At 38.2% G+C, this 71,761-nt stretch overlaps 4 protein-coding genes across 9 annotated transcripts; 3 read left to right on the top strand and 1 right to left on the bottom strand.

Moving 5' to 3' along the window:
* The first annotated feature begins 12,663 nt into the window (after positions 1-12,663).
* On the top strand, positions 12,664-22,008 carry col8a1a (collagen, type VIII, alpha 1a). Its single transcript, XM_056260698.1, has 3 exons — positions 12,664-12,801; positions 18,432-18,651; positions 18,951-22,008. Exons 2-3 carry the CDS (start codon positions 18,435-18,437, stop codon positions 20,867-20,869), a joined length of 2,136 nt encoding a protein of 711 aa, XP_056116673.1. The 5' UTR covers positions 12,664-12,801; positions 18,432-18,434; the 3' UTR covers positions 20,870-22,008.
* Positions 22,009-23,457: 1,449 nt separating this feature from the next.
* Positions 23,458-25,060, top strand: jagn1a (jagunal homolog 1a). Its single transcript, XM_056260738.1, has 3 exons — positions 23,458-23,601; positions 24,182-24,287; positions 24,386-25,060. The coding sequence occupies exons 2-3, from the start codon at positions 24,199-24,201 to the stop codon at positions 24,846-24,848; spliced, it is 552 nt and encodes a 183-aa protein (XP_056116713.1). The 5' UTR covers positions 23,458-23,601; positions 24,182-24,198; the 3' UTR covers positions 24,849-25,060.
* Positions 25,061-25,430: 370 nt separating this feature from the next.
* Positions 25,431-40,429, top strand: tfg (trafficking from ER to golgi regulator). Of its 2 annotated transcripts, none has more exons than XM_056260718.1 (8): positions 25,431-25,566; positions 27,161-27,348; positions 31,459-31,542; positions 35,924-36,070; positions 36,474-36,623; positions 37,021-37,176; positions 39,115-39,198; positions 39,561-40,429. In XM_056260718.1, the coding sequence occupies exons 2-8, from the start codon at positions 27,165-27,167 to the stop codon at positions 39,944-39,946; spliced, it is 1,191 nt and encodes a 396-aa protein (XP_056116693.1). In that variant the 5' UTR covers positions 25,431-25,566; positions 27,161-27,164; the 3' UTR covers positions 39,947-40,429. The 2 variants fall into 2 exon arrangements, with proteins under 2 accessions (XP_056116693.1, XP_056116694.1); XM_056260719.1 differs by having other exon boundaries at positions 25,449-25,566; positions 27,164-27,348.
* A 668-nt stretch (positions 40,430-41,097) lies between these two features.
* On the bottom strand, positions 41,098-70,366 carry LOC130094416 (target of Nesh-SH3). 5 transcript variants are annotated; one of them, XM_056260673.1, is made up of 22 exons: positions 70,105-70,366; positions 60,661-60,840; positions 60,520-60,588; positions 59,335-59,467; positions 56,788-56,969; positions 55,907-55,953; positions 55,774-55,819; positions 55,608-55,685; positions 52,961-54,433; positions 52,419-52,493; positions 51,785-51,940; positions 50,655-50,723; positions 49,377-49,418; positions 49,146-49,271; positions 48,851-48,940; positions 48,544-48,753; positions 47,147-47,252; positions 46,791-46,870; positions 42,349-42,378; positions 42,067-42,225; positions 41,867-41,989; positions 41,098-41,779 (listed from the first exon to the last, which is right to left on the bottom strand). In XM_056260673.1, exons 1-22 carry the CDS (start codon positions 70,175-70,177, stop codon positions 41,664-41,666), a joined length of 3,663 nt encoding a protein of 1,220 aa, XP_056116648.1. In that variant the 5' UTR covers positions 70,178-70,366; the 3' UTR covers positions 41,098-41,663. The 5 variants fall into 5 exon arrangements, with proteins under 5 accessions (XP_056116648.1, XP_056116650.1, XP_056116651.1 ...); XM_056260675.1 differs by lacking the exon at positions 52,419-52,493 and having other exon boundaries at positions 51,785-51,936; positions 53,869-54,433; XM_056260676.1 differs by lacking the exons at positions 52,419-52,493; positions 52,961-54,433.
* Between the last annotated feature and the right edge of the window lie 1,395 nt (positions 70,367-71,761).

The raw sequence follows: 71,761 nt of genomic DNA, 5'->3' as shown, positions 1-71,761 counted from the left end.
TTTATTAAGTTGAAATAGTTGCCAAGTTCCCCTTTAAAATACCATCTGAATAACACGCCACTGACTTTAGACTAGGTTTTTCCTGGTCTGTGGCGGAATTGTTTTCTGAAACTGCAAAATAGCACCAGGGAACGTTTGCGCCGGAACACGCCTCCTCTTTTCGCTGAACCGCCCCCGGGAGCGGAAATTCATTCCCTAATTTACCGACGTGCGTCTGTGGAGGGAAAAGTTTGCTGTGCGTCGGGTGCAAAATAGGAATGATACATGCATCGGTGTACAAAGTCAATTGCGCTGGGTGCAAGATAGGGCCCTCTGTAAGTTTCACCAGCCCTAAGGTAAAGAAAAACATTCTGAGCAGTGAGCACATTTAAAATGAAGAATGAAGTCTAAAGGTGATGATACACAGGGCAACTTTTTGAGCAATGTTGCTGGGCGAACCTGCCGAGCAATTGTTGCTTGGGTACTTTCCCATTGAAAATGGGCAATAAATTTCTATCTGGATAATTTAGGTCAGTCGTGGGCCCTGTGTCTCATCTGGTTGCCCGTTGACGGCAACATTGCCCAGCAACATTGCTCAAAAAGTTGCCCTGTGTATCATCACCTTAAGACTTCATGAAGACTTCATAAAACTCCCACGTCAAGTCAAAATGCTAGATCTGTCACATGTTTACGAAAACACTTAATCAGCAGAGCTGAGCAAACATCACATTCTAAATCTGACATCAAACATGTACTTAGAGACCATAACACACTCCTGTACAGACAATATACACATGTCCGACTAGACTAGACAGACGACAAGGAGCCCAAGGCAGGTATAGTTCAGTGTGAGAGAGGTCATTCATGTTATCACAATTGACTGTAGGGTGTGAAACTACAGCAGGGTGTGCTAGCTGTAGTTTTGAGGGATAACATTGACTGGAGCTCCATCTGAGGTGAGAAGGCCAAAAGGTAACACCAGATATAATTTTTTTTTACCATACCTGCTTCTTCTAACATAAGTGAAATGGCATCAATACCAATGTTTTGCAAAGTCAGTGAACACTGGGAACAGCAACATTTTATATCCCTAGAACTACCCTGTAAAATAATGAGATCTATAATTTTTTCATCTCTTTCTCTCTCTCTGTAGAAAAGGACTTTTAAGCTGTGTTTCTTTGACGGCAGGGGATATACTGTAGTTTTAATACATATTATTTTAATTTTAGATTGTATAATATAAATATACCATAAATATACTATCCCCCCAGTTTCACAGACAAGTCTTAAACCTTGTACCAGAATAAAATGCAAGTTTGAGCTGTTTTAACTGAAAGCTACTTGCTTAATGCTTAGTATCTTAAAATATGTCAGTGTCATTGTCAGTGTTTTTTCTCAAGATGCACACCAGTAATGTTTTTTCTAAAGCACATTTATAAAAGCTACCTAAATATCCTAATTGAACTAAGGCCTAATCCTGGCTTAATCTAAGATCTGTCTGTGAAACCGGGCCTATAGATTATAATTAACATATCAGTTTTGATTCTAAAATGATATTCACTGTTATTAGCAAATACAGTAAAAACAGTAATACTGTGAAATACTATTACAATTTAAATAGCTTTTTATTTGTAATATCTTTTATTCAATGCCATATGATTCCTGTGATGGCAAAGCTGAATTTTCAAAAAAAAATAAAAAAAAGTTATCTCTTTGTTCTTTTGGGTGATATTGGTATTATTATTATTATTATTATTTATTTAAAATTGGGGGGGGGGGGTGTCACCTCTGAGTATAAATGCGTGTTGTGTTTAACTTTTAATTGTCTGACGAAGAGCCTACGTGCTCAAAACGTTACCACCTCTGTGTGTCTGTCATTAAATTTTTCACATTTTTGGAGCCGTGGTAACCCCAAACATTTTAACTGTAGATTAACCCTACCCTCCATCATAATTTAAATGATTTCCATTCTGTCTTTAAAATAGTATAGTTGTCATGTTTTTTTTTATTGTTATTATGTATTCACATGTTGATATTGAGGTTGTGACTTTTCATGCATACGTTATACAACATCTGGCAGTATTGCAACTTGACATGTCCCAATTTTTGTCCATATGTGTAAAAGCATTTGGGTAGGCGTGTGGGGTCGGGGCCCTTAGGGAGAGGGCTTTGCCTGTCCACCCTAAATTAAGCTTGGCAGCCATTTCCACGGTTCCCTGAGAACCGCCAGGCCACACACACGTGCATGCAAACACAAAGTCACAAGCTTAGGAAGTGTGTTGCTTTAAACATGAACATGTTATTTGGCTTTCTGAATTTGTCAAAACATATTCTGATGACTTTGCCATTTATCACGTGTCGAGCTATATGGCTCCAGTACTATTAGTAATAGGTTTTCACACATGTGTGACCACAGACATATAGACAGTGATGTCTCACAGAGGCAAAGGTGACAGACTTCAATGAGAGACACGTCAACCATGCAGATGGAAACTGACCGCTTTAGGTGTTTTATTTTTGGTCCATTTTTGGGCCACTATTAAAGCTTTTTAAATGTATTAATGGCTATAGTCACGATGCCTTCTGACTTTTGCAGAATGATGATGTCACCTTCCCCACGACCGTTCACGGTCCTGGAATGTTACAGGCTGTTGACTGAGACAAAGGATTCTGGGTAGTGTGTACGGAGGAACATGGAAGTGTAAGGGGTGAGCCATCTGCCTCACACACTCACAGTAAACTCCTACAGCTAAACACACAACCCACCCACACAGTGCACACACACCCACAATCTGTAGGTCAAACATGACGGCACCAGCAATAATGTAAGCATGACATTTAGACAAGTTCACACACAGAGTCAGATAGTTGTGCGATAACTTACTGACAAGAAAGTATGCTGTTACTAAACTAACTGTATGTCCACTGTGAGATGGACTGACAGTGAGTGTGTGGTGGGAGACAGTAACACAGTTATGTGAAGTACACTGTCACACAGATACATTATTATAACATTATTCCTCTACAGTGACCCTCTCTTATAGCTCTATCAGACACAACACACACACACATAAAACATTTGTGTGTATGTGTGTGGGCTGCTTAGTATTTGGTATTGCTTTAATTTAAATAAAACTTCCAATTCTTGGGTTCACATATATGATAAACTTATTAATCCCAAAAACTGATTATTGGATATATTGGTGTTGGAAAAATTTTAACAATTCGTTGGATTAATGTTTATAAAATCTTCTCTGTTGTGGGGTGATAATTTAAAGTATAAATTATGTATAATCTAAGGAGATAACTAGAGACATTTTGTCCATATTTTATTTAATATTGGCTTTCATACACTAGTGCAGAATTTAAACTAAACGTGTTTCCCCCCTTTTCTTCTTCTTTTGTTTGTTTTTTCTTCTGAAAGAAGTGTCTAATGCTCACCAATGCTGCATTTTTTAAAATCAAAATAGAATAAAAAACATTAATATTGTGAAACATTAAATAACTTTTTTTTTTTTAAAAATTTAAAATGTAATTTGTTCCTGATGGCAAAGTAGAATTTTCATTACCCGAACATTCAGTGTCACATGATCCTTCTGAAATAATGTTGAGAACAGGTGTGCTGCTTAATACTTTTGTTAAAACTGTGATACATTTTTTTTTTCAGGATTCTTTAAGGAATAGAAAGTTCAAAAGTAAGTTCTTTTGAACGTTAGTGTATACTATATCTTTGTTGGAAAGATAATAGTTTTTTTATGAATATTTTCATTTTTATGAAACTCTGGATCTGAAGCCACCGTGATTCCAGATTTAGGACATTTGCAATGACCAATGAAGTTAAATCATTTTGATAAGATGTTTTCTATCAAACAGCATTCAAAGTCATAAAATGCATTGATTTTGTAGCTGTAACCATGAACATGCACCTTCATCTCAATGTAGTCTGACGTATACAGTAGTGTGTTATTTCAGAGAAACAAACTTTTGCTGCCTGTTGTCAGACTGAAACTTTTAAAACCAGCACTGGGACCCCTAAATTTTACTGGTGACAGGTTTAGGTCTCTATGGCGATGGCTTTACAAGTCCCAGAGGAAGCAGCCAATCAGCCGCAGGTCTCCACAACAAGAACAGATTCCGGTCAGGTCAGCATCTTAGAACCAAGGGGGGTTCAGACCTCACACACACTCATTCAAACACCCGATTCCATGCACACACATAGAATGTGCTGATGCATGATTAGTAGTTCATTACATTTTTGTCCAGTAAAAAAGGGCCTGAACCACCTGTGCTGGAGTAATTTTGATGATGTGTGTGGTGTCAGGTACATTTTACAAGAATGATTTGAGCTACTTTTGATTTGCCCTCTGTGGGTTGGCGTCCCATGATAGGTTTCCGTGGTAATGATTGCATGCTTTCTGCATTCCGAGGCCTTAATACAGAACAACAGCAGCTGTGGGAATGTAGCAATTTTACTGCCATTGTTGACTATACAATCTACGAAGACCCTGTCACCTAGCAACCTGGCTTACAATACATTTAAAATATAGCTAATCGTAAACAGTACAAATATTTACAGAAGTATGAGCATTGGCACACTTTTTAAGAAAGTCAAAGATTATTTTAGATGGATTAGCTAAAGACGTTTTAACGTTTGAAATGGGATGCTGTTCGCATATAAGGGATACTTTTCCTAATCTATTTATAAATGTATCTCATTTAATTATTTGTCATTGCAGAGAAGTGCTATTTTCGTATAGTATAGTTTTAGTATGACTATTTATAAACTTATTTAAGTTTTAGTTCAGTTTTATTTTTATATTTATTTTAGTGATTCAACTTAAACTTTGCCAAGACAACATTTCTAATTTACGTTTAGTTTAAGTTTTTCATGTAATATTTCATCACAGCTTTATTCCATTTAAAAAAAAACTTTCCCTTTTGAAAGGGAACTCGCACTGCGTCGATGAGGCTATGGGGAACGCCCTCCACGTGAACCTGTGTCTGAAAAGCTATCCAATCACGGCAATCGATATTGACCGGCGACAGCCTATGACGTCACTACTAGTGCGACCCGGAAGTATAAAAGGGGCGCCTAGAGAGCTTCAACCTGAAAACTGCAAAAGGTAATCATGGCTTGTGAAAAACGATTCAGGAAGTGTGTGGATCCGTGTCTAAGATATTGACACTTGATGACACACACAACTTGTGCGTTTACTGTTTGGGCTCAGAGCAAGCACGATCAGTTCTTGAGGGAACTGCTGGTGCCAACTGTGAGTTTTTTCCCTTGAGAAAACTTCGCTCTCGTCTGGCCCTCTTCTCGAGGGAAGAGGGACAGACATCTGTGCCAGGTGATTCAGGTCCCGCTCGCGGTGAGGCAGAGCAGAGACTAGAATCGTGGCGTTTCAGAGGGAGCTCGCCGAGGAGTTTGAGAGAGTTGTTTATCTCTCACGCCCCTCGGAGGCTCGCGAGTTTGAGCTGCCGGATGAGGATGTGTTGTCACTAACATCCTCTGATCTGACAGCGAGTGCTCTGCTGGCATCCCAAGAAAGCAGGAGATAGCTGATGAGGGTGAAGAGGATTTACAACCCCAACCCTCACAGCCACCCTGGCCCACGTATGATGAGTTGTGAGTGTTATGGAACGGTCTCAGCGAGGCTTTGCTGCAGTAGGAGTGCGTGAGGGAAGAGACCGCTCGTGGCAGACTTTACGAACGGTTTCTTTCCAGCCATAATGCTCCAGGTTCCTCCAGGAGCCTTCCATTCCTGCCCGATCTATACAACGAGATCAAAAAGGCATGGAAGAGCTCCTGTTTAGCGCGCATCCATCGCCATCAGCGAGCATACTACGCTGATGTTGAGAGGATGCGCGGACACAGGTATGTGTTGATGCCTCAATTGACGAGAGGTTCGCGAACTATCTCGCGGTTGGAGAGGCATCAACACTAAGTGCTCTGGCCCTGCCTTTTAAACAAACTTTGCACTTAAATGGCAGTGCATACTCGATGGCGGGTCTGGCTGGTGATGCCTTGCACACAATGGCTGTGGTGCAAGCATACCACGCTGATCTGCTGAAAGATTTGGACCAAGGTCCGGGTCTTTCCCCTGACGCAGTGAAAACGAGCTGTGCCACAATACAGATTAGCTCTCCGGGCCACCAAACAAACAGCTGTCACGATCAGACGAACTCGATGGCGGTGATAGTCGCCAGGGATAGGCATCTGTGGTTGAACTTGGATGACATTGGGAAAGAAAGCTTTTCTTCTCGATGCATCAGTGTCGCCTTCTGAACTTTTCGGCACCTCCGTCGAGAAGGTGATGGGAAAGTTCAGAGAGGCGAAGGCACGCTCGGCTGCATTAAATCTTGCATAACACTGTGGTCCGAATCTGCACACTTCCTACACCCCAGGTGCTTCTTGCATCAGCCCTGAGGCTGGACCTGTGATGAGGGATTCCTTCAATTTGGAACCCTTCTGTAGGTCTGGCGTCGGGTTTGGTAGTAAGTGCACTCTTTTGAGCTCTTTATAGTGATATGCCTCCATTTTGTGAATGTCGTTTAGGCTATCGCTCTACGGGCAGCAGGTTGAGCTCTGTAGGTCTCCATTTACGAGTTTTTTAGTAAGGTTGAACAGTAGACCTCGGTTCCCTGTTAGAAAGTATTAAGGGGTGTGCTAGGTAGGGTTTTTATAGGAGTAGAAATAGGGCCCTGAAGTTCCCAAATATAGGTAGGCTATGCATACCCTTCCCATAGGCCTCCTCTGATTTAGAGTCGTCAGGCTTATAGTGGGTAGTGCCAATCTGTGGTAGAGAACAGATTGGCCTTATTATACAAAAAATTTCTAGTCAGGCCACCGTTCATCTGAGCATCAAACAGACATTTCTGCGTGAGATGGAATCAGGTGTTTTTAAACTGAGGCCACCGCTCTGTCAAGCTCCAGATAAAACTACAAAATCAAGCGTAGTACTCGTCAGGCCACCTTGATAGCCACCTTATACTAGAGCAGTAGTTCTCCTCACACTTTAGAGAGTTGTTTTGAGATTATAGCTCACAATATTTGTGTGTTGGCCCTCATGGGGCCGCCTCGATATCTGGCTTAAGTTTAGGATTTTTGGTGGCGGTCTGCTAAACATTCTCGCCTCGAGCCTCTCAGTATCTGAGTGTATAGGTTCCTTAGACCATCAGGAGATTTTATTCCTGTAAATCTAGTTTTTCCTAGTACTAGCCTCCTCTTACTCAAGAGTCGTCTGGCCAAGGCCCGCCTTTTGCATTAGGTGTAAATGCTAGTGGTGTAACAGGGTAGATAGCACCATCGGTAGCAGGCTACCTTCGAAAAGCCTCCCATGCAGATATCTATGGGCGTTGTCAGGTCTGTCTCTCTAGAGAGTAAGAAGCAGTGTGCTCAGGCCTCTGCCCTTTACAGCATCGAGTATAGTAGCTGGCATCAAGGCCTAAAGTTAAAAAGATTTTTCTTCTGAGCCCCTTGAATATAAGAATTCAAGTCAAAAGGTTGAATGCCATTGGCCACTTACTGAGGCCTCCATTCCCTTGGGTTTAGTAGAGAATATAAAACCTGTCTTATAAAATTACAAGATAATTGGCCTTGACCCTGATACATCCTTCATGGTCATGCTGATAGTGCTTCCCTTGTTAGGGTCATTAATTAGAGTACTTTGCTACCCATAGCTCTTATGTTATCACCTTTCACCACCCAGGCTCAGGTAGAGACAAAATAGTTACTCCCTCCCACTTGGGATGGGTTGAGTATGCTCCCTTAGAGCCAAAGCACTGCCTGGGCTGACGCCCGTGACATTCGAAGCTGTAGGCCTTACAGTAGGTCTCCTCGATACTCCGGTAGCGTAAGATTGTACTCTCCTTGCTTTAAAGGATCGATAGCCCTTCTGCTGAGCACACTGCCTGTTGGTAATGTTAAGTAAGTATAACTAGGCCCACAGAAAAGTCTGTGAGAGCACCTAGGCTTCTAAAGGCTGGCGCTGCTAACATCCTCGCTATCAAGTAGTTAGGCCTTAACAGGCCTCATTGAAGGCGGCTCCCCAACGAGTTGGATGCTTAGCGTTGCAAAGGCATTAAGTATCACATTGCAGGCCCCATGGAGCTTCCCTGATTTTAGCCCAGAGCCTGGTCAGTACTTATCAGGTTGAGCAGAGTGTTCCAGAATCTATCTGAGGATCGCTCTGTTTGAATACTTAACTCCCTAAGTCTGGTCGGAAGGTCGAAAGACTCTCACGAGGCCTCCCTGTTAGATCAGCCCAAGAGCTGGAGGCGTCCCCCTTATTAGGATCCCTTTGGAGTGCCCAGCCTCCACAGGGCTTTGAAGCACTGTGTAGATACAGGATTGAGTAGAGTTACTCCCCTCGTTTGCAAGGGTTATAAAGGGCTATGCTGAGTTCTACTCTCCTGGATGCCCGTCTCTATGATCCAGTTTGTGAGTGAAGTATTGCCATTAATTGCAGTTTTTCCCTATTGGATTTTGTGAGAGACTCTGTTTAGGAAACATACAGGTTGTTGGCAAGACTAGGTCAGTAAATATGACCAGGTCAGCCTCCCTGGTGGCATGTGGGATCTATATTCCCCTCAGAAAGTGACTGGACGGGACTCCTTTCAGACCCCCTGGCCATATTCCCTTGGCTTAAAGGAACCCCTTCCATGGAAGCTGTTGGTTCCAAGCCTTTGAGCGGCCTTGGTAGGCCTTCCGTTGTTCGGAGGCCACTTTGAGGCTTATAGCTTGGGCAGTGACCGTAGGGAATATTGTCACTGACAGGCTGTATGTGACCCGAAGGGGAAGTGTTTCTTTGCATTTTCTGTTAAAATAACTGCCATTTCTCACGTTTCTGTCTAAAGCCACAATTGGCATGCACTCTCCTCAGCATGGTGGGATTGTATATCGTTCCCCATAGTGTCATCGACGCAGTGCGAGTTTCCTTTCGAAAGGGAACGTCTAGGTTACGACGTTCGCCATGCCTTCTGATGCCTGCGTTCAGATCCCTGCTGAACAGTCCCTCCAGACGATAAGTGGATGACATGTTCTCTAGGCACCCCTTTTATACTTACGGGTCGCACTAGTAGTGACGTCATAGGCTGTCAATGGGTCAATATCGATTGCCGTGATTGGATAGCTTTTCAGACACTGGTTCACGTGGAGGGCGTTCCCCATAGCGTCATCAATGCAGTGTCTCGCTCCCTGTTCTCAGGGAACAGAGGTTACAGTCGTAACCTAGACGTTTTTAATGTTTTTAGTTTACAATAACCCTACTGCAGATATACAGTACATGATGCAGAATACAATATAAACAAAACATGATGCATGAAGTAACATAGCACTATACAATTGGTATAGTACAGGCATCTGACTTGACTTGGGACATTACATGAGAGATGTGACAGATAACCTGTACTCTTGCCAGAAAACTATGTACTTAATTGAATTATGATGCATTGAGAGACTACAGTAGGGATAGCAATAAGAGAGTGCTAACAAGCTAATTTAAAGACTTCACATCTGAGAGACTTTTAATCTTGTTCATGTCAATATTCATTCCCTTGCTTCTATTTCTCAAACCTTTTTCTTTTCTGTGGGCAAACCGTGAAACAGATGTCAGGACAGTGTTTGTGATTAGCAAACATGCTCAAAGCTAATTGAGTTTTGTGCCTTTGTGGAAAAGTGTGTGAATGTGCAGTACTGGGGAGAGTCCTATCCTTAGGGTGCTATTTATTAAGTGATTGTGTAAAAAAAAATAATTCCCGGTTTCACAGACAAGGCTTAAGCCTATAGTCCCAGATTAAAGTGCATGTTTGAATGAATGAATGAGTTTGAGCTGTTTGAGCTGTCTTAACTGAAAGCAACTTGCTTAATATCTTAAAATATATCAGTGCCATTGTTTTGTCTCAAGATGCACACCAGTAATGGTGTTTTCTAAGGCATGTTTATATAATCTACTTAAAGGGGTCATATAATGGTGCATGCACTTTTACAAGTTGATTGTACTGAATTGTGTGTTGGCAGTGTCTGTACACAACCATCATATAATGATAAAAATCCATCCAGTGGTTTTGTTTTAATCTCCTTATATGTTTTCCCCTGCCTCAAATCGAGCCGTTCGACCGTGTGACGTCACACGCTCGGAAGCCCCTCCCACGATTGTTGATTGACAGGAGCGTCTCAACACAGACCCGCCCTCGCGGGTGAGATCAGCTCCATGAGAGAGCTGTCAATCATAGTCTGCGCGGACCGGCGCGGTCATTGTTGATACGCTGGAGCACTGTCTATGAGCAGAATGGCGTCTAAGCGATTGTGGTGTTCTGTTCTTGGGTGTAATAACGAACACAGCAGTCATTTTAATGTTCCTAAATCCGAACCGCTGAAGACGCAGTGGCTGAGTTTGTTTTCGAAGGGAATATTCCCCACGAGCAACGTCAATGCGTTCATGTTTGCGCGAATCATTTCTCACCAGACTGCTTTATAGACGAGGATCAGTATAAAGCTGGATTTGCTAAGCTGCTGCTCATGAAAAATGGATCGGTAGCTGCTACCAGATATTCGTGTTCCTGCTGAATCTCCAGAAGAACGGAAGTGAGTGTAACGTTTTATTAAACTTTATATTAATATATTAATCTTTGCAAATCGCTAGCTGCAGGCTTCACAATGAATGCGTCTAAGGTTTACACTCAGGGTACATTACGGCATGTTTTCTATGTATGACGTTCTCAATATAATTCATAATCCCACGTTTATACTGAACAACGCGTTATGGTTATTGAGTTACAAATGGTGTACGCCAGAGCTCTGGTGTACACAGAACAGAGAGGCGGAGTCAGCAAAGCTCATGATCATTTAAAGTCATATGCACTGAACCGGCGTGCTGAAAACAGAGCTGTTTTTGACCAGGTAAAATAAGTGTTTTCTTACAATACTAATGAGAATTTTTAATTAAAGTATATTACAAACTTTTAATTTAGACCCTAAAGAATCATATTAGATTGTACAAAAATGGCATTATATGACCCCTTTAAATGTCCTAGTTTAACTAAGGCCTAATCCTGTCTTAATCTGAGCCCTGTCTGTGACACCAGGCCTAAGATCATTAGCTAGGGTTAACACAAGATTTGTCATGAATTTCAAAGTTATCCACTTGAACAGAACGCACCATTTCTGAAAGGGTTCTAATTGATCTGTATGAATGTTTCTGATATATTGCACGTGAACAAATTCTGCACTTCATAATACATCTCCCTGTGGGTTTGCTTCATACAGCTGTTATTGCAAAGGTTAATGACGTGTTGGTTGAACACATTCTAGGAACTGAATGAATAGAAAAGCAGGCATGAACGAAATACTGAGTGAGTAATTACAGTTGATTTTGGTGCAACAGGCGAAGGTTGGAAAAGCATTTAGGTTCACATGGTGGCGTCACAGTGGACACACTCCACCCCCACTTCAATCCTCACAGCGTCATAATTGACTGTTCATTAACACAGGGCTGAGGGCAGTATCAGCCTGTTTCCCACAATGATTACCAAAGACTAAGTACACTGATTGCACCTGTCCCCATGACGACCCTATGCTCCTCTTCTACAAATAATATGCTTGTGGTGATATGTCTCAAACTTTCAGATCTCATATCTCCACTAATGAGCTCTGTTCAGTTGAGCTTGCATACAGCTTAAGTCCAATAGTAAGTTTAATAATGAATCGCAAAAATATGAAACAATTTTAAAGCACATTACAATACATAAAATCATATGCTGTTCAGCCATTTACACGTTGGTCAGAATAAAAAAGTTTTGGGTCAGTACATTGTTTTTATGTTTTTAAAATAAATTAATACTTTTATTCAGCAAGGACATATTACATTGAAGAAAAGTGTCAGTAACAACAGTTACAGTATCAGTAAAGTGTTACAAAAAAATTCTATTTCATTTAAAAGCTGTTCTTTTGAACTTTCTATTCATCATAGAATAACGAAAAAATGTTTCACAGTTTCCACAAAAATGTAAAGCAGCACAACTGTTTTCAGCATTGATAACAACAAGAAGATGCACCACATCAGCATATTAGAATGAGTTCTGAAGGATCATGTGACACTGAAGACTGGAATGGCAACTTCAGTTTTTCCATCAAATGAATAAATTGTAATAATATTTTACAATATTGCCGCTTTTACTGTATTTTTGAAAAATGCGGCCTTGGTGAGCATACTTCTTTAAAAAAGTTTACCAACCCTAATCTACACACACACGATTCTATTCTATTCTATTATATTAAAATGTTTGTATATTTAAAATATTCAATAAGTTTAATTATAACTTAAATATATGGATTACTAATACCGATACTGTAAACTCAATATTGAACTCATCCTAGCTTATCCTAAAGAGGAATCTTATAAGTTTCAGATTATAACCCTAACTGTGCAGCTCTACCTCAACTGAGAATGTGATGACTAATCAGTGAACAGGAAAGGCTATAGACATCATGCACCACAGTAAGGGTGTAGCTGCCAGCAGTAGACAGCGATTTTGGAAAATCAAACAAATCTCAATGTCTATCCTGAAAACACTGCACCTTTATACTGTCACATGTTCATCCATACTGTAGCAACCTTTCTCTCTTCAATCAGTCCTCTCTTCTCCCTCCCCTGCTCTCTGACTCCACCCTGCTGTGGATAAAAGGTGGTCGTCTGCAGACTGTTACTTGTTTAAGTCCAGTTTGCATTGGTCAGTTGGTCAAGGTGTGTGTTTCAGGGTCTTTCTGAGTGTGAGCCTGAGAATCCTTGAGATTATCTCCTTCTACAGCCGTACAAAGGAAAGGTAAGGAAATATACTTAAATATATTCATCGTTTTATTTATCTGTAACTGCTTGTCTTGATTCTCATTGATGTACAGTGTGAAAACTAATGGGACAATTTGAAAAAACTAATTATGATCAAATAGACACGTAATGAAAAAGGAAATGGTTGAGCATAGATATAAGGTAAATAGTTTCCCCCATTTGTAGCATAATTCTGTGTCAGTGTTTGAGGTAGTGTGTGTTGAAAACTAAAATGAAACCTTATTAGAAGCTGCCCTATACTGCATTGATTGTAACAGGCAAAGTGCATTTGCGTTTCATACTAGATTGTAAAACACTGTTTATATTTGGGCTCTTATCTCATCTCTCATCTGTCTGACAAATGAAGCTGATGAATTTTACTGCAGAAATGTGATTAATATAAAGCAAACTCACTTTTAGCATGTTTAATCATTTATGGGTGGTTTATAAAGTGTATAAACCACTCATAGATGTGTATACAGTTGTACTGTACAGTCTACTTGATATGCATATTTTATTTTCTGTTCAATTTTATTACAGAAATACTGAGCAGAAACATCATGTTGCTTTAACAAGTTTGGTGTGCAGTTTGTAGGTTAATGTGTTAGCTCCCCCTCCTGGTGGCAGCCACATGGTGTCTTTGTATGCATGTGTGATTGTGATAGTGTACCTGATAGTGGACTGTTAGATGAACTCTCAGCTGGGAGACGGATACAAAACAGACATCCATTAATGGCACAATGGGTTGTGACTTGTGTCATTGTTTCAACAATTCATTCATTGAAAGAATGTTTCAATACATTCTACATTATTGCAGAAATAAATTGTGTGGTTGTCAATCTAGCAGTTTCAGCATATACACTGTAAAAAACGTTGCTGTGTCATAGCTTATTGATCATATAATAATTTACAGTGTAGTGAGTGATTAATGGCACTTCTAGAAATTTCTATAGTGAGACTTTTGAGTTACAATATGTTGACGGCAGATTAATCAGCTGATATATAGTCATACGTAGGCTACTAGGTCTATTTTTTGTGTAGGTCACTCTTTCTGTCAGTAGTTTAATCGCTACAGAAATGTTGGAGGAGTCTGCCAGTATAAAGTCTCTTCTTATTAGTGAACAGACAGATCAGAATGTTTATTCAAATAGCGAAACGTTGTTTGATTCCATCCAAAATGTGGCTGAAATCAATTTCGCCTCCTTATACAAACTAATTGCAAAGTACTTGCTTTGGATTTACTATTAGCATCACTTCAAAAAATATTGTCCAATAAAATAAAAATTTTTCAACATTTTTAAACACATATCTTATAACAATATCTTAACAAATATTATTATTATATTAAATATATTATATTATTGTTGGAGTTTAACACTTGTAAATAGTAATAAAAAAGAAATTAGCCTCTTTCTGCAAATATAACCAATCATTGTCAGAGGTAAGCGTTCAAGCCAATCAGCTTTCAGTATCACTTTAGTGGGTCATCAAACCTGCTCATGAGACAACAGGTGAAAAGAAACTTTCAAATGTATCTAATTATCGATACAATCCAGATTAATGAAGGATCTCATAACAAGTGAAACTGAAAAACAGAGCCATAAATTAATTATGTGGATGATAGATGGAATGGAGCTCTGCATTCAATAATAAATGTTTGTAACAATCATTGTCTGTAACTGGTGATTTGTTCCATTGATTTACTAAAATAACAAGTGTTGCTTTGGTTATTATTACAGATTATAACTCGTCATTAATTATATAGAAAATGTATCAGTGCAGTATCTTTATTATCAGTAAATAGATAAAACAGATCTAAATTGGCTACTAGATAGATGATAGATAGCTAGATAGATTCTTTCCGACAGACATTCTTCACTTCCTCTCTCCCCACACATGCACTTTGAGGCTAGCACACCCTTGCCGTGTTTCTCACTCTTATTAACGCTCAGCTGTTAAAATGCTTCTAAGTAACCCAACAGATGCTCAAATAGAATGAGGACCTTGTTGTACCTCAAAAAGGCCTGTTTTTTCCTACAGCTGGTGTAGTCAATATAGTCTGTCTGCTACATCGCACAATAGATAAAAGGAGACGTGTGTTACATTACAATATTCTGTAGGTTGACATGGCATATGAATTATTTGAGCACCCTCTGATTGGTCTGCTGCAACACATGCATGTTAGTACAGCCACCCTTTTTGGTTTCCCAAAATTCAGTTGTTCCGGAACATCAGGTAATTCAACATGGACATTGAAAATGAATTAACTCAAATATTTAGCTACAGTACTTATTACACAGTATTATTCCTCACACATGTTAAAATAATTAAATGAACATTTCTATTCAAGAAAAATCGAAATGTATTAGATATTAACAAACTAGTTAAAATCATAATCTAGAATGTCTTACTGGATCACAGCCTCTTAAAGTCCTCCCTTGGTTTGCAGAAATAATCACCCCCCTCCTTTTTCCCCATAGAAAGCCAGAATAAAAGTGTTGTCATTGATGATTTATGTGTTTCTTTGTGAACACACTGCTCTGTAAAGATGGGAAAAAAGGGTGTGAGAGACTGAATGAAATAAAAGACAGACTGGAAGAATGAGGGACTAGGCAGACAAGAGCAAGGAAGGGATTTCTGTAAACACTGTTGGCCATCTGTGTCTCAGTGAGAGGCCGAATGTGAGCATTTAACTAGACTTATTTGCCGTGTTGTTCATACGTTCAGTTACTAAAGCAATGCGATTCTTGAAGAACATTTCACAAATAGCATGGAGGGCTTTCATTTTTACTAGGGTCAAAGGTCATGTTTAAGTGTATAGGCTAAATGTATCTGCCTGAGATCAAAAGTTTGAAAAAGGTTTGAAAAGACTTATGGAAGGTGATGTTTACATTGTAATCCACCATTTAAAATGCTGTTATGATTTTTGAATGTTTTTATACGAAGTCCCTCATACTCACAAAGGCTGTGTTTTTTAAATAAAAAAATACAGTAATATTGTAAAGTATTACCATTTAAAATGAATGTTTTCTATTATATATTATATAACAGCATATTAAAAGGCTGTTTATCTCTGTGATGGTAAAGCTGAATTTCCAGCATCATTACTCCAGTCTTCAGTGTCTCATGATCCTTCAGAAATCATTTTAAAATGCTGATTTGCTCAAGAAACATTTCCTATTGTTATCAATGTTAAAAACAGTTGTCCTGCTTAATATTTTTGAGAAAACCATGAACCCCCCAAAGTTTAAAAAACAGCACTTTTTTGAAGTAGACATCTTTTGTAACATTATAAATGTCTTTATAAACTGTCACTTTTGATCAATTGAATGTGCCCTTGCTGAATAAAAATATGAATAAAAAAACATACTGAACCCTACCCTTTAAACAGCAGTGTATTGCAAAATTAAGAGTTATGATATTCACAGTTGATAAAGTGAATTAAAGTCACATGAAATTGAAGTTGCTACAGTCATGTCTTCTCCGTTGTGATGTATATCAGAGTGAGTGAAACAGCTTCTTGAACAGAAAAAAATGTAGGGCGGGAAGTGATGTGATTATGCCCATCGAGAATTGATTTGATGGTTGTGGTTTGCTATTGCTGTGATCTCATGTGAGTGACAGGTAGGTTGTTCCACCCTTGCGCCAGTAAACACGTCATCAGAGAAGAGATGTTGATGCAAGAGAGATGGGCATAAAAGATTACGAGGGCATGCATTTTAATTTGATAATAATGATGTGCATGAATAAATCATTTATAATAAATTCTGCAGTATTCCATTAAAAAAAATGTAATTGTCACTTTTAATTTCATGGTGACTATCACTGAAATATCTATACCTTTGCTGATAATTTTATATAAATATAGACATTGACATATGCATCTCTAAAATTCCTGAGAATTTATTATTATGTGTAAAAGTGGTTTCAGGACAGCATGATCTTTTACCTTTTACAATTTATGTTTATAACATAGAAAACAATTAATATTTTAACTTATTGGCTGGATTGGGGCCATAGTGTGAACATAAATAGTTTTTTTCTTTCTAATTATGTTTTCCAATATAGTTATGACAATATTGTTAATATGTTGTTATAACGATCACTGTTATGTTCACTGTATATTGTTATAGTCATTGTAGTGATGCCTAACTAATCACATTGCTAATGAGTGTTAATGACTTTTCTCCTTGTAACATTGTATTTGTTTACTGATTAGATTGCTCTATTTTTAGTGGGTAAATGTGACTGTTTCTGACCTTTCAGTTTGTAAAAAAAAAAAAAATCCATAGAAAAGAGGCTAAGGGGGCCCGCTGATAGGGTGAAAAGCTGTAGACTTTGCTCTATTCTTTTTCATCAGCTGAGCTTACATTCCTCCTTTTTCTTCTCTTCTGCACTCTCTCTCTCTTTCTTTTACCTGGTCATGAAAAAAAGTAGGTTAGATATATTAGTCTTTCAGATAATTCTTATGCAATTGGCATGATCACTGGAATTAACATTCCTCATCACAAAATGACATCCCTGCAGACCTGATCTAGAAATATACATTCATAATTTCACATAATGTCACATGTGCAAACACACATTTTAGAATGTGGGATTTGATTACTTTGCTCTAAACCATTTTTTAGCCAACAATAAATTAGTATGGTTGGATGAAACTATATGTCTTATGCCAAACCATTTGATGAACACTGTCAAATCTTATGATAACATTTATATGTGCAATTAAATAATAAATTAAGGGTAATGTATGATAATGCTTTTCTAACAACTTTTGTAGTGGATGTTATTATCAGCATTACATGAAGCTAAATCAACTGAAAAATGTTTTATGATAGTGTACAGCACATTCCAATTGGTCTTTAGGTCTTTGGCCCAAAACTATATCTCTCTCAAAAAGCATTAAACCTAGAGGGCCTATGGCATATCTGTGTGATTCTCAGCAGCCTGAGAAAAAGCCAAAAGGTCAACTCTGTCTCTCCCATCATCTTGATGCAATATTTTTTTCATTCACGTCTAAGTTGTTATTGTTTTCCCATTAAAATTAAAGTATCACAGTAATGTGTTATGAAAACTTATTTGGTCATTTAACAAGAGACAAGCAAAAATGTAAAGCGGTGTACACATAAATGAACATCTACTGTTTACTGTCTGGGATTCCTGCAGTGTGAAAGGTGAATTGCTGGAAATTTCTTTCTAGTTACTGAGAATTTCCCCAGAGATTGTTAGAAGTGAGAAATTCCAATAAAGGGTTTGCTTCCTGTCCTTTGCTTTTACAGTTAAAAAGTCAGCTTTAAGGTCACGTTTAAGAGTATAGGCTAAATTTAGATGCCTGAGAAAGTAATGTTGTCTAATCTCAAATCAAGTTAGAAGAAGGTATGAGGAGATATAATTATGGAGGGTGATGTTAACATTGAAATTAATTATATTATGAATAAATATATATCATTCAAAGGTTTTGGGTTGGTAAGATTTTTAATGTTTTTAAAAGAAGCCTTTTATGTTCTCAGAATTTGCTCTCAACATTTTAAACTAAATGGACTGGTTCTTTTGTTTTTAGCTGAAAGAATATGAAATTGATTATAAAGACTATTTCATAATCTTTCTTTGTTTGTTCTTACCCAGGCCATGGCCATGGCTGCTTTCCTGGTAGTTTTCGTGGAATTGGCTCTACTGCCATCAGTTTTTGGGGGTGCATATTATGGACACAAGCCACATCCTCAACAGCACCAACCCTTACCACAGATGCCTCATATGGGCATGGGAAAGGATATGCCACACATGCCATATCCACACTACAGAAAAGACCTACCAATGCACCTAAACAAAGGCAAAGATACCAAAGGTATGAACACTTGTTTATCTTAGAACTTGTGGTCACATTGTATATGGTATACATGGTATACATTATTATTGTTTGTTTGTTCTTATTTCAATTTAAACAACAGGGTTTGTAGTGATCATAATTAGTTGATACAGTATATAATATACATTTTACATTACTTATGAAGTCCCTTTATTCACTGGTTAATTTATTTTTTTAAATGTGGTTAATTTATTTTTTGTTTTTTTTTGTTACTTATGCTGACATACCTTCTTATGGTCATTGTTACCTAATCCCATCCCTGCTTTTCCTTTACAAAGGTGAGACCATTCCCAGAGGTGAGCAAGGTGTTCAGGGAGAGACTGGACCTCAAGGGCCCCCTGGTCCACCTGGGCCCCAAGGACCTTCTGGGCCTCAAGGTAATGGAATGCTAGGCCCTCCTGGAAGGTCAGGACCTCCTGGTCCTCCAGGATTCCCTGGAGTTGGTAAGCCAGGAATGCCAGGTATGCCCGGGAAGCCAGGAGGTATTGGGCAGCCTGGAGAGCGAGGTGAACAGGGACCCAGAGGTGAAGAGGGACAACCAGGCATGACTGGGCCACACGGCCCTCCTGGACCCCCAGGCCTGCCAGGAATAGGAAAGCCTGGTGGACAAGGATTACCAGGACAGCCAGGGGGTAAAGGAGATCCAGGACATAAAGGTTTCCCTGGTCTCCCAGGGTTACCTGGGCCTAAAGGAGACAGAGGAATTGGACAACCAGGCCCACTAGGGCCCAAAGGGCCAGCTGGGCCACCTGGGCTCCCAGGGAAGGCGGGATTACCAGGTGTGGGTAAGCCTGGTCTTCCTGGTGTACCAGGTCCACCTGGTGTGCCAGGGAAACCTGGACAGCCTGGAGAGCTAGGTCCAGAGGGTCCACCTGGTGGACTGGGCCCACAAGGACCACAAGGGTCCCCTGGTATTGGAAGTCCAGGAGAAAGTGGATTACCAGGCCAGCCAGGGGCACCTGGACACAAAGGATTACAAGGACCACCAGGGTTACCTGGGAAACCTGGATTACCTGGATTTGGCAAACCTGGATACCCTGGCCCAAAGGGTGATAAAGGGGTGGGAGGGCTTCCTGGTGCTCAAGGACCAAAAGGAGACAAAGGTTATGGTGGTCAACCTGGCATGACTGGACCACCTGGTCAAACTGGTCCTACAGGCCCTCCTGGACCAATGGGGGCACCAGGTGGAATTGGTTCCCCAGGGCTAAAAGGAGAGGGAGGTTTAGAAGGAGCCAAGGGAGATCCGGGGCCTATGGGGCAACCAGGTCCTCCAGGATTTCCTGGTCAACCGGGCCTCCAAGGTGAAGATGGAGAACATGGGGCAAGAGGACCACCAGGACCCATGGGTCCCAAAGGAGAAACAGGAAGCAATGGTCTACCTGGTTCCCCAGGTACATCTGGCCTACCTGGTCTTAAAGGAGAACTTGGTCAGCCTGGCCCAGAAGGACCACAGGGTCCTAAAGGCATTCCAGGTCTTGCAGGGCCTGGAGGACTAATTGGGCCTCCTGGACCACCCGGGGCGAAGGGAGAAGTTGGTCCATCAGGTCAAGCTGGTCCACCCGGTGAAGGCAGCCCCGGAATCCCTGGTCCTCTTGGTCCTGCAGGTCCACCTGGCCAAAATGGAAACCCAGGTCAGCCAGGAAGGCCAGGTCCACCGGGACCTCCTGGACCCCCAGGCCCCCCTCCTTCCCCTGACCTGATGGGTGTTCTTCCTGAGATGGGCCCTGCCCTTGATGGTATGAAAACTGGTGGATACAAGAAAGGGAAGTATGGGGGTGACATGATGGGTGCCAATGGTCTGGAGATGCCTGCTTTCACTGCCCAGCTGACCACACCATTCCCTCCAGTTGGCACTCCAATAGTGCTTGACAAACTACTGTATAATGGGCGTCAGAATTACAACCCTCAGACCGGTGTGTTCACCTGTGACCTCCGAGGCATCTACTACTTCGCCTATCATGTGCACTGCAAGGGTGCCAATGTATGGGTTGGGCTCTACAGGAACGGGGAGCCACTTATGTATACATATGATGAGTACAAGAAGGGTTTCCTGGATCAAGCATCTGGGAGTGCTGTGATTCCATTACAACCAGGAGACACAGTTTATTTACAATTACCATCTGACCAGGCAGCTGGATTTTATGCAGGACAGTATGTCCATTCCTCCTTCTCTGGCTTTTTACTGTACCCAATGTAGATTGCAAGAATAAGTGAGAGAATTTGAAGGAGAGAGAGGGAAGAAAGAACTGACATTAAAATGTTTGACTTAAAAATGTCAGTATTTTTAAGTACAATCTCACAGGGAATAAAGAAGACTCGGAGACAGCCCTTTTAAACTCAACCCAACAATATCAATCTACAGACTGTATAAGTATATGCAATGTTAAATTACATTGTATATAAAGATACAACCTGCACAAAGACTCTCACAGATTGTAGTAAGAAACTTCAATTCAACACCACATTTAAACAGCTTTTTGAGAAGATTGTTTTTGTAATGTATTTATGTATTTGCTTAATTGATGGTATCCAACATGAGTATACATGCTTTAAAATGTTCAGAACACTATTTTTAATGTCATTGTGACATTTGCATGATAAATAATGTATTTGCTTTAAATGAGATGAGAAACGCCATTCAATTTTTCAAAAATATCACATCATATTTGTCTTTCTTTATCAATGATTTTAAAAAATGTTAAAGTTTTTGCACACTTCTAATATTGTAACACATGCGCTGTGTGAACTGCAACCAAATTACAAATTTGTTTGTGTGAGTGTGTGTGTGTGTGTGTGTGTGTGTGTGTGTGTGTGTGTGTGTCTGTGTGTGTGTGTGTGTGTGTGTGTGTGTGTGTGTGTGTGTGTGTGTGTGTGTGTGTGTGTGTGTGTGTGTGTGTGTGTGTGTGTGTGTGTGTGTGTGTGTGTGTGTGTGTGAGTGAGTGAGAGAGAGCATGTGTGCTAGATTTTATTTTATTCCCCTCCCCCAAAAAAGATTATTTTTAAACTATAAATACTAATTGTCTGAAAACCACTTCTGTTCCTAAAGTGAACTGTCATAAAAATTACAGTTTTTCTCACAATAATTTAAATCTCACTATCACAAATCATATTTCAAATCAATTCCCTTGTTTCCACCCAACTCTGAATTGAATTTTCACCTGAAATATTACTCTTTTATTTAATTTTTTTGACTATCGATTGTGTAATAACCTTTGTTTTTATATGTTGGTCACTTTGAACAACGGTGCTAAAATTGTCTAATCCAATGACTCCCCCTCCCTACTTATTGGTGACTTTTTCTTTGAATTTTGTAATAAAGATGATTTACATTCATAATTGTATGTTTACTGTACCAGAAATGTATTAATATATCTCTTCTAAAAACCATCACCTAATTATGATCATGTGGGGAATTTGCAAACCATACCGTAGGCTAAGGGAAAAATATGTAATAAAATATCTTAAATTTAAAGCATCAAATTTAGTATCAATTTGTACGAAAATACATACTATAAAAATTATAGTTCTAATGTGATCTGTTGCAATTAATATTGAGCCTAAATGCTATACTGCTCTTTTATTGTTAAGATTATTAAAAAACATTTTAACAGCTACACCAAAATGGCACAGATAGCCTAATTGTCAATGATATTCAATCTATAGCCATAATTAACGCAGTATTCTATAGAAAGCAACTACTTAGTCCCGACTCCGAGTTTCAATACAAGGATTATAAAATATTCTTGATGTGAAGGAGATCCTAAATTAAATTATTATTATTTTAGGTAGTAGGGCTAGGCTAGGCCTAACTGTATTCACGGTAATGAAATGCCTAAATGATTCGATGTTTGTGCCTAAAAAATAAATTAAAAAGATAGGCTAAATAACGATTATGGTAATGGCGAAGCTTGGCTCAAAGTCATGAACATTAATTTTATCGTGCTCACGTTCCATGATAACCTCCCCTGGACCAGAGGCAGAGCCATATAGAGATAATCTTTATTACCTTTTCGAAATAATTCATTAAACGAGTTGCGATTTAAGGAGCGAGCACGAGCGAGCACTAATAATGGGCTCTATGCACGGCGGTATTTCCGGTGAAGGTCTAAGGATGCTGGATTACTTCCGCCGATCGTAGAGTCCAATGCTATACCGAGAATTTATATTGGTTTTTATAATCTATTGCTATACTAAAGAAACGTTAGTCACAAAAACAGACAAAACAGACACCCCTCATTTTGTTTATGCTTCTTTGTTTATTATATTAAATACACATAACTATATATAAAATTACATCTAAACGTATTAAAGTTTCGTTTCAAAGACGAGATGACAGTAAATTTTGAAGACTCTTCCATAATCCCGTTTTCCTCGGTTTTCCTCCGCTTTAAATCTCCCCAACCGGAAACGCAAGAGCATCCTTGCGTCAAACGCGGAAGTTATGCGTGCATATAGCCCATTTTCAGTTCAATTCGTTTTGCGCGTTGTCTCAAGGCCACGCCCACAACACGGGAAATATCCGAAATATCAAGAATAGCTATTCATGTAGGCTACAGCCTACACTCCACCCACTGGAACCGGTTTTCACAGGAACTGAATATTACACAACAACACCGTGACCAGCGGCATAGTAGCAGCCAGCTGTTACTTCCTCTTTCTTTAATAAATCAGAATGGACCTCAATGAACCTAATAAATATTCATGAGCCAAGCAACCGGCTCAGTGTGCTCAGTATACTCGGTGATGATGCTGAGGATGCGCAGACTGTGATACTGGGCTGTCAAATCACATCGCACGGAGGGGCGGAGAGATTCTTTTGTGCGCATGAGCAACATATTATTGCCTTCATTGATAAAAATCCTTTGTGTGAACATTTCCTCATCTAATCCTGTCACTGTTGCTTTCGGTCGCATTTCACCAATCCACACGGTAAGTTATTTTGTTAAAAGTCGCATCACATGAAATAACCGCTTTCTATTTACAGTGATCCGCGCAGTTGAAACGGTCAATTTATCCTTCATCCGGAAGCCGGCCGGCAAGATGTGCCTATATATTCTTCAATATATCAGTTCATCTACAGTTAATGCCTTTATTTAATTGCTGTACCAAATAGACATAGGCCTATATTTGTTATGCTTCATCTTGTATGCTTATGTATGTCCTAATCATGTGAAATTCATAAAAGTATAGCTTATATGCTATTGGGTTAATGTGGTTTTCCCTCCTTTCATTTAAGTGCTGGGGTGCTTTCATGCCAATTGTCTGTTAGATTGATCAGATGTTGAGATATTACAGGACTATGTCTATACAGACCCCTAAATGTAATGCAATATTGTCCTTTTCAGTAGCTATGATGTGTCTTGATATAGGCTATATTACATTCTGAATAATTAATTTCAGCATTTTGGGATATTTCTATTTCAATTCAAATATGCTCTGTCTATAATAATCGCAAATTGCTAAACTGATATGTCAGGCCTGTGAATAACATATTTGTATGGTGTTACAGTTATCTTGAAATTGGCAATGGCATCGCGTGCTGGCCCAAGAGCTGCAGGGACTGATGGGAGTGATTTTAAACACAGAGAGAAAGTGGCATCTCACTATCAGATGAGGTAACTATAACCTTCAAACTGTCACAGCAATAGGCTAACATTGTCAATGAAATTGTTTACATCAGAATATGTATTTTAATTTTGAAAATGTCTTTCAGTGCTTCATTGAAATCAGAGATAAAGAAGCTCACCTTCGTGCATTTCCTCATATGGATACTGGTGGCGGCTCAAGTGGCTGTTAGTCACCTCAATCTGGTGTCGCATGACTTGGTGGCCATGCCCTATCAGTGGGAGTATCCCTACCTTTTGAGTCTCCTGCCCTCGTTTATTGGAGCCCTGGCCATGCCGAAGAACAACATCAGCTACCTTGTGATCTCCATGATCAGTGCTGGTTTGTTTTCTGTGGCACCCTTGATTTTTGGTGCAATGGAAATGTTTCCACTGGCCCAGCAGCTGTACCGACACGGGAAGGCCTACCGGTTTATCTTTGGCTTCTCGGCTGTCTCTGTGATGTATCTACTCATGGTGATTGCTGTTCAGGTGCACGCATGGCAAATCTACTACAGCAAGAAGCTTTTAGATGCCTGGTTCAACTCAACACAAGAGAAGAAGAAGAAATAAAAACACTATTGTATACTTACTTGACCATGCTCATTTGATGTCTTGTTGCTACAATGCATGCAATTATTTTTAATGTTATATGTATATTTGCAAGCCAACAAATCTTACATTTATTTACACAAGACCTAGAATTCTGTTTAATTTAAATTTGTTTCTTCAGGAGGTCTGGTCCATGTCCAAGAAAACAAAGCAATTCACATAATTTCTAATACTTTATAAATAAAATATTTCTTTGGATATTTCTTTGTATTGTATTTTATACTGATGATTTCATTTTAAGCTTGATTTTGTTTTTTATCTAACAAGGTCTAACATAGTATATAGTCATATAGCCTATCACATCATAAAAGTCAAATATGTGACTCATATAAGGCATCTATTTCTGCCAGCTTTAAATATAAATCAGTTAAACTCCAGTAAGTTTTTTATGTAAATTATATGATCAATGTAATATTAAATGTATTTAAAAAAAATTTGGTTTAGTAACAAAATGCATACGCCATATAGGCCACCTCATCAGTAGGCCTTTATTATAGATATCTATGAGTAGGCCTAGTTATTAAATTTACAAGTGTCCGGGTAGCGCGCATGCGCGTTTGTGGTTTTGCCACGTACAGGTCGCTGTGAGGCGTTTCCGATCATCAGTCAGTCAGACGTCGTTCAGCTGAAGTCCAGGACACACAGGCTGCTGCTGGGATTGACACGTCCAAACCACCAGGTAGAGACTCAATGCTTCTCGTACAAACATGTACATACGTTTATATGGTAACTTTACAGGTTTGTAGGGCAAAATAACCTGGATAATAACCATTAGCAGTTAGCCGGTTATCAAGCTAACTAGCATTAGCATAGCTTAGCCTGTGTGAAACTAGGGCAAGCTAAAGAAAACAGAGACGTTTTGTATAATAGGCAGTGTTTTAACAAACAGTATGGGATAGTTAAATAGCAGTATTTATAACACAGGAATGATTGTTGTAATAACTTATTTGAGGTTTGTTAACAGTAATTATTCCTTTTTTACGCCGGGAGAATTGTCACGCTCAGACCTTTATTTGGCAGGAAGTTGCTGCATCATCAGGTGAATGAGGCCTGATGAGATGTTTTAAATGAATCTTTCTTTTGCTTGACTTTTAAAAGTCCTTATGTGTGGTGTTGTCCTAAACCCCCAAAACCACATCATCTTCTCGTCTAAACGATCTTCAGTTAGCTTAGATAGCTGATGGACTGTTGTTATTGGAAACTGTCATCTGCCCTATTTAACATGTCCAATCAGAGAAACCCTAGATATGTATGACAAATTCATACAACGTGTTAAAATAGTAATGTAAGACAGAAGTAAATCGGCATTTGATTGCCAGTTTGCCCACTTGGGTTTTGTCATTGTCTTGATCCAGCGGGCAAGAATTGGTAGTTTTAATCGTGGTTGTCTTTGAATTCCATATGAGTCAAATACAGGTCTGTCTTCATGTTACAGAGTTAGAATGTGCGGATGAGATCGTTCTTGATTGAACGCGCACACTCAAATCGTTTGTATTGTGATATAAAACCCAAAATGCGTCTCCCTATCATTTTGTCTGAGGCCAAAGTCTGTACCGGGAAAGATTGTGAGCCATCTAACGTTACATGTGCCAAATCATCTTAGATCTCATGACCCTTAGACTTTTATGAACTTATAGTATGTCCCAGCAATGGACAGTAGCACTTGTTCAGATAAAACCTCATAGATGAGTCATAGAGTATGGGTTTGAGTAATTCACGAGTGATTCCCTGACGTTTTTAATATCCATAACAAAAGCAGGAAAGTTAGTGGTGGGTGAAGACACTCATTGAGTTACAACTATCACATTTCATAGTTAACTGTTGTGTTGCGGGTGGAATTATGTGCTTCTGATAGAAGAATATAATGATTGTGTCTTCATAGATTGTGCCAGAGGTTTTACTCTGGGCTATTAGCTATATAAGTCTGTATGCGAACATTTAATGTAGGCAGAGCTCTCCTGAAGCTCTTATAGTGTGTTACGTTTCAGCTTGTTGTTGTTGTACTATCAGATGTGCATGTGATGCATTAGTGATAAATGGCCTGCTTCTAATGCTAATAGTGCAGTAATAGTAAGAGTGTCATATTGGCTGGCATAAGTGGCCATTTTGACAATTTGTATTTATTCTGCAGTGGATTCATATAATTTTGATTGCGATTGTATTAAATAGGATACCGTGCTCGTTAGCTAATGGCATTGGTCAGTGAAACCCATATTTTGAAATGTATATAAAAATTTAAAATACAGTATTTACAGTAAAAAATGTTTTTCCAGCAGTATGAATGGCCAGCTGGACCTGAGTGGAAAGCTGATCATTAAAGCTCAGCTGGGGGATGATATTCGTCGTATCCCCATCCACAATGAAGACATCACCTACGATGAGCTCCTGCTGATGATGCAGCGAGTCTTTCGTGGGCAGCTACAGAGCAGCGATGAAGTCGCCATCAAATATAAGGATGAAGGTCTGTCTTAAAGTCACCAAGAAATCAAAAATGTATTTGGAATATACTTATTTTTAATAGAATGTTGCAGTGCTTATAATAAATGATTTATCTGTGCATTAGGGGTGGGAATCTTTGGTCACCTCACGATCCGATTCCGATTCTGGGAGTCACGATCCGATTCCAGAACGATTCTTTATCTACCTTTCCCCCCCTTATTAATTCATTAGTTTACATAAGTAATTAAGTACTTTTTTAAAAATAATTACAAATTAATTTGTTTTTATTAAAACAGTTGTATGTTAAGAATTTTAAACTAATATAACAAATAATAAAGAGGAGCATAGAAAAATATAACAAACAACAAACAAAAAGTGCTTTCAGTAGCCTATAGATTATCTGAACGTTTTCCCTTCAAGAACTGTGAGTGATATTTCTTCATCTTTACTGTTGTTTTTTACTATGACATCATAGACTGCGGGAGATTAAGCTGCATTCACGCACGCATCTCTTTTTAAATAAAAGAAGTAATGCGGTGGGTCCTGTCCGTTTAATCCCTTAAGACATAACTGGCTGTGTTTACGTTAATTTTGCAGAAGTACATTAAACCACTACACGGAGTCGCACAGCCGCATGCGCGAGCAGTCTCACAAACAAAGCGCACGTCAGCATTTGAAATTGAAAGCAGCCTTCTGTTAGTGAGGTTCATATTTTAAATATATAAGTCCACTGCATTCCAAACCACATAAATGATGACTTCGTAGAGCATTTGTAAGGAAAATACCGACGGGCGAGAAAGCGCGCGTCTCTCACAGCGTATCCTGTGCAATGAAGCCTGTGAATGTCCTTGTAATTCGCTTCAACCTTTCCGAACTTTATGAAAGATTATTTTACGGAAGGTTCGAGTGGTGTATGTGTGTGAGGATTTGGAAGCAAGCAGAATACGGGTGTTTCTAAAGCAAACTCAACGTCATCGCACATCTGGTTAAAAACTAAGCTCAGAATCGATTCTGGAATTCTCAGATTCGATCCAGAATCGTTGGAGAGAGAATCGCGATGCATCGATGGATCGATTTTTTTCTCCCACCCCTACTGTGCATATCCTTATTTATTTATTTTTAATTCATATGCCCTCGTAATCTTTAATCTAAAACATTAACCTCCTCTCCCCCTCAATATAGGGGTGGGCGTTATGGAACGCTGATTTGCCATGTATCATGATTTTTTTTCAGGAAAATCACGATTTTATCACAATTTTTCATGTTGGTTTTTTACTATTTTCCAAGTGACTGAGCAGTATAGCCAAATTAATTTCCCTATTTTAAAATGTAGCCTTACATGGTAACAAAATATATATAAAGATAAAAGAATGACAGACCATTTAGGCCAAAGTTGGGGTTGGCGAAGATGAAAATATTTTTCATTATTTTATCTTTGTTATTATAAATAAGAACAAAGATACACATTACAAATGCAATATAATATACAAATGAAATAAACAGTGCTTTATTTTTTCACAGTAGGTGATAACTAACCGTAGTATTCAAGTAAGAAATTGAATAAATATATATAAAAATAAAACACGACATAGACTTCACTGTATAAATTATATTTACATTGATTATTATTAAAGTTACTGAAGGTATTCAGTGAAGAGCAGTAAGTGATTTTCTCTTTGTTTTAGGGGAGTAACAATATATCGTGCCACAATATATCGCAATACAAAAATGCAACAATACATATCGTGGATAGTGACAATATGTATCGTGGATAGTTCCCCCAAAATAAAAATTACTGTGTGAGAAATAAATTCAATTTTTTCAGAGTTTTAGTGTCAGTACTACATTAAACTACTATACATAATGTTGATTATAATGTATAATAATGCAATGGGGGAATATTTGTGGGTCCTGATAATGCCAAATGTCTTATGTTACCAGTAAAAAGTGGCCAACATTATTTTAAATATATCTAGTCAGTGACAGAGTGCAAGCATATTCGTCTAAAATAATTCTGTATTTTCAGCTTCAGAATCATGAATATTTTTATTCTGGTGTCACCATTTTCCTTGGGTTACAAGCACCAAGTCTTGTTTTAATCAACAGTACATTTTTTGTTAACCTTTTATCAAAAGGTTAACAAAAACTCATCTGAAAACTCATCCCTTCCGGGAGCACTTAACATAAAAAAAATAAAAAAATAAAAATCCTTTCCTCTAAATCCTCGCTTGCCTGGCTTATGCTACTCCGAGCTATGTCTGAACTTTGTATTTTGAGCACTTCTTGCGTTGCTTTTGCCTCTTCACGATGACTCGCTTGGTTTAGTCCTCAGTTGTAAGTCGCTTTGGATAAAAGCGTCTGCTAAATGACTAAATGTAAATGTAAATGTACATATGTCTTGGAGTATCGCAATAATATCGTATCGTGAGTTCAGTATCGTGATATGTATCGAATTGTGACATGAGGGTATCGTTACACCCCTACTTTGTTTTTATTAACATTAATGACAAGCGGCAGTAGGTCTAGTAGGCTGCTGTCACTTTAAGACCTCATGCACAGATCTAATATACAGACACGCATCCGGTTTTCTCCCAACTGTTACATTCACTTGAGACATAACTGACTGTTTTTGTAAACCATGTGTGTATTTGACAGTTTAAGCGCAATGAGACGCTAAATATACCTTAGTTTAGTACTCACGCGCTGTTTGACAGGCTTTTAGTGTGTGCCGCTTTGGGTCAGAACAGCGTGCAAATAAAATGTTTAACCGCCAAGGTTTAATACACATGCAAATAATAAACTTTCGTGATTGTGAATAACTGCAAAATGTCACGTGAGTGTCATCCTTTGGCTGCGCTACAGTATATGATCACCCTATCATTCATTCAAGTGCTGTTAAACCATTCAAGCATGATAAGATGCAAAAAAAAATAACTCAAATATGTACTGACGCGCTCTCTGTGAAGTGACTCTCTTTGAACAAACACCCGAAACGGGCGCACAGAATGACGCTTCAGACAGCACGCCAGAGCCGCATTGAGTTTTTTTTCTCGCACTTGAATGGTAGTCTTAAATGAGTTAAAAAGTATTAAATGAACGTATAGAGTTGTGAGAAAATAGGATGCGTGTCAGATCCGCATCTGCGTCTGGTTTTAAAGTGACAGCAGCCTAATAAACCTGCTGCTGTCTGTCATTAATGTTAATCAAAGAACAAAGAGAAAATCACTCACTGCTCTTGACTGAATAACTTTGTAGCTTTAGTAAGGATTAATCTATATTCAATTTATAATTTATGCAGAGAAGACTGTGCAGTGTTTATTAACTGCACAGATGCAGAAATCATTGCTGTAGTATTCAATTTCTGTATATTTACCTGTTAGACGTACCTAGAAATCTAAAACACTGTTTACAAGGTTACATGGGTCATAACCCATGAAACGAAAACAATTACTTTTTTCTGCATTTTAGCAGGGCAGGTAAAAATCTGAACCGGTCTGACTGGGCAAGTAGAAAAAAAACCTTAGTGTTGAGCCCTTAACATAAGACTCACCTAAATGACATTAGTTTCAATGGGTTGATGTGAAGATTGTTTTAAGTTCACTTATGTTAAAGTTTTTTTATATATATATAAAAAAAGCCTATTTAATGTTAAAGCTGATAGCTTTAAATTATAGTGTAATGTTAAATGGCTATAATTAATGGCTAAATAAAAATCCATGTAATTGTGACATCAGTATCAGTTCTGGTATCAGTGATACTGGCCTTTGTTCTTAGTGATTAGCAAAAAGATGCCATTAAATATTTAAAATATACCGTCTTTGTTGTTTGTACATTATTTTGGAGAATCATGTGAAAGTATTACAATATAAAAATATATATTAAAAACTTTTAAAGTTAGGTACAATTAATCGTGATTAATTACAGAACAATGTAAAAAATGCGATTTAAGAGGGGGTTTTTTTTATCGATTGGCAGCACTAGTATTTATCCATTTGCTTATCAGTCATGTTCTATAATACTATAAGATAAATTAACCTATATTAAACTTCTCAGTAGTTTTGCACTATAGACTTTGGTCTAGATCTCAAACTCTTTACTGTCTCAAACTCTACATTTGTCTGTTCTCTTTCAGATGATGACCTTATCACCATCTTTGACAGTTCTGATTTGTCCTTTGCGATCCAGTGCAGTAGAATATTGAAGCTCACTCTTTTTGGTAAGAAACCAGCAATTAGGGCTGCAACAACTAATCGATAAAATCGATAATAATCGATTATGAAAATCGTTGTCAAGGAATGTCATTATCGATTAGTTGGTCTGCTTACGTCACGGGGAGGGTTTACTGGTGATTGGTTGAAACAGGCCAATCAGGATGCTCTCTGTCTTACACGCGCTTCATGAGGCACATACGCACACACGCAAGGCCTCTCTCCCTCCGCCGCTCTGCCGCACGCGCGCGCTACACGGTTTAGAGCACAGTCTCTTCTGTCTCGCATGCGCGCTCAAATCCCGGGAGTTTGAACTAATTTGCAGGCATCAGTGAGCCGCATAAGCCGCTATCAATATGCGGGTGACTCCCAGAACTTCCGGGAGACTTGGGATGTCTGTATTTTGTCTCGAGCATCAGGTTGCGCAATCAGTTCGCTCGCAACATAAGTGATGGATTAAAATAGCGCTACCGCAGAAATAGGTTAAATTAAAACGGTCTTTACAAAGCGAAGCACTAAATATGAAGGCAGTTAATAACAGCAGCAGTAAAAGATTGTTTTAGTCAAGTCACTGTACTCAGTGGTTTTCAGCGAATGCTTGTGCACTAATGCATCATTTTTCCTGTCTTTTTAATCAAGCCTGTTAGCTTGCTGCGTACATCCATTCCGTTCTCTATTTACTGCATTTGTCTATTAAGTTTTAATTGTTTTTCAAACGCGATCTAATGCAGCTCTACGTTCACACGCTTGTTTTCAGTCTTTCTATATTTATTTTATCAATGTATCCTTATAATTCAATTAATTTTAAATAAAAATTAAATGAATTATATATTTTAGATGTTTTTAGTTTATATCTGAACAACATGTCTGTGTAAATTTGTTTTAACAAAAATTGTGTTAAAACAATATGTTGGATATAAATGTTTTTTTTTTTTTACATTAATCATGGTTGTCAACTTGCCATCAGCAATTATTATTAAAAACAATGCAAATATTGATATTACTAAAACTCAATGTGTGGCTTTTGCACTTTTTAAAGTACACTTTTACACATAAATATCCTAATTTAGGGTTTTAGGTAACACTTTATTTTACGGTGTCCTTGTTACATATGTTACATGTACTTACTGTAGTAATAACAGTAAATTATGCATAATTACATGCAACTAACCCTCAACCAAATCCTAATCATACCCTATTCCTATAGTAAGTACATGTAGTTCCTTAATATTACTCTGTACTTAAATATATAATTACACTGTAACAAGGACACCTTAAAATAAAGTGTAACCGGGTTTTATTTAGTCAATAAACAAAAAAATCTAATTGAATTTTTTTATCCGATTAACCGATTAATCGAAAAAATAATCGTCCGATTAATCAATTATCAAAATAATCGTTAGTTGCAGCCCTCCCAGCAATGCTTAGGGTTTTTTCCTCAACCTGACATAAAGGAATATTCTAGAGTGAATGAAAAATGTTTACAGTAATACACTTACAGTGAAGCCTATAGGGTATCGGTATGAAACTGGTGACGTGTGTATTGGAATTACCAAATCATGTATAAACTCTGTTACTTTCACTTGGTATCTGCACCATGAAGGAGCATGAAAGGAATGTGATGTAAGTTTTTGTAAAGCATTGTTTACATATAGCAGAATTAAAACAATAAATTATGTAATGCACAACCAGAAGTTAATTGGTGTAAAAAGTAGTCCCACTCCCAACTTAAAAGAACTATGTAGAACAACTTTGTTCAAATGCAGATTTTTTTTATTTGCTTTAAAATCTGAAACTTGAAGCTTGTATTTTTGTTCAGTCCTCCAGCCCACCTGCCTGCTAGGCTTCCATTGTAAGTTTATATCTATAAATGTGTTTTTTGTTCATTTTACAAACTGAGGGGCAAGTTATATTCTTATAACAACTTCAGGCCACAGATACAGGCACAACAACACTGTTCGCATCAGTGCTAATCATGCTCAGAGTTGAGGTCAGTGAGCTTGTGTAGGTTTATCTTACCTGCAGGAAGATCATATTCCAAAAACGCTCCAGTGGTCATGGTGTCCCTTGACAGAATAGGTGTATAGCACTATAAGAACCAAGCAGCTCATATGCAGCCCATAGTTGTTTTTATGCTTTTTGGATGGTGTTTTTTACATACAAAAAAAGAAGCATATCAAGTTAAAGCTTTTCGATTCCACAGTGTGTTTTTGTGACCCAGAAAACAGAGTGTTATACAAAGCTGTATCCTTTAACCTTTGGGTTAAAATGGACTCTCTCTTAAGCACATAATCCCACATCGGCATGGATGGTGTATTATTGTGGAGTTAAGCTCTTTTAATCTTAAAAATGCTGAACTTGGTCATATTTCATCCAACCAGATGTCGTTTTTTTCTCTTTCAATGATAACACAGCTGGAGCTTTTAGTGTCCAGCAGAGGGTGCAATAGAACAAGATTTGAACTGATAATGACCGTGTCTGACCATGTGAGGTTATCAGTGGGGTGTTAATTTGGGATTTTGGGTGCAATGGAACCGTAAAATCTGGTGGTAACCCCTTTAAGTGTGACTTGATTGTCCAAATACTTGTTGGGCCATTGATATGACACAACATTTAGATTTTAAATGTATCCTAAATGTTAACAGATTTAATGCAGTACTTAAGACAGAATGAGTATTTCTGATACTTTTTAAAACATGCATTGTGACCAGTGGCTTCTTTTGATTAACATAAAGCACTGGTTCTCAACCACGGGGCCGGGGCACCTCAAGATCACTTAAAATGATTTCAATTAAGATAAAACAAACATTAAAATAAAACATTTAGTATTTTAATTCACACCCTCAACAACTGTATGTTTTATTTGAAGAGCCAGGGTTCCCTTGGTCTTGGAAAACCTTGATATATGAGGAAGCCTAATTTTAAAAATGTGATTTCTAGACCTAGAAATTAATAAAATTTTAAAATGCCATGAGCACTTGTTTTATAAAGAATATACATTTTTCTAGTTATACCAAGCTCTAAAATATTTTATCAGGGAGAAATTGTGAGTTTAAAATAATGTTAAAAATCCATGTCCTGTACATGATGAATGACCTGAAGAGTCATGTAAATTCATTGGTTAAATGAGTGGAAGCCCTGCAGCTAACAAGCTTCTCTATACAGGGACTTCTCTATATCTCTATAAAGGGTCAGGGTCATTTTATAGGCTCTAAATCTGCTCTCAATTTCGTGAGCTGTGCTGAAAAGCAATTCTTCTTTTTAACTGGTCTGTGGCACAAACGAATATTCTTAAGAGAGGAAAATCAAACCCGGTTACTTGCCCAATAACGTCATGCTCTCTCTGTTCTAGCGATGTTTGGCTCACACAGGTACATCTGCACTGCAGTGTCAGTGCCAGTTCTCACCATGTGCCGACTATTCTTCAAATGTGTCATCGTAAACGCTGCCGAGCCTGTAGATTTGGTCAGCTTGATTCATACACTATTTTACACTGATTTATTTGCCAAGTCTAGCCAAAATCAAAGGTTGCAATCTGCGTTGCAACCTGCGTTGCGTGGCTGTAACAAAAGCCAGTATTTATGCTCAAATTGTGTAGACCATGTGGTCTGAAAGAACCGATTTTAGTACCAACTCAAAATATACGTTTCTCTTCCTAATAAAAATTAATAACTTTTGGTCAAGTCTGCTCTGTGCACTGTCCAAAGCGTCTGTGCTCCAGCCCAATGAAGTCATGTCTTGACCTTGTATTAGCAAATGTAGCCCTGCCCTTTGTTGGATGCTTGAAGTAGAGAATTTAGATTTTAAGAGTTCAAATGTGCTGGTTCATGGTTGTATAACGTCACGTGTGTGTATGCATCCCAAACGTGTGACTGGCGCCCAGGGGCTGGGTTGGATGCCTGCTAGAGCTTGTGTGATCTCTGAAGAGTCTGGAATGGTTCAAGCGGCAGCCGGTCTCACACATGGACTTAGGAAAGAGCATTCCAAGCTCACACATAACGGCAAAACTCTGGATTTCCTCATCATATAGACATAGTCTGGCTATCTAAATTATCTAATTTTGTTGATCACTTGTTGACTTTGACATCCTATCCAGGCGAATTGGGACGAGTTTCCAGTGTTAAGTAATTTTTCCGTCCTAACTGAAAGCGAAAAGCTGCATGAAATGACAAAATCATAGCAAATCAGAACATTTTTTATGTTTAATATGTGAGGACAGGAATTTGGATGAAAGAAAGGCATGACAAAAATAGAAATGATGTGGTTGATGAAATGTCTGGCAGCTGGTTAGAACCCAAAGTAACATGGATTAGAACAATAGTTTTATGGAAATAGTTAGAACAAAGTGTTAGACAGTGCTTTCAAAAATAATGCTTGTGTTTTTCGCAGTGAATGGGCAGCCTCGGCCACTGGAGTCATCTCAGGTGAAGCACCTGCGTAGAGAACTGATCCATTTGAGGAATAAAGTCAACAGCTTGCTGGACAGCCTGGAGCCCCCCTCAGAGTCTGTCCCAGAGAGCACCAACCCAGAAACCGGTACACACATGAGTCATTCTCTTGTTCTTCATATCCAATACTGTAACTAAAGCATTTGAAACATGTAAATTCACTCTAGAAGCTCACTTAGATTGTATAAGTTGGAGAGCATAAAGGGTTTTTCAGTGAAAACATCATTTACACACCCTTGTGTCATTCCCAACCCATAAGACTTTACTACCGTGAAACTCAGCAACTCATAAATACGAAGTTATGTCTTGATGTGTCACATTTGAATGTATTCAAACACGTTTATCATATGGGTTTGGAACAGAATGAGGAGGATGACAGAGTTAAAAATTTTGGGTGAACTTTCTCTTTTAAATTGAACCTCATAAATTACCTAGAGAGTTACAGAAAGGCAGTACTTGAGCTGTCTTGTTCTGATGTCTCTGTGTGACAGAATGTGTGAATGATGCAGTAGATTCAACAATGAAGTATGCCCCGCCGGTTAGTGCTGCTAGCATGTCTGCGTTTGACCCCCTGAAGAACCAGGAAGAGGTTAACAAGAATGTCATTTCTGCATTTGGCCTGTCTGAGGAACCTGCCCAAGGTACCTTATTCATGTACAGATTTCATAGAATTTATTTGTGGCTTATTAATTGTGAAATTTCTCATTTGTTTGTTGTAATCAGAGTTCTTTTTCCCAGTGTTAAAAATAAATAAATCTAAAATGATATTTAAAAAGAAGCTTAATGTTTATTAATAGATGGCTAAGTAATTGTATAATTCGTTTTTTTTTTCTTTATATACATTATTAGTTTGTACTTTTCAATGGTTTTTTATAGCCACTTGCTGCATTAATGTAAGTTTCAGTTGATGGGCTGTCACAGGTGTGTTTGTCTGTTATTTTTACGGCTTCTAGTGTCGCTCGTTCATTCAGATTTTATATCTGGAACCACCTGATTTATAATGAATCACATTTTCCTTATCTGTTCCTTGTTTTCCAGTTCCAGCTGTAGCCGCCACCGCTGCTGCAGAGGAGCGCTCTGCTACTCCAGACAGTATTGCCTCTTCATCCTCTGCAGCGCCCCCTTCTGCTTTGGCTTCCCAGGCTCCCCCACCTTACTCAGGGGTCCAACAACCTCCCTCTAGTACTATGGATGGTAAATCGCTGCTTTTACAAATTGTACTCCAGTACACTTGTAGAAAGTGTAAAGTAGAAATCAGTCTAATTGTTCAGGGCTTCCTTAAGTCTGGCCAGTCGATTTTGAGAATGTAGTTTTGCACATCCCTATTACAGATGTTTTCTTCTGATGCTTATGGGAAAGAGTCCAGCGAAAGAAAAATGAACAAAGAATCATATGGCCACAAAGTCTTTGTAGTGGATTCAGAGCATGATGTTATTCTCCGCTTGGCCATTGGAATATCTCCCCTCGTTCTTTATCCAAAAAACTTCCACATCAGTCCAGTGCACTTGAGAAATGCTGGCCTAATCTCGTTTTGGCAGGTCATGCTGCTTTGGCAGGAAGGTCACACACCTGTACTTACACATGTTCTCTCACACTCGTACAAACAATGCACACAAAACTTATTTGTTTGCAGCATAAAAGCACCTTACAGATGTTGTCTTCTAACTGAGGCCTTTGGGAAGCTGTCCAGCGGAAGAAAAACAAACCACAAATCAAATGGCCTTCAAGTCAAGAGCATAATGTTATTCTCCGCCCGTCCATTGGGTTTGATCCCACCCCCTCCTCTTCCAAAGTTCTTCCAGATAGACGCAGTGCACATGAGAAATTGTGCAGAGCTGTTCTAGATTTGGCATATTGTGCGGATGGTTGCCATGGTTTCATGGAGTTGTGGAGTTGTGATGCTTTTCTCTGCTTTATTGTTCCCATCGCATGCCGCACTGGGACACACACACAGCCTTTTTTCATTAGTTTCTTGGTGCGATGCACACACACATTTATGAACTTTGGATAATCGGTCTGCTGCTTTGTGTCAGCGACACAATCTCTACCCATCGTGATATGTGAGGTCTGTTTATGTGCAAGATTATATTGCTGTTTAAGGTCTTTAAAAATATTAGGATAATTGTAAGATTTTTTATTTATTTGGATCCAACAATGCCAATTTCAGGCTACAGGATTTTAAGCCCAATTTGCAAGTCAACTAGCTCGCCGACAGGGGCAAATCAGCGGGTGATCAGCGCTCGCCAATCTTTGTGTGTGAACTACTCAACGACTCAACAACATCAAAGAGGCTTGCTGACGCCTCTCCAACGCCAAGCAAATATAGCCAATGAGAGAGCAAGGCATGGGTTGAGGTCCCTGGAAGAAAAACTGCAGCAGTAACATGGCTTCAAGAAAAGTGTGGACACTAGAAATGGAGCAACATTTTATTAAACTGTGGCAGGAGAACGAATGCCTTTGTTGTTGTTGTTGTTGTTTACTCCTGTTTCGCGTCATTTTCATGTTCCAGATGCGTTTTCTTGGTTTGGGGACCGGATAGAGTTGTTGGCTGACAGTTGTTGTCAGCTCGTGTAGTGTGTAACCGCCTGTTGTGAATCATTTACGTAGTGTAAACACCACAACGACTTCAAGACTCCACATTACAGACAGCAAGTCATGTAGTCTGAACAGCACAGCGATCTGCAGACATCTAAAGTCTTGTTGTCTGAACTAGGCATAAAGGATTTAAAATGTGTTGGTCAGGATCAAGAACTGTGCCCTATACAGATGGTCAGACTGTCATCGACCGCCAGCGTTTAAATGAACCATCGACGGCTCAATATTATATGGCTTTCTTATTTGCATGTTTCCAATCAATTCCTCTGTATTGGCACTTTATTTGTTGATATTCCAGAGTAACATGCCAGATATCCTACATCAAAATATATTCCAACGCAGAGCGAGAGAGATCAGTTCCTAATATTTATGGCCCTCTGGTGTTCCAGATTTTTCTCAAACTTTTGATGGTGAAACCATGTAACAGTGGGATATCCACGCTAGGATCTACAAGCTGCTTGCTGATTTTTATAGGAATTCCCTCCCTTAACACTGAATCTTAATCCTTAAAAAAACTTGTTTTCTGTGATTGAACAGGTCAGATGTATCAGCAGTATCAGGCTCCAGGTGGATATCCTCCGCCAGCGGGACCCCAGCAACAGTACGGGATGCAGTACCCTGGTAATTCTTTAAAATGCATACTAATGATTTCTCCTTAAATTACAGCTGAACTTTAAGCCTGGTTCATAACAAAAAAAAAATTTCATTCATCTGAAAAGTTTGGACAAAATTGGATGGCAAATAATTTAAAAACTAGCCTTGCCTGTGAATACAAAGTAAAAATGCAAATATGCTAATAACCTGTAATTAAAATGAAAGAATAAGAACATGTACAATTACTAAAAAGTAAATAATCAAATATATGTAAGAAATGCAATCAATAGTGGCTTGTTGAAATAATTTTTCTGTTTACTCCAAAGCATATATATTACCAAACCTTAATGTTGTTTATTTTGAATTATTAATTTAAAACTCTTTTTCAGCTGGTTATACTCCTCAGTCTGGTGTTCCTCAGGCTCCACCTGCTCAACAGCAGTTTCAGAATTACCCCACCACTACCTCTCAGGCAGCTGGTGCCCCTGGCTCAGCTCCTGGGTTTTCCAACCAATCACAGGCTCCTGCTCCCCAAGGACCCACCCAGTACCCACCTGGAGCATTTCCTGCTCAAAATTACACATCCCAGGCCTCTCAGCAGCCAGCTAACTACAGCCTGCCGCCAACCTCTCAGGCCACAGGGGGGTATCAGCCCCGTCCTGGATACACCCCGCCACCTGGCACCACCCCTCCCCCAGGGGGTGCCAACCCCTATGCCCGAAACCGCCCCCCTTATGGCCAGGGCTACACCCAGCCGGGCCCTGGGTATCGGTAAAAGCCCTTTAATGTCCCCATAGCACCTCGCTACAAGTTTTCTCTGTCTCCAACACATCAGCCCCGAAATCTATGTTTGACATCCTAATATTGTGTTTGTGTTTGTTTGTGCTTTGGGTGCATGTATGAATGCATGTGACAATGAGCTAGTGAAGGTTGTATGTGTGTGTTTGCACACATGGGAGACCAAACGGTGTGGGAGTGGACAGCTGTGTGTGTGTGTGTGTGTGTGTGTGTGCAGTTTATTTTATCACCGGTCTCCTCATTGGTGTTATTTTGTCATAAACAATGAGTCTGTTTAAACACTAGAAAATGATCATAATCAAAGTAAGTGATATTTGTTTAGTTTTCTTTACTCATTTTCTTTACTTTTTCAAATGTCCTGGTTTTTACTAACCCCTGACTGGCCCTCTGCAGTGAAGCCTGTCATTTCTGTATAAACTGTAACTGTTTTCAGGAGGTGAATAAAGACTTTGAGACTGAAGTAATGGGAGCTTTATTCATTTGTTTATGGAATAAAAATGTATTCAGATCTTTCTCTAACTGATTTGAAGATTTCTTATAAATCAATATGAAAACAGGCCATATCTTTTTTTTATATCAGATTCAGAAACAATTGAATTTTCTTTTTAAAAATTACAGCCACAAAAAAAGAGATCATAAAACTAAATAAATTGCTTGTGCTTTTATTAGTAAAGCAGATAAACATCTATAAAATCAAAATTTCAATGTAAAAACTTTTTTACACAAAATCTGGCATTTAAAAGCTTTCTCAGGAAATCATGAGTCTCTGAACTTCTGTACAAAACAATAGACTTCCTTGTTAAAGTGATATTGCATTTCTGACATTAAAAACTGTATAATTACAACAATAAATTGAAAAGCTGCATGACTTGGATTATATGGCCTACTCTTTAAATTCCTTGTTTAATGTTGAACTTGAGCTGTTGAAGGAATATTCTGGGTTCAGTATGTTATTAACAGCGTGTTTCACTAACAATAACAGAAAAAACCTCAACTCTATTTGAAAAAAAAAAAAAAACATGGTCAAAGCACAATGAAAGTCTAGCGGCAAAGCATTACACCCAGTTAAATGTTAAAATACACAGTATTTTATAAGCAAAGCCAAAAGACTTAATGAGACTATTCACATGAGACCAGTGTATCTGAAACACTACAGATATGTCCAATTTTTCAACTCCTGCCATGACCATTTAAAGCCAGTAAACCTGGTAACTTTTGCACAACACTTGCAAGGTCCAAAAAAGGTCTGTTTACTGGGAGAAAAATCCACCTTTAGAAATTACTTTGGCAACTCCTAAGCAGAAGTCCATCATCCCAAACAGTCCCACCACTAAATAATTGAGCTATAACAAAAATTGTATGGAAGAATAGAACATAAGAGCTTTAAAAATATTGCCTTTGTTAAAGTGGCATATTCAACATTTTGATAAATAATATACACCTTTATTTAGCCTTTAAGGGAGCCTGCTTCCCTATATTATCAAACGTTTAACTTCTTAATCTCAATGGTAACATTTATTCAGCTCTGTGCGTTTGCTCCACTGTTTGAGCTTACAGTATAAATAATTCTATATGTGCTCGATAACCGAAAAACAGAGATACATACTCTGTCTGTGCGCAATCAAAAAAGGCCGGTTCTTCCATGGGAACTGCTTTTTCTTATCCGTCATGTCTTCCATCTGCTCCTCGAGGTCCTACCACTTCCCAGGAATGGGTATCCCGCACTCGTACCAGGCCACATAGTTAATCATGGAATTTCCTCCGATCTCCCCAAAATTGACAGGCTCTTGACGCATGGCCCGGAAAAAGCCTTGATAAGAGAGGAGAAATCATCATATCTTTTGTCTGAGATTATTGTGTTTTTGTTTAAAAAAACAAAAAAAATTATATAAGAAACCTTGTCTGGGTGGTAATTGGTTTTGCGGAAGAGGACCACTGGTTCGTCCGTCCAGGAACGAGTCAACAAATTGGCAGTGGTCCTCCCCATACCCTGTTTGATCTCCTATGCTGTAGAACTTCCCTGAAGAAAGAATTAAAGAGTAACTAAGTTACTTTTAGCAGAAATATTTGGTGAGTCTGTAAATGGTTGATACTGACCTTTAAGAGAGTCGCTCAGGTAGATCTTGTATCTGAGAGAGTTGCACAACTGGATACCCACAAACTTGCGGTACCAGGTCCGCTTTATGAACTGCCGCCCGTTGCACTCTGAGTACGAGTCGGCTCTGAACGGAAACGATGACCAGATGGCATTTTTACCTATGAGAGCCCATATAGTTTAGACATTTTACATTTCTAGATTAGACATGTACATTTTGTATAGACATATTGCGTGTTTGTATTTTAAATATATATATTGTATACTTGGATTGAAACACTTACCAGTGGGGGTTTCACTTACGCGAGGATCAGCTGCAATACAGAAGAAACATGATGTCAACGCAACTTAATGCATAATCTATATTTTGTGATTTTTCATTAATGTTTGTTTTTAAAAGAAGTCTCTTCTGCTTACCAAGGCTGAATTTACTTGGTCAAAAATACAGTAAAAAACTTAATATTGTAAAATGTAATTTATTCCTGGATGGCAAAGCTGAATTTTCAGCATCATTACTCCAGTCTTCAGTCACTGTCACATGATCCTTCAGAAATCAGTCTAATATGCTGATTTAGTGCTCAAGCAACATTTATTATTAACAGCGCTTGACATTAACTTTTTTGCTCACTAGCCAATGTGGCTAGTGGTTTTCCAAAATGACTAGCCACGCAGCATTTTTACTAGCCACAGTTTTGTTGTTGTACGTTTTATATGATTAAAATTGACAATGGGGCTAAAAAACGTGCTAAAATGAACTAATATTATCATTAGCTCTGATAAGGTTGTTAAGCTCCTTTTTTGATAACATGTTGTCTAAGATACACATAAAATAGCTTCTTATTGTATATAATAAAAGTGCTGCATTGTTTGTTTGTTTTTTGTTTTACAGCAGTAAATACTGCAATACAGAGTAGAACAATTATCTGCATTAGAAACAACGAGCAAAGAATAAATAATAATTTTAAAGAAAAAATCCACAATTAAGGCACCAGGATTACAACTTTATATAGGCTATATAGGACTATATAGGACTTTGGATTGTTTGTTTTGCATCAGCTTTTCCTCAGAGCTCTGACTTAATAATTATCATCATGAAGCTCTGAGTAACTGGAGATATGTCCACCTGAAACAAGTATAGGCCTACAGGTCTTTATTTTCCAGATTATTCCCACAAGCGCATCTCCTGCTTTCTTTCATGGCATGATTAATTTTATTAAAACATAGAATTAACTCTGGAAAGATAGTTGTGATATGACGTGACATAAGGGCAGCCCTGCTAGTAGTTAGGCCTACACCGTGGCCCTTAATCATGAAGATGATTTTTGCTTTAATACCGGCCATGCACACTCACGAACTGACTGAACGCTGTGTTGATGTGTGTGTGTATGCGACCAGTCGCGTGTGATGATCGTTCGTTTGGCGCGCGCACCCTCGCGCAGCGGCACTGCAGGAGAGCGTGAGACACGCCGGTGGTCTGGATTCTCCTGCTATTAAAAAAAGATCGGTATATCATCACATTAAGTTGATAATTAAGGGCAGACTAAAACAGCCCAGTTCGGCGCACAGTCCGCGAGTTTAATCTCCGCGTGTCTTCTTGTTTGCAGTGTTGTCGTTCAAGAGGATTCACGAATGGACCAATGAGCAAACACTAAACTATGTGCAGGTGGTACTCATGGGAGTGGTAGTGGCATAGTGTCAAATTGCAATTCGTTTGTTATGTCAGATGTCCTTTGACAAGACTACAAATCTTCAACACGCCAAAGTGGCTAGTGAGAGTGACTGTGTTACCCGCCACGGGTGAAATGCACCCGCATTTGGCGGGTTGGCGGGTGTTAATGTCAAGCCCTGATTATTAATATCAATTTTAAAAGCTGTGCTGCTTGATATTTTTGTGAAAACTGTAATATTTTTTTTCATGATGTTTAAAAAAAAATAGAACATTAAAAACAACATATATTTTGTAGCATATACAGGTCCTTCTCAAAAAATTAGCATGTTGTGATAAAGGTCATTATTTTCCATAATGTAATGATAGAAATTAAACTTTCATATATTTTAGATTCATTGCACACCAACTGAAATATTTCAGGTCTTTTATTGTTTTAATACTGATGATTTTGGCATACAGCTCATGAAAACCTAAAATTCCTGTCTAAGAAAATTAGCATATTTCATCCGACCAATAAAAGAAGTGTTTTTAATACAAAAAAAAAAGTCAACCTTCAAATAATTATGTTCAGTTATGCACTCAATAGTCAATACTTGGTCGGGAATCCTTTTGCAGAAATGACTGCTTCAATGCGGCGTGGCATGGAGGCAATCAGCCTGTGGCACTGCTGAGGTGTTATGGAGGCCCAGGATGCTTCGATAGCGGCCTTAAGCTCATCCAGAGTGTTGGTTCTTGCGTCTCTCAACTTTCTCTTCACAAAATCCCACAGATTCTCTATGGGGTTCAGGTCAGGAGAGTTGGCAGGCCAATTGAGCACAGTAATACCATGGTCAGTAAACCATTTACCAGTGGTTTTGGCACTGTGAGCAGGTGCCAGGTCGTGCTGAAAAATGAAATCTTCATCTCCATAAAGCTTTTCAGCAGATGGAAGCATGAAGTGCTCCAAAATCTCCTGATAGCTAGCTGCATTGACCCTGCCCTTGATAAAACACAGTGCACCAACACCAGCAGCTGACATGGCACCCCAGACCATCACTGACTGTGGGACTGACACTGGTGACACTGGACTTTAGGCATTTTGGCATTTCCTTCTCCCCAGTCTTCCTCCAGACTCTGGCACCTTGATTTCTGAATGACATGCAAAACTGAGCAATAGTCCAGTGCTGCTTCTCTGTAGCCCAGGTCAGGCGCTTCTGCCGCTGTTTCTGGTTCAAAAGTGGCTTGACCTGGGGAATGCGGCACCCGTAGCCCATTTCCTGCACACGCCTGTGCACGGTGGCTCTGGATGTTTCTACTCCAGACTCAGTCCACTGCTTCCACAGGTCCCCCAAGGTCTGGAATCGGTCCTTCTCCACAATCTTCCTCAGGGTCCGGTCACCTCTTCTCGTTGTGCAGCGTTTTTTGCCACACTTTTTCCTTCCCACAGACTTCCCACTGAGGTGCCTTGATACAGCACTCTGGGAACAGCCTATTTGTTCAGAAATTTCTTTCTGTCTTACCCTCTTGCTTGAGGGTGTCAATGATGGCCTTCTGGACAGCAGTCAGGTCGGCAGTCTTACCAATGATTGCTGTTTTGAGTAATGAAACAGGCTGGGAGTTTTTAAAAGCCTCAGGAATCTTTTGCAGGTGTTTAGAGTTAATTAGTTGATTCAGATGATTAGGTTAATAGCTCGTTTAGAGACCCTTTTCATGATATGCTAATTTTTTGAGACAGGAATTTTGGGTTTTCATGAGCTGTATGCCAAAATCATCAGTATTAAAACAATAAAAGACCTGAAATATTTCAGTTGGTGTGCAATGAATCTAAAATATATGAAAGTTTAATTTCTATCATTACATTATGGAAAATAATGAACTTTATCACAATATGCTAATTTTTTGAGAAGGACCTGTATTTATTTTAAATGTATAAATCTTTATAAATATCTTTACTGTCACTTTTGATCAATTTAACGCATCCTTGCTGAATAAAAGTGTTAATTTATTTTAAAGCCCAAAGGTTTGAATGGTAGTTTACTGTAAATGCAAGTGTATGTCAAAAAATTGATTAAATTAACCATTTTTCCCCATACCTACTATGAAACTATACATATGTGAATTAGGTTGATCCAAACACATAATTGTCAAAGGTAAGAATTCCTACCTTAAACTTAAGCCAGACAATATACCATCAGGTAAATAACTCCACTCAAGGTCTGAATATATCAAAACAGCATGTTTTTGGACTTATTTCTAACAAAGTTACTCAAAATCTAAAGCACCAGGAAATTCCCCTGAGTTGTCCTTCGTGATGTACAATTTTCCAGAGCTTGTGTCAGATATCCTCATGGTTATTATTATTTTCTGGCAGTTTATCAGGGCCCCAGTACTGTATTTTTTACCTAAATGACTTCAATAGACACAGAAGAGTGAACACATTGGAACTATTAGGCACATTAGCCACATTACTCTCACTGCTGACAGTAATGCTTATATGCTAACTATACATATATATTACAGCAATGGTTCATTGCCAATTTCACACACCTGCGAGATCAATCTTTTGTTCTTAAGTTACCTTGGCCTGCCTGCCTGACTCTATTATTCCATGAGCGCCAGTTTATTTAAATTGTTCAATGACATCAAACACAATCGGCTCTCACGCAACTTGTGACTCATTGCGGTGCTTTCGAATGTTTTCGAATGATTTGCATTAAGGTCTGTTTTTCACACAAAGCTCTCGTATGGCTTCAAATATCTTGAAACGGCACAAAATTTGTGCAGACTGCTTTTATGGTGCTTGTTTTCTTTTTAGAACTTCACATGCCATTAATTTTTGTTATGGAAAAGAGTGACTCTGAAGTAATATCATTAATGCCTCTCTTGTTGATACAATTGGCCCGGTGACACTTCCGGAACAAATAGAGCTCCGATTCACTGGATGAGCCAGATGATTTCACAATGATCTCAGAACATACTGTGGTTGGAGCTCAGGAGCTTTTCGCTGATATTCTTACACACACAATTTATTCACAATGAATTCATGTCTTAGGCCTTTAACATTTCTCTTCCACTTACCTGACTCAGTACTGAAACTGACTGGATCACTGGTTGGGCCTGCACCCAGCTCGTTCTTGGGTGTAACTTTGAATTCATAACTGCAAGAGAAAATGGAGTTCACAATTCTGAACCAATAGTATTGGTCAGACAACCAGACATTATTATTTAGATGTATGTTACTGTAACAAATATTATGGGGACCTTGAAGGCCTCACAGTGAAAACTGCTTCATGAAGGGACTAAATGATGGCCTTATTTCCAATCTGCTTAAAGACGTCTTTAAAATAGGTCTATGAGTTAGTGTGTAATGTGTAGCAATTACAATTAGCTTAATTTAGGAAGTCCATGACACAGAACATGGTATGTGTTCATACCTGCTCTCTGGTTTCAGGTTCTCCACAGCGGTATGTGTTTGATTTGTTGTCTGGATGGACACCTCTTCTCCATGTGGACCCTTGGTTGAGGAAACTACGTCATATTCTATTGAGACCACAAAAAAAAAACGAATTTGTCATTTCACATCTTTAATAGAACAAAGAAGGAGATGTTTTCCAGAATGTCTGAGCTGTTTTATTGTATTCAATATAATTTAATGGTGTGTGTGTTTTATTTTTTGTGTACTTTTTGGATTTTGGGGGGAAAATCGTTTTGTCAAAAGTTTTGGGTCAATAAGATTTTTTAAAAGTAACACTTTTAACCATCAAGGATGCATTAAATTAATCAAAAGTGACAGTAAAGACAATTACAAAAGATTTCTATTTTAAACAAATGTTTTTTTCTAATTAAAGTATCCAGGGGGGGAAAACTGTTTTCAAATACTTTCTGAAGGATTATGTGACACTAACGACTGGAATAATGGCAACTTTTCAGCTTTAACAATTATTGTTTTGTTTTTTTAATCAAATAAATCTGGCCTTAGTGAGAATAAGAGGCAGTTATATTTATTAATTTTTTTACAGATTTTTTACAGACAATATTTTGAATGGCAGTGCATATCCTTTCTTCCATGGAAGGTTTGGAATGACTTATTTTAAAATGAGTAAATAATGACAGATTTAAAAATGTTTTATATCTCATATATCTTGTTAAATCAAACTAAAGTAAGTCTGAGCAAAGCCTTAAGGCAAGCCAGTTCACTTGGCGGCCATCTTGGCAACACCTCTCTTGGGCAGTTATTTTTTTAGGTAGGTAATGGGCATAAAACTACAGCTCCTTTCTGATGGAATGGAGAAAAGACTAAAAATCTGTCAAGATTTGTCAAGGCAGGTACCGTTCACATATTTCAAATCAGCAATATAATCTGACAACAATGGTATCATAAATTTTACTTCCTAAGCTCAAACCAATGCTAAAAAACTATATTTTTCAGGCTTGCCACATTCCAGAGTTAAAGGGATAGTTTACCCAAAAAGGAAAATTCTGTCATTTATTATTCTACCTCATGTCTTTCCAAACCCGTAAGATCTTCGTTAATCTTCGGAACACAAATGAAGAGGTTTTTTATGAAATCTGAGAGTTTTCTGACCCCACCCCCACCCCCCATGAAATGACATGAGGGTCAGTAATTAATAATAACAGAATTTTAATTTTTGAGTGAACCCTTTAAAAAACAGACATTGCATTCGTCAAAAAAGGCTGTTGGCTCTTTTAACTTTCAATCCTACAGCTGCCAGATTGGGCATTGCAACTTTTTCCTTTCATTTATCAAGTTGTCCATCACCAACTTCTATACTGTCTCTAGTTTAAGTCTAGTTCTCTATTTTAAGTCTACCTGTGGTCTCATTGTCTGTTTTGTCCCAGTCAAGGATGATGAAAGAGGGGCATCCCTCTACTGTGACTACAGTAAGGTTGGATGGAGGGGTCTTGGGCGGGCCAGTGACATTAATGTATACCACCTCCTCATCAGGAAATAAGCTGAGAGACTCAGTGAGAGAGCATGGCTCCTCCGGGCGTTTGTCAGTTCTATAGATCACATGAGGCGCTGCAAAAAGACGACAGGCGACGACTTGTCAAAAATTGACTGAATTGTAAAATAGACCTCCAATTCCTCAATAAATTATTTTGACCCATATACCTACCTACAAAACGTTTCTTCCCCGTTGCATCCACCTCAGATAGGGGATGAGGACTGAATACAGAGGAGTTGTCACCGGTGTGAAAACGACTGCCTAAGATTCAAAGACATACATGAAACAATCAAAAGATCAAGACTCCAACTCTGTTAGACTTATTATGCCTATTATTCTCAGCAGATCTTCTTGCAACTTTATAATAGAAACTGGTACACAAACACTCTAATTTCAGTATCCAGTGTGTCATCATAGGTTTCTATAAATGAACTGTACAAATCACAGAACATGCATTAGACCATACCTTCAAAAGCAGATTGTGGTGTTGTTGTTTGTGAAGTCTCTTGATTGGTTGGTTTTTCAGTAGTGGGTGGAGCTAGAGGTTTCAGATCTGGGACTGGGTCCATCTGCTTCAGACCAATAATCTTTTCTAAAAGTTAACATAGAAAATGTTTTGTTAATTGGCAACGAAATATATGCACATCAAGACTGTCGCCATATCGACTTTGATATCTTTATCTGTCAGTGTCCTCACCCTTTTCTTTAGTCTCTGAAACCTGGTTTAGCTTTGTCTTAACTGTAAAAGAAGACAGAAGTTTAGCAGGAGATACAGGGAAATTGCTTTTGGTTAATCAAGGGGTCAGTGAAAACATTAAAACCCATAAAGTCATGCTGTGGCTGAGATTAGTCTAAACAAAAAAGAGAGCTAAGTCTTTTTTCATTGTGTTTGTCCTTTTCATTTTGTTTTCAATTAAAAATAATATCAGCGTAAAGGAACAGCTATTTCACATTATTATGAATGTCCAAGGCCAGAAAACACCGAACTGACTATCATTTAGAAGTGAAGGAAAAGTATGTTCCGAATAACATTCACATGGTTGGAATTTAAAAAAAAAATACTGCATGACATCAGGCTAATGTCCGCACAGTCAGGGTATTGTGAGAGCCAAATGGGATCTTTTAATGCTGTCCAGACTCTCACGACTGCAAAGTCTCCAAGAACAGCTCTACGGGACCAATGCTATGATGGAGTGCAGAACTACACCGCTATAATTCTGGATATTCACTCAAAATAGAAGTCCAAAATAATATTGACCAAAAATTGTCAACTAATCAATCTCAAAACATGATTATTTCCAACAGCTCTCTTTAATGGTCCATTATTCCAATATGTGATTCGCAAAACATTCCAGATCATTTTCAGGAATCTAATTTAGGATGAAAAAAAATGAATGAATGTAAAACAGTTTCACATTTTCCTCAAGTAATCATATATCTGCCAAAAGTCTTCAGGGCAGTAGACTTTCGAATATAAGTCGGATTGGATGGATGGGATGAGCAATTGGGTAAGGACAGAGGGATTTGATTCTCCATTATTTAGTTTCAGTGTTATCTTTGGTTGGGAGAAGGTGATGGATAAAGTGAGAGAGGGTCCATGCTCATGATCTGCCATGCTTTTCCAAAGAACCATAAGCTCTGAAAATCCATTATGACATGAACAGCACATAAATATTTTCTTTGGCCTAGAATCGTCATGAAATCCAGGTGCAAGGGAATCGGTTTCTACACAAGAGATTTTTTCTACCAAACAGTGACATCTATCTTAAACAATATGTTAAAACTGTATCCAGTCTAGCACTATGCACAATTCGATTCACAGTTTTCTGGGACAGGGGCTACAAAATCACTCAAAACTGAAGAACACAACAGGCTTTGAAACTACAGTAACATCACAAGGACTGTAATGGATATATATCGCAACCCCCCTTACGAGATAAAACTATTAGCATTCAAAATCCATAAAGGAGATTACCAAGTTGCTTTCTGGGACCCTTCTGAGTTTTGGCCGCCGAAAGGCCTATATGGCGCTCACCATAAGGCACTGTCAGGATACAAAAGACTGTTATAATCAAACCCATTTCATTCAAGGGATATGACAAAGAAATGTGTTAAAAGCATACAGAAACACTGTAAAACAATAATATGAGTACAGGAGTGTTTTTGATAAATATTACGAGTAAGAGTGAGACCAGATAGAAGGGAAAAAAAGACTAAAATGTTGAAATGTTTAGTTTCAGCTGTAATATCAGGTGTCACAGGAGTAATCAGCTGTAGTGCAGAGTTAAATGACAGTGTGAAGAGGAAAGGATGAGAAACAGACTTTTGGCAGAAAGAGACTGTGTGTGAGTGTGGTTTCCCTTTAGATAACATGAATCTTGTCAACAGGTCCTAAGAGTCCCTTAAAGAAATGAATTTAAAACCCAACAGAGAAACCACAGGCAAAGAAGAATGTATAGATATATACAAAAGCCTTTTCAATCAACTGAGAAAGTTTAACATCCATAATATATACATGATATATATATATATCCACTGAGGTAAAACTAAATATTTCATATTAACAGGTTACAGGATTCAGACAAAAGATTTATTTTTTGCCATTTAGGTTTTTATGAAGCAACATAAAACAATGCAGTAAATAATATTTCAATAAATTAATGGATATAAATAAAACAATGGAAATAAATATAAATATAACTTGACTACCTTTTGAATGCAAATGTGGTCCTTCTTCTCATGCATAATAGACTTCATAATTAATGCCCATAATTAAAATAAATACACAATGCAGTAAACTTAAGTCACATTATTTTCTGTTTAGAAACATTGCGTGTGCATCAGCTAAACACTTACATGCTGCTGCGTATGTATGTGGTGTAAAACAGCCCGACAGATTTATGAATTTGCACAATACATGACATTTAAAGAGTCTAATAAAACAGTTAGACTAAATTAATGACAGAATGAATGAACTAATACAAGTAAGGATGGCTGGATAGATCTTTGGAAGCATGAAAGGAAAACTGAACAGTTAAAGGCCCCAATTAAAAGAAAAACTGTCTTTGTGTTTATGTCAATGCGAAGACTGCCAATGTTTTATACCCCTTTTCCTGTTGAGAGTTGAGTTATGATACACAGGGGGTGGCCTGAAAGTCTTTGTAGGGGGAATCAGAGGGACACGACCATGAGGCCTCAGTCTCTGTGTAACATTTCGTGCCAAGGGGCGGGACACCGAAGGGTTATGGAAGATACCTCTGCCTAGATAAACACAAACACAGTCAGCGATGGGAAAGAGAACATGATTAAAGATTATGGCAACAGAATTGTTGACTCACTGAATTGGGATGTGTCTGGGAAGCTCACAAAAGAGCACCAGCTATCCAAAAACAGAAGCCAACAAATCTAGAAGCGAAGATAGTGTGAAATGGTGTGCGCAGCATTATGACAGTGTCAGTGTTTTTAAGAGTGGATGAAGTAGTCAGGCATTTGAGTTGAACGCATGGCATGGTAATGTGAGAGTTGGTGCCGTAGGTGATGGTTTAAAGATGATTGAGGGGAAGTGGTGGGGCTGTTTCAGCTCTAGTGAGGTGGTAATAGCATTGCCCAGCAGGATGACGTTTGGAAGTGGTGGTGACAATCACAACGATACTGTGTACAATGAAGATATATGCGGTTAATACGGACAGGTGACAAACAGCACAGTTAGAAGGAGTAAAACTGGAGCTGACATCATTACCATCATTCCTATTGGCCACCTCATTTGTAAGTGTTGGCAGTGATAGTAGCTGTTCGTCCTTTGGCTGGGAACTAGCTGACATACAGAGGCAGACTGACATAAGTCTCATACAAAGGTAAACATATTGTAATGACAGTGTTCTCAGAAGATCCCTGCCCAATAGCTTTTAGCCTGTCTAGGTTATCCATGCTGTTAAAGGAATTTCTGGCACCAAAAAAAAAAAAGGCATAATAATGAATGAAAAACATCAAAGAACTTTTTAAACAAGGGGTGTCCAATCCTGCTCCTGGAAGGACAATGTCCTTCGAAATTTTGCTCCAACTTGCCCCAACACACTTGCCTGGAAGTTTCTAGTAATCCTGAGGACCTTAATTAGTTGATTCAGATGCGTTTACTTTATTTAGGATAGGAGGATAGTGGCCCTCCAGGTGCAGGATTGGACCCCCCTGTCTTAAACGATACATTTTAGTTTGCCAGATTGCTACAATTCAATTTACTAGAACTAATATTTTTCTATACTATATGTCTAGGGGAGAAGTTACCCTCTGGTGGACCTGGTTGACTCATCCTCACTGTTACCTTCTCCGCCACGGGTGAGTTTTGAATAGCATCGGATTTGATGAAAGCAGTTTTAGGTGTCAGGTTTAGTGGGTTTTTTTGGGTACCTGACAACTGTTCTTCAGGGTTAGGTGGTTGGTTTTCAACCTGGGAATATGTTTTGGGGTTGTATTTGGCAGTGCTAGCTTGCTGTTTTGTAGTTGTGGAATGTTGTGTTGTGGTGGTGAGTTGGGGCTGGTGCCAAAAAGTGAGTGGATATATAGGGTGTGAAGTCAGTTCCTGTACGTTTTTGGTAAGAGGCAAATCTTCAGTTGTGGTAATTTGGGATGCAGAATATTCTTCAGGGATAGATGGATTAGTGCTAAATTTAAGAGGCAAATCTTCAGTTGTGGTAATTTGGGATACAGAATATTCTTCAGGGATAGATGGATTAGTGCTAAATTTAAGAGGCAAATCTTCAGTTGTGGTAATTTGAGATGCAGAATATTCTTCAGGTATAGATGGATAAGTGCTAAATTTAAGAGGCAAATCTTCAGTTGTGGTAATTTGGGATACAGAATATTCTTCAGGGATAGATGGATTAGTGCTAAATTTAAGAGGCAAATCTTCAGTTGTGGTAATATGGGATGCAGAATATTCTTCAGGGATAGATGGATTAGTGCTAAATACTGGTTGCCTGATGAAATCGGTAGTCTGCCGTGACACTAATCCATTCTGAATGTTTGCTAATGTTGTGGGTAAATTCAAAGCTGTGTTTGTTGGAGAATGGACATTTGTGGACCAATTCGGTTTTGTTGTTGGTTTGTTGTTTGGCTGTTCAGAATGTGTGATTGTGCTGGACTGGTAATAGGAAGTGAATTTTGAGAAAGTGTGAGTGGTTCTGTGTTTGGACGTGCCTTGTGAACGTTGGGTTGTGCTCAACCGATGCAGCTTGGTACTGGGCCGAATTTTCCTTGTATGGAGACTCTCTTGAGTTATGGTGTCTTGTTTCTTAGATGGGTAGGGATGTTCCTGGACAGTGCTTGTGGTGTGTTGTTGGGTTTGGTGAAGTGGTGGTTTGGTTGTAGATGAACTAGGTGTTTTTTCACTAAACTGTTGTTGGGGTGTATTCAGTAGCTGTTTGGCTGTATATGGTTGAACTTTAACTGAGATCTGTGTTTTGATGGTATATTTTTTGGTTGTAGTGGGTGGTGGTTGGGTTGTGCTGGTTTGTAGTTTGGTTGTGGAAGGTTCTGGCTGAGTTGTCGTAGGTTGATGTGGGGTTAAACTAGTATGTTGCTCTGTGTGAGGATCTGTTTGGGTAGTGCTAGGGTGACTAGTGGGGTTTTGAGTTCGAACTGTGCTTGTGGTTTTTGGCGTGGCCAGGAAGATAGGTGTGTCAGTGGAACTAAGGGCCTCATTCAAGGCAGGTTGATCATCAGGAGCTGTTGTGGGATTTTCCACCCCTATTAACGAAACTGGAGAAACAGACACAATATGTATGACAAACATGCAAAGAAAATGGTACAGTTCAAGTACAAAAACAGAAATAAGAAGGCACTGATGTCCATTTGTTGATAATGAGATATGTAGATCTCCTATCACAGAAGTTAAAAGGACATTTTTATGTTTTAATTTGAATTAATTTGTATAGAAGAAAAGTAATTATAGTCATTAGTTGAATTTCGTTTTCATAAATGCATGTTTTTTTTAACTGCCCAATGCCAAGTCAGCTACCAAAAATAAGGGCAATACAATGCTAAAAAACATTTCCTTCAATTTGTCGCTCTCTCAGGAAAGTCTAATATGGCACACACAAGTTTTGATAAACGTGAAGGACATTTATTTGGAATTTATCTTGAAAACTGTGACAGGGGACACTACATGTGAAGTCCAAGAGGTCCAAATAAAAAACAATTCAGGTCACAGACATAAAACAGAGGAATTTGGTGTAGTTTTTTTTTTTTTTTTTTTTTTTACATAGATGGATAATTAATATGAGTTAACGCAGGTGTACTTGATTTGTTTAGTGTTTAAAGTTTTCTAAACATTTAAAGCTGGAAAAGCAGTGAGAAAAAAATGTTTGTCATTTTAGTTATAGGCCTAATGTTGTTTTATGAAGATAACCAGGTGTGTAGTTGTAAAAACAATTCATTGTTCACTTTTTCACATGCAAGAAGAGGATAGTTATATAAATAATTACTTATCATAGAGGAAATAATGTAGCTATTGAAAACAAGACATTGGAGAAGACAGTTTTGAAAACATATGACAAAAAATAGTTAAAAGAGTTTAAACAGCAAGAGACAATGTGGAGCAATTTATATGTATACTGTCACGTGTATATCTCCCTTTTGACACATTTTTTGCCAAATTTTAGACATATTAACACAAAATTAGGTAAGAATGCACAATGGTCCCATTTATTTCCAAGATGATAACTGGAGGTCTATATACATGTTACGTAGTGAGGTAATGTGGCAACAAGGCATCATACAACCTTTTCAATTGTTGCATACTGATTACAAGCAATACGAAATAGTAGGCAGTATGCAGTAAATACTGTGCAGTATGGTGTGTGAATTATGCCAGTATTCCATTCTGCTAATGTAATATTATGCTTGGCTTCAAAGGTGAGAGAGTGTCATTTACCTGTAGTTTTCCATGGCTTTGGAAGGCAAGTGTGTTTGAGGAGAGGAGCTGCTCTTGTCTGGGTAATGTTGTTTGAGACTAGAAAGTGGCAGGAAAATTCATTACGTATTTATTCATTATTCATATATCAGTGACTGTGTTTAGGATGGAAAAAGAAGTCTTTAACCTGGCACAGGAGGCAAGAATGATGGTTGGCCTGCTAAGACTGGCTTCTGTTTAAAAAGAAACATCCAAGGTTAACAAAAGAGAGAGAAAAGGAGAATAAAAGGTTTGTCTCTACAGCACAGCTATATACTTACTTTAACCTTCGCCTGGTTCAGTTCATTAAATGGCTCTATTATTTGATCTGTATTTTTTTAGGAAAAAAATACAGTTACTTCTCAGTTACAATACATTTCATTTAAGTATCAGTTTTGTGTCAGATATTGTTGACTCAATAAGGGTCTATAACTATAAAATTAATGTAGATAGTAGAAGTAGTTGTAGATAGCACAGCTCAGAATCTGATGAGAAATATATCATATTAAAATCTATGACTCACATGAGACACATGAGAAACACATGAGATTCCTAACGTCTTTTTCTCAGAAGAAAAATACTGAAGAAATTCAGTCTACAGAAGAAAAGACTTAAAGGGATAGTTCACCCAAAAATTCTGTCATTAATTACTCACCCTCATGTCGTTCCAAAGCAGTAAGACCTTCGTTCAACTTCGGAGCACAAATAAATATCTTTTTGATGAAATCTGAGAGCTTTCTTTTGATCCCTCCAAATTTGGACTAAACCGCTCAATTTATATGGATTATTTTTACAATCTCTTTATGAACTTTTTGAAGCATCAAAGTGGTAGTTGCGTAGCTGTCAATGGAGAGTACAGAACTGGCTCAGATTTCATCAAAAAGATCTTCATTTGTGTTCTGAAGATGAACGAAAGTCTTACGGGTTTGGAACGACATGAGGGTGAGTAATGACTAAATTTTCTTTTTTGGGTGAACTATCCCTTCAAGCAAAAGTCTCCATGCCTCTCCATTTAATATAATGCTATCTAGGGGAAACAACTGAGATATTGGAGTTGTCCCAATTTTGATTTGAATTTTGAATTTTGAATATTGTAAAGAGTTTTTTTTTTACAGCCATATAGAGTGAGACCAAATCGATGATGATCTGTAGTGGGACACACCAGCTGTGTTATGGATGACTGGTGGGCTCCAGGCTCCACTGTTTTTGTCAGTGTCTGGTCGGACCGCAAACTCATACAGAGCATCTGGTTTGAGGTTGTCGATGACTGTGCTGGTGGATGGACAGGTCTGGTAGTTCCAGGTATTGCTGGGTTCTTTCTCTCTGTAGCGCACTGTGAACTGTCTGAGAGGAGACAAAAAAAGAAAACCAGACTCTAGAAAATAACTTAATTTAAAATGGCAGTATTAACAGTCAAATGATGAAACAAATTGATATGGCAATAATTTTGATATGGCACTAATTGGCAAAACCCAGATTTTATAAATGTATGCCCCTTTTACCCCCAGTTATTTTTAACAAATTGGTTGTTTTGTAGAGGCCGGGCTGAGGTCAAGCTTTCCACTAACTTGTCCAAGGAAGGAGAGTGTGTGGGTCAGGTTTTGCCTACATTGTGCAGACCATATGTCCTTACAAGGACAGTAAAACTGAAGTCAGCTGCATTGCAGCGATTAGCCAACAGTATCTATGAGCAAAATGACTTAAAGGGATAGTTCACTTTGAAATTAATTTTGATATTTTTAGGTCAAACCGTTCCTGTCTGTCAGTCATATAATGCAGGTCTATGGTCACCACCTCAAAGAGCATGCACAGAGAAGTCCAAATTAAACATGATTTAATGACTCGTAAATGTAAGTACACATTGATGGCCTAAGACACAAAACGAGCGGTTTGTGTGAGAACAGTATTTATATCGTTTTTACCTCTTGTAACCACAGCCACGTCCAAGTGATCTAAGGGCGCGGGCGCTTCGGTCTGCGCAAGTGCCGGAAAGCGCCGGAAGTGATCTCTTCCAAAAAAAAAAAAAAATTCAACGTTGTCTGTTGATATATCGAAATCGTCTTCCATTGCGATTTCCTGTATATCTAAATATGTTTAGATCTTCACAGTGAAAGGTAACACTTCCGAAATCTCTGTGTAAACAATGAGTGACTGCACGCGCGAGAGATCATTTCTGGCGCTTTCCAGCGCTTGCGCAGACCGAAGCGCCCGCACCCTCAGATCACTTGGACGTGGCTGTGGTTACAAGAGGTAAAAACGATATAAATACTGTTCGGTTTCTCACACAAACCGCTCGTTTTGTGTCTTAGGCCATTAAATGTGTACTTACAATTACGAGTCATTAAAGGCACACTATGCAGGAATTCCGTTTTTGTCAAACAGCGACCCCTAGAGTCGCTGTGGAGTACTTGTATTTAACGTTACTGTCGTAAATGCCACTCACGCAGAGCGTCTGCCATAGACTGGTCTCTGCACTCACGGCCTGATACCCCTTTGATACCCCATTGAAGCTGTTATATTAAGGTACAAATCTTGCATAGTGTGCCTTTAAATAAGAGATCTAGCGCTAAAATGTGTTTTTGAACTCAACCTGAGCGCTCGTGTCCGCTGCTATCAGTGTCATGGATACATAGTGTCTCTCATGGCGGCGCGCGCGCAGTCTTCACTCGGTCGTGCTCTTCAATCTATCGCCGTTGCGGAGACTCTCTATTCATTCCGGTGAAATCACAAAATAAAATGCACACAAACTTAGAAAGATTTACTTACTAGTCCATCAACAAGATCGCCAGGTCAGCATCACTGTTGCATCCAGTGCTGCTTTTTAGCTCGCGCCAACGAGTGAAAGCCCGACCGAGTGGGACTCTTGTCCGGTTCCTCACGCGGTCAGATTCTCTTTTCCTTTTCCTAGTCTCTTCCGACCGCGTTTTCTTTGCTTTTTCCATCATCGAGTATCACACGTCTGAAATGCGTGCAAGTGTCTTCATGCTTCAAATGTTGTTGTTGATGTGTGTGACATCGTTGCCGTAAATCATGTCGTCATTCTCGCGAGATTTGTTGGGGGCGCTCCTCTCAAACTTGCATTGCTGGTTTTTCCAGCGGCGTCCCCCCCAAGCTTTACTACCAGGATGATTCGCCCTACTATGAGTTTGTTTACCACCGAAATGACTTTGAAGCTGTTATATTAAGGTACAATTCTTGCATAGTGTGCCTTTAAATCATGTTTAATTTGGACTTCTCTGTGCATGCTCTTTGAGGTGGTGACCATAGACCTGCAATATATGACTGACAGACAAGAACGGTTTGACCTAATTAAAAATATCAAAATTGAAACTACTGCGGAAACAAAGACACCTACATCTTGGATGCCCTTGAGGTAAGCTAAAACATACCAAAAATTAATTTCAAAGTGAACTATCCCTTTAATAAACACACAAACTGGAGATAGAAAACATCATTAGTTTAGTACAAATACAAAAGATGGAATGTCTCCACCATGATAGAAAAATTAAATGTGTGCATTTGTATTCTTTTTCTTTTTTTTGCCACCACATAGGCATCTGCACACATCGTCCTATACCTGCTCTGTGTCTTCTGTCAGTAAAATAATTGCACATCTTGAGAGACGGTCAACAACATTAAATCTGATTAAATCCAGATAACACCCACACGGTTCATGGACATACACACATAGACGCGTTAGGACACATACCCTTCATCAATACAGTCCTCCAGAACGGAATCCATGATTGAGGTGGTTAGTAGTGTCCCCCAGGACAGCAGCACCGACGACTGTGTCACCGAGCCGATCACAACGTTTAATGGTTTTTCTAGATCCACTTTCCCTGGAGGTCACAAGTCAGTAATCAGCTCAAATTTATTGCATACTAATGGCCAAAACATATGGACACTTAAGTCACACTTAATGTAGTTTTTTAATGGTTGCGAAGTAAGTTCTTATTCCAATGGTGAATGTAATTTCACCATGTGCAACATGTTCCTGCATCAACATCTGCTTAAAACAATAATAATTTAGTTAATTACAGTGACAATGAATGAAGAACTCATTATTTGTATACAGCCTATTAATATACTAACAATGTAGAGACTACAATACATTAACTATGAATTAACTATAAATGAATAGCCTAGTTTTCAAATGATTTATAAGTACTTTATTACTGTACACTTATTATAAAGTGTCACAGTATAAGTAGGGAAATTGGGACGCAGTTATGTCATTTACTATATCAATTCTTCAAATGCCTGATTCATTCAGGATAAAGACAAAACAGCTTTGACCTCGTAATATTAATATTGACTTCTCGAACTGTTGTATAAAAGCAAATCTAATGCAATGATGACATTCTTTTTACAAATTGTACAATCTTGTACAAATAGTTTTTGGGGCCACTGAATGCGCAGATGTTGTTTGTAAATTGTTCTCAAATTTCATTTGTGGTACCGTGTAGTGGTCGACCGATTGGTTTTTTGATGGCCGATGCCGACATAAAATATATATAATTTATATTTATTTGAATTAATATTTAATAAATTAGAAATAAATATGAAAATAAATGTAAAAAAAAATCTTTAAAATAAACATGGTTCTATTTTTGGATGGCAATTGATTCTGCAATCCTATCAGTATTTTTTCACAAATAAAGTAATTGTTTAAAAATATATGAATAAAAAGGATGTAAACACTGTAATTGCACTCAGTAATCTGGTAAATTTGTGCGCACTGGTAATCATGTTTTTTACAATAAAGACAAGGTAACACTAATTTTACATACAGCACACAGTGAAAATGGCATGAATATGACATAGTTGGCAACATAGCACAGCATATTTTAAAATCAAGGATCGGCTTTGGCGATGTATCGGTTGATCTTACCTGTGCATTGTTTCCTAGGTTCCTCAGGTTTCTTTGATTGTACCGCAATCAGATATTTGGGCTCAGCATCTAGAAAATAGAGGAGAATCAGTTAAATAAACAACAAACTCTATGAAAGAGGGCTAAAGAGAAAGACGGTACCTATCTCAGTCTCAAAGGGTTGTCCATCCTCGGGCAGATGAATTAATTGTTTGGAGAGCATGCTACTGCCATAGCCCAGGATATATCCCTCCAGTCTGCTGTCCACATGGGGCCGATTGAACTGGAATACAATGGTGTCTCCAACAGCGCTGATACGCACCCTCATGTTGTGTCTTTGCACTAGGATTCAAATACACAGGAAAAGTGATGTCAGATTCAGTTCAGTTCCTTACATAATGACTTCAGCTAGGGATATTAGAAGTCATGTGACTGTATCTACAACGTTTCTGCCAAGAGATTTGTAATAACAATCAGTCCAGTGTTGTCAGATTTTCCTCTTTCCAAAAGCTACGCTTCTACAGTGTAACTGAAAGTGTTTTAGTCATGCGTCCATGCGCTTGCCGGCAGCGATGTCTCCCACACAAACATCATGTTCTGCCATTAAAATTACCTAGTTTTGCGAACTATGACAACAAAACACAAACACGTATAAGAATCCCAGTGCAGGACCCCTGTGGTTTGTTTCTCATAAATGTGTGGTGTGTTTCTGAAGAATGAATGATGAAACAGTGTCCTATGCCAGAGAAAGTGGTTACTGCTGAGGGAAACCCCTGGCATTGAGCACAGAGCTTCAGATCACACAAACAACCCATTTATTACATCAGAGCTGGTTTCTGTATCACTCCCAGAAGAATCAGCAGATAAACTGCTGTGTTTCAGAGAAATGTCAGAAACCATGTGTGTGTAACATGAGAAAACACTTGTTGCATGTGTGTTTGTTTACTGTTAAACATAGTCATCCATAGAATATGAAACTGAAGAATGATTTCTCCTAGACGGCAGTGAGAATAAATGGAAAACAAATTAAGACTTCTCCTGCTTCTCACATATTTCTCCTTTAGTTTCAGAAGAGATCACAGCATTGTCATAGATTTGCCAAGACCCCAAATAAAAAAACAGGTGCTATCAAAAGTCTGAGATTTCATCATGAGCTTCAACATTTCTCATCAAATTCTTCCAAAACCAAATTATCCGAGCTACACTGCCATTCAAAAGTTTGGAGTTGATCATAATGTTTTCATGTCTTTCAAAGGTCTTACCAAGGGTGCATTTCTTTGAAGAAGAAAAAACAGTAATATTGTGAAATATTATTACCATTTGAAATGTTCTATTTTTATACGTTTTAAAATGTAGTTTATACTTTATATAAGAAATTTACTTAAAAAAGAAATAAAGCTGAACTTTCCAGCAACCATTAGTCCAGTCTTTAGTGTCACATGCTCCTTCAGAAATCATTCTAATATGCTGATGTGGTGTCAAGTAACATTTCTTATATCAATGTTAAAAACACTTGTGCTGCTAAAAGGGGTAGTACACTCAAAAATGGTGGGTCATTAATTACTCACTCATGTCATTCCAAACCCAATAGACTTTCGTTCATCTTCGGAAAACAAATGAAGATCTATTTAATAAAATCTGAGCGATTTTTGTCCCTCCATTGACAGCTAAGCAACTACCACTTAACACTTCAAGATTGTAAAACTAATCCATATGAATTGTAGCCAGGGTTTCCCCATACTGCCTTTGCGCAGCGCGATTTTATTCACGCTGCTAGGCAGTCTGGATACCATGGACCTGCCATGGACCAAATTTTCGCCTCAGCCAGGGGACCAATCACAGAACGGGGAGGGAGCAACAAGACGATAAAGACGTCTATGCGACACACCGAAGCAGTTTGTTTATACCTATGGATCAAACATGGCAGCAGACGCGAAGTTACCTTTCGATGCAGCCTTAGATATTGTTCTAAGTAGTTTAGAACGCAAATAAATCTCTGACCCATCGGGTATAATATAATTGAAACGATATGAGCTACGTACAGGCGCATTTGATAGACATTCGTAGCACCCAATAAACGACTCTGGGCATTCATAAACCACGCCTCAAATACGAGAAAATGAATATGTGGTTCCCAGACCACGTCTCAATGTCAATCAGTGGCGTAGGTTTGATTTTGAAATTGGTGGGGACGGGGACATCAATTTATAAATATATTTTAAGTTTGATCGAAATTATTGCTAGGGATATATCATTGTCACTGCAGGGCTGCCAACTCTCACGCATTCACCGTGAGACTCACGCAATTGAGCCAATTCTCACGCTCTCACGCCACACCCCCGATTTCTCACGCTGAAGTGTCAACCCAGTCGGTCAAATGCCTGAAAGATAAGTTTATCTATAGATCTACCAGTTGAGCCATTTGTGATCGACTAGTTTTACCGCAAATTAGTTAAAATATCCTGTAATCTATAGCGAGCGAGCGTGCATGCGAGACAGATGTGTTGAGCTCCTAACGGCGCGCTCCTAACCGCGCACGCGCACACGACGGCAGATAGGTAAGCGAGCTTGCGTGTCTTTCGCAACACAACCCAGTGGACAGTTACACTGTATTGGTACAGTTGAGAAATAATAATATTTTTACAGTTTTCAACCATAATTGGTATTGTTGAACCCTTGCTCTTATTATATTTCTGATTTCTCAGTTTTGTCATTATTTTAGCAAATAATTTATTTTATATGTTTTGAGACAGTTTGTTTGAAGAAGTTTTAAAGAGTTAGTAAAAGAGTAAAGTAAAAGTTAAATTTTTTTTATTTAAGTAGGCATCTATTTTTTTTTCCTATTTTGTATTAATACATAACCTTACTGTATTCATTCATAATGTATCATTATTGCGTGACATTTGTGTCAATAATCGTCAAGCACAGGGGACTTCGCGTAGTGGGAGGGGCCCCCAAATCAAATTCTGCTTAGGGCCCCCAAAAGGCTCGGACCGGCTCTGGAGACCAGACAGACAGTGTGAGTTTTTTGTGACAATTGTGAGAGAAATACACAATTTATTCCCATAAACTGTGTAGTCAGCCGTTCTCCCTCCCATCTGCACTGTGTGAATTGTGAACGCAGGCAGGTCAGTGAGTTACAGGGCGCTCCTTGTCTCCATCCAGTTTAGGCTGGTAACTAATAGGCCTGTTATATAGAATTAAGTTAGCAAAAGCAGAGTTGTTTGTTTTGCAGCACTGAGCAGTTATTTTACATAACTTTATCATAAAAACAGTACAAAAGCATTTCCAGATGACAAATATCTGGACATGCCTAGTAGTTAATGTTAATTATTGTTTTCTAAGAACAGAATGTCAATTAAAATGTTAAATGTAAAATTAAATGTAATGTAAATCTCCCAAGAAATTCTGTACAGATACCAAATACTTTGACAATCAATATATACTTATTACACTTCTGCTAATGCAAGGATTTTGTGTTTGTATTTTTCCCCACACCAAGCCACGCCCCTGAATAAGCCCCTCCCCCATAACCCAAGCCCCGCCCCCCAAAATCTCACTCTAAGCTGAACTCAAAAGTTGGCAGCCCTGTCACTGGATATTGGTAGGGACACGTCCCTAGCGTCCCTACTAAATTCTACGCCCCTGATGTCAATTGTCAATGAGACGTGGTCAGACCACAGTCTATGGGTCTGACGTTAGCCAGGCTATATGAATTGAGTGGTTTATTCCAAATTTTATGAAGAGACACGATCGCTTTATACACTGAACAGATTTAATTTAGGCTTTTATTCACATATAAACATTCATCAGTTAAATGGTAAATGGAAGCTCAAGCATGTTCGCTTGACATGCAAGAGCCAATGGTTCATTCTCGTGTTATGCAGCACGTTTGAGCTTCTGCAAGAAGTTTGTTCTCAAGCGTCAAGCAGGTTCGGTTGAGCTTCTATTTATGTTCGCTGATCAATGTCATCATTCGTGTCTCTTCAGAAAATTTGGACAAAATGGCTCAAATGGATTAGTTTTAGGGCTGCAACGATTAGTCGACGTTGTCGACAACGTCGACAATAAAAATTTGTCGACAAATATCTTTGTTGTCGAGTAGTCGTTTGATCTCACGTGACCTAATGTAAGGGCCTGCAATCCCGCGATTTGAACGCTACGGCGCTGTAGCGCTAGAGTGTAGTGCAGCCCTTACAAATGCTATTGCGGTAGAAGAGAAAACAGCGCGAATTATGACAGTGCAAACGAATCCGAACTAGCAAGGTTTAGGTTTGGGAAAGTTTCACAAAACTTCAAATCAAGAATGCTGTCGTGTGCAATGTTGGGGTGCAAGAGGAAACATCCCGGCAAAAGAGGAGCCGGTGAGAAGTGAGTGTTCTCCAGCTGGAGCTAACTAACCACCAGCGGCAAATCTCTCTTTATTAGAGAATGCAATACTACTAATAATAGTAATAATATTATCAATAGTAATATAATTACAGTAATGTGATGACTTATTTTGTATAGAGTAAAGCTTGATCGAGCTTAGGAGTCAGGGCTGTTTTTATTATTGTAACACTATTAGTATATTAGGTATTATTATAGTCTTATCACTTGCCTGTATTTTGTTCAATAATCATGAAGACTTACAAAACGAGATGTTATATCCTTCCTATGATATAGGAAGAATATCACGGCAGTCACTTTATCATACTATAAATTAAAAGGGAATGAGAACGTCTCTGTCAGCTCAACTGTCATGTAAAAAAAGATTGTAATTTTATAATTATAATAATTGTTTGCAGATTAATATTTTACCATTCTTTGTGTCCTGAAGTAAATGTCCCTTTTTCTGTTTCAGTTCTAAGAAAAGCAGTGGGCCTATTAAACAATGCTTAGAGAGCATTTGTGTGTGATTTGAGTTGGACCGAAATCTGAAAACTTAAAGAGAATGACCTGTTTAGTTGGCTCAAAGTTCATTAAAACAACTATTTCAAAAGCTGAAGTGATTTTCTTTTTTTATATTATAGTTAGAATATGTATAACTCAATGTTTTAACTAATTGGAAAAGCTGAATAATCGTTCCAAACTTACTGATTAGTCTGCGAAATAATCGACGATTAGTCGATTAATCGTTCTAATAATCGTTAGATTAATCGATTATCAAAATAATCGTTTGTTGCAGCCCTAATTAGTTTTACGATCTCTTTAGACTTTTTGAAGCGCCAAAGTGGTAGTTGCGTAGCTGTCAATGGAGAGTACAGAAGTGGCTCAGATTTTATTAAAAAATATCTTCATTTGTCTTCATTTTTGAAGGAAAAACATAATGTTTTTGTGCATGTATCTTTAATGCGAATGAGTTGCTGCTCTCCTGTGTACAACTCATGGATACTTTTACAAAAACTAAAATCTGTTTGGGTTTGATGATTATCTCTATCGCGATCACGCTCACGTGACATGCATTGCAGTTCTTCATCATCATGAAAGTATTATCTGCATGCGTATATGCTTAATAGCCGACATGTGCCGGTATTCGCCAATTACTATGCCGATTATGAACATGCACGATATTGTTATCGTGGGCACTTCAAAATGTCGCCAATATTTATTTATTACGAATCATTCAGATAGAGTGCATTTTAAAAATACTTTACCCATCAACCGTTTATAATGCTCAACATGGCTGTTTTATGCACTGATGTAGGCTAAACACTCACGAGAAGACGAGACGCACTGAATGAAAATGCACATTCACTCTCTGACAGGAGATTGCGCTGATGGAACAGCAAAAATGCAGCGGTTACCCCGGTAACCCTCGTAAATATTTAAGATTTAAGGATATTTACTTTCAAACTTAAACATTTTTATATTTTACTAGGCTACAACATTACAATAAGGCTCCATTATTTAACATTAGTTAATTCGTTAGTTAACAAACTGACAATGAAAAATACTTCTAAAGCATTTATTAATCTTAGTTAATTTAATTTAAACATTTAATAACACTTTATTAAAATCAAAAGTTGTAACTGTAGGCTATTATTTAATGGATCTGAGCTAACATGAACAAACAGTTGTATATTTTAACTAACTTTAACAAAGAATAAACTTCTGTAACAAATGTAGCTATTGCTCATTGTTAATGTGTTAATGCATTAACTAACACAGGCACTGCACGTGCACCCTTGATGCGCAAATGTCCTCTTTCTTTAATTAAAGGCCCTTTTGTGAAGGCCTGCCCAATCTAACTATTACCATTTACCATTTACCATCTAACTATTAGTAAAATTAATGAATAATAATTTAGCCGTAAATAAAATGACCCACATGATGACCTTTCACATGAAACTATACATTGTTTTACAGTACCCTGGCATTAAATTACCCCCAAAAAAGTAGGCACTACTGCGAGGGTGTTTCTAACGCAGAGGGAGTGATGGTACATTTAACATCTTTCTCTCTGTCTGCCATGATCTCTCTCTCTAGGCTATATATTTTTTTCATCTATTGGAAAGTCACAGAAAGGCAGTAGTGGATTTTTTCTTTCACCATTGGAGCAAATGCTAATTATTTCTGCTATGGTCTCCTTTATACTTGAATACTTCTAAAGACCTTTACTCTGCTAAGTTCATTTAAAGCCAGAAATGTCCATTGTTCATTTGTATATCTCTGTTAAGCAGGGTGATTTTGTGTGATTGCAAGAAGCATCCGCATAGGCCTACCAACGCGTATCAGCAGGAATACGTCACGATATATTGCTGTATTGATATTTCGAGCACAGCCCTATTTAAAGCCTTGTTCCATGTGCACCATTTATACTTTGAGCACCTGAACTAACATGAACTGTGTACTGCTTTATTGTATTTAAATGTTCAGTTCTTTTAGATACAATAAAAAGTTTTTAAACCTGTTACATCACTTTTTTTTGCAACTGATTTCAATATCGTGATAATACTGCATACTGTGATAAAAGCTTCAGCAATTATTGCAACATGAAAATTTTATACCGTCAACTTCTGTATGGTTTTTCTGAATGCACACATCTGAAGCACACACAAAGAGAGTTGGAAATCAGACAGCATGTCCCATGAGTATTTAACTAAGTTCTATTTCACGTCTTATTGCGCTTAAAGGGATACTCCACTTTTTTTGGAAATAGGCTTATTTTACAACTCCCCCAGAGGTAAACTGTTGAGTTTTACCGTTTTTGAATCCATTCAGCCGATCTCCGGTTCTGGCGGTACCACTTTTAGCATAGCTTAGCATAGATCATTGAAGTGGACAAGACCATTAGCATTTCTAAAAAAAAAATGACCAAAGAGTTTCGATGTTTTTCCTATTTAAAACTTGACTCTTCTGTAGTTACATCGTGCACTAAGACCGACGGAAAATGTAAAATTGCGATTTTCTAGGCTGATATGGCTAGGAACTATACTCTCATTCCTGCGTAGTAATCAAGAAACTTTACTGCCGTACCATGAGTGCAGCAGGCGCAGGCACTTAGTCCCGGTCACGTTGGAAGTTACCGAGCTGGGGACTATTTTCAGGGGCTGCGTCATATCATTACGCCTGCTGCACTCATGGTTTTTTTGAGAAATGCTAATGGTCTTGTCCACTTCAATGATGTATGCTAAGCTATGCTAAAAGTGGTACCGCCAGAACCGGAGATCGGCTGAATGGATTCAAAAACGGTAAAACTCAACAGTTTACCTCTAGGGGAGTTGTAAAATAAGCCTATTTCCAAAAAAAGTGGAGTATCCCTTTAAACTGTCAAATACACACAAGGTTATTTCAAAAACAAACAAAGTTCACAAACACAGTAAGTTATGTCTGTGAACTTAAACAGCAGGGAAAGTCACTCACTGCTCTTGACTGAATAACTTTAGTAGCTTTAATAAGAATACATTTCTTAATTGAAAGCTGCTGTTAAATGCTCTGGCGAGGGGATAAACATGGTGGAGTGTGTACAGCTCACTCAGGGCGGAGTCTATGCTAATAGGGCAGAGTCTGTCAGCAGTCGTGGGCGGGGCGTGTGCAATGTGTGACGTCACATTGCATGGAAACTGCAAATGGCTTATTCTGAGACACTGCATATGATTTATGATGATTAAAAAAAGAGGAGTGGGTGGATTTTTACCATGTAAAAGTGAATTTTGCATAACAGGTCCCCTTTAAGTTTCCTGAGCTATGAAGAAGCAACGTCGCCAAAAGAAAAAAATCCTTTGGAGTATGCACGACAACAATGAATTGACAGACAGGGATTTCCATAGCAATTAGTACTTTTTTGGTTTAGCGAACCTCAGTGACCTTATAAACAGATGGGTGGCCTCGGGATAATTAGTCAATGTTGAGGTGTATTAAGGGGCGGTCACACTACACTTTTCGTTCCATTGGCTTCCATTCATACACATACGAATGCGGGGAACAGGAAACACAAGTACAAGCAAAGAAGTTTCTCATTCCGTTGGGTTCCAAAATTCAAGTTCAAAGTCATATCATGAGAAGATGAGAGACCAATGGAATATTGATACGCCGCAGAGTGACCTTTTAACTGAATTAAAAGAATGCAAACTTTAAATCTGCAGTGTTGCTGTAAAGTATTGCACATTTGTTATGTATTATACGGTTGAATTATGTTTTAAAAAACGATGCTGCAGAACCTGACATCATTTTGCAACCGTTGCAGTGCCTGTAGAAATTTTGCATGCTCATAGTCTAGTATGACCGCAGCTTTACAATAAGACACTCCCATATGATGAGCAGGTCAATGCTTAATGGCTTTACTTTTTTTATTATATTATGCTTTATGTCTGTCTGCACAACTTGCAACAGTCAAGGGTCTTTTTACATGTAATGTAAATGTACAAGTAATTTTTGATATTGCACAAAGGAAACTAAAAGTAAACTAAATTAATCCACATTCAACCAACGCCCATGCTTTCATGAACTCATGAAATATTTTTAAACAACCACACTGCACAGATTCAAGCTTTAACAGGAAACAGATACACACAAAAAATCTGCCTCCTGATGTGACCTTGTATTTGCTGCCAATAAAAAGATATAAACACACACAATATTTGTTTTGCAATTTCAGTAGAATCCATTACTGACCGCCAATAAAAATTCATTCAAATGACCTTCAAATAGACTTTCAAAATATTCACTGTTAATATAATACAAATTATTTACTGATTAAACAAAAACATTATCAATGAATTCTTTCAAATATACTCGTATAAAACAGTCACAATTGCAGCAAATTATTGCATTATCCCAAACACAAATAAAAAACATTCAGATATATTGACAACAGCTGAGCTTGCATCCTTTAACCAGCACCATGCATCCACAGCATACCAGACTTACGACTTCATAATATTCCATTACATTAGGCATATGCAGTCTTTTTTCCTCTGCATGCAATTCATTTTTAAAAGTTGCATGGTTAAGCATTTCAATTTTTTTCCCCTAGTCATCATTACAGGTAGAAAGAGATAAATCCGTAACACTTTATATAAACAAATGATTCATAATTATTGAATATTGATATTGTTCATATGTTTATTGTCTGAATATGTATATTGAACTTGTCTAGAAAGTTGAATTGCTTTGTTTTGGTACCTCTCATTGTGCTTGCGGAGGTCTGTCTCAGCAGCAAGATCTCGCAGAGGAAGAGGAGGAGGAAGGCTTGCATGTTGTCCTTTTTTTCCTCAGAGAAAACACAATACAGAGCTCATATAGTCCACTCAAACCTATTATCTTTAAACTTCTACAGTTGTTCTTTCATGAATCATATGTTTCCTCCTTGTCTTTTGAAGTGATCTCAGATCAGGTGTCAATGGACACTCTCTGTGAGAGAAACTGTGGTATGATTTTGTCTGTTTGGAAATGGGTGTGTGATTGTACGACTGCACCATCTATGCTGGATTATTAACAAGAGGGAGGGACCCTATGATGTCAGACTGTTATTGTTAAACCTTTAGATTATCTTTCCGTCTCTCTCTCTCTCTCTCTCTCTCTCTCTCTCTCTCTCTCTCTCTCTCTCTCTCTCTCTCTCTCTCTCTCTCTCTCTCTCTCTCTCTCTCTCTCTCTCTCTCTCTATATATATATATATATATATATATATATATATATATATATATACCAAATATATACCATATGTTACCCATTTCTCTGACTAAATCTATTTAACCACAGGGAGAGTTTCATGTTTAAAGGAGAAAAACATGAAGAAATGTTTGAAGACTGATTGGAATTCATTCATTAATAAAATGAACATGTTAACAATTTACAAAATAATGTTATTTATAGCATATGTAACAGTGTTCCAGGCTTTTGATGATTCACAATATAACAATAATTGTTTCCAGGAAATTATTTGATTTGTTTGTGGTCAACGGTCTAGAAGGCTTTTGAACATGTCATTCTCAGCAATCTGTCTCCTATTAATAATTAATTATTGTTCAAACAAACAGTAAGTCATCTTTAAAAATGTACAGTTGACAAATCATTGTGACCAAACAATTGATTATAATCTGCTGGAGTTTGTTAAATTCGACAGTTTTACTGCTAATGTCTTTGCGGTCAGTTGGCAAAAGAATGAGATGTTGAAACCGCAGGGTATAAGTTCAAGCTCAGTAGAGTATTTACCTAATTTAATAGTTTAAGAATTGTATTAATATTGGTCTACACTACCGTTCAAAGGTTAGGGGTCAAGATTTGTTTTAATGTTTTTTTTAAAAACAGTAATATTGTTAAATAGTATTATAATTTAAAATAACTGCTTTGTATCTTAATTTTAAAATGTAGGCTAATTAATTCCAACGATGACAAAGTTTATTTTTCAACAGCCATTACTTCAGTCTTCAGTGTAACATGATCCTTAAGAAAACATTATAGTATGCTGGCTGTAAATAATTCTTTGAAGAATATAAAGTGAAAAAGATCAGCATTTCTTTGAAATATTGTTTTAGCAACAATGTAAAAATCTTTGTCAGTTTGGACCAATCTACATATCCTTGCTGAATAAAAGTATTAATTTCTTTTAAAAAAAATCTACTGACCCCAAACTTTTATATTGTATATTGTGTGGTTATGGTCCTGACACACTGTTAAAAACAACATAAATTTTATTTAGTTGTTCTGGTTAAATTCATCAGCTTAATGCTTACTTGCTAAATTACTGAAGCAGCCTTTATCTTGTCTGATTTAAATTATATGTTGTCAAACATACAATGATTTTGGTCACATTTGTCAAGATTATTGTCAAATAAAATCT

The sequence above is a fragment of the Rhinichthys klamathensis genome, unplaced genomic scaffold (assembly GCF_029890125.1).
Source record: "Rhinichthys klamathensis goyatoka isolate OS25496 unplaced genomic scaffold, OSU_Roscu_1.1 h1tg000177l_1, whole genome shotgun sequence".
NCBI classification, from domain to species: Eukaryota; Metazoa; Chordata; class Actinopteri; order Cypriniformes; family Leuciscidae; genus Rhinichthys; species Rhinichthys klamathensis.
Note: the sequence above shows the minus strand (reverse complement) of the source record. Positions and strands in the feature narration are given on the sequence as shown.

Excerpts from the sequence above, each read along its gene's own strand:
- col8a1a (XM_056260698.1), top strand. The coding sequence starts at position 18,435 with ATGGCCATGGCTGCTTTCCTGGTAGTTTTCGTGGAATTGGCTCTACTG. Across the intron at positions 18,652-18,950 it reads CAAAGGCAAAGATACCAAAG|GTGAGACCATTCCCAGAGGT; the intron begins GTATGAACACTT and ends TCCTTTACAAAG.
- jagn1a (XM_056260738.1), top strand. The coding sequence starts at position 24,199 with ATGGCATCGCGTGCTGGCCCAAGAGCTGCAGGGACTGATGGGAGTGAT. Across the intron at positions 24,288-24,385 it reads GCATCTCACTATCAGATGAG|TGCTTCATTGAAATCAGAGA; the intron begins GTAACTATAACC and ends AATGTCTTTCAG.
- tfg (XM_056260718.1), top strand. The coding sequence starts at position 27,165 with ATGAATGGCCAGCTGGACCTGAGTGGAAAGCTGATCATTAAAGCTCAG. Across the intron at positions 27,349-31,458 it reads CATCAAATATAAGGATGAAG|ATGATGACCTTATCACCATC; the intron begins GTCTGTCTTAAA and ends GTTCTCTTTCAG. Across the intron at positions 36,624-37,020 it reads GTCTGAGGAACCTGCCCAAG|TTCCAGCTGTAGCCGCCACC; the intron begins GTACCTTATTCA and ends CTTGTTTTCCAG.
- LOC130094416 (XM_056260673.1), bottom strand. The coding sequence starts at position 70,177 with ATGCAAGCCTTCCTCCTCCTCTTCCTCTGCGAGATCTTGCTGCTGAGA. Across the intron at positions 49,272-49,376 it reads TTCAGAGACTAAAGAAAAGG|AAAAGATTATTGGTCTGAAG; the intron begins GTGAGGACACTG and ends GTTAACTTTTAG. Across the intron at positions 42,379-46,790 it reads CAGTTTCAGTACTGAGTCAG|CTGATCCTCGCGTAAGTGAA; the intron begins GTAAGTGGAAGA and ends TCTGTATTGCAG.